Raw genomic sequence first — 57,056 nt, 5'->3', positions numbered from 1 at the left:
TTATTAAGTCCTCCAGTCCCTCCTCTGGAGGATGAGGGGTAGAGCCGAAAGTTCCAAGCTTCTAATCATCCAGGAGCCATCCAGAGCCCATTCAGAATCACCTCAGTAGAACCAAAGACGCTCCTGGTGCTCGTACCACTTAGGAAACTACAAAGGTTCCGGGAGCCCTGTGCCAGAAACTGGGGGCAGATACAAACACTTTGGAAAACTATCTGGCAGTTTCTTGAGGCAACGTGCTAAGGTCTTACAGGACTATTGTTTGAACAGGAGTGGGTGACTTTGAATGCCATTCTTACCAGGGAAAAACAAAGAGAGGAATACAGTTAGTGTTTGACAAGACATAAATTAACATCAAATAGGAGGAAACACGATTACCACGATTACCATATGGTAATACACGATTAACCATATCCGAGTTCTAAAAGGCCTATAGAGGCTTGCTAGTTTAAGAGGGTGAATATACACAATGTACGAATTGATCAGCCATATAAATTAATGATGACTGCATCTGCTAATTGCAAATTATTTTTATAAAGGACTACCTAGGAAAGGTTAAATGTGGTCTTATTATGATTATTATCAGGATCTGAGGTAAGATGAGCCTAAAAGCTGAGTTTTAGGATCCCCCGGAGACTGGAGATCAACCAGGATATGAGTTACAAACGTTGCAACAATTCAGAACTATTGCATAAAGAAAGGCAAAATTTTACATATAGTCTTCTCTTAAAAATTGCTTTTCTAACTAGAAGAAATAAATGATCAGTATAGAAATTCAGATAACATGCAAAAGCGTTCAGAAGAAAATAAAAAATACATATTACTATATACCACAAAGAGATAACCAAAATTACTACTTTGGGAGTATACCTTCCGATCATTTTGTGATGCAGGGACACCCATACATAAATATCTTTTTACAAATTTGAGATCAAACTGATCCTACGATAGCTTGCTTTTTCACTTTTTTTTTTTTACAAGTTTCTAATGAACATTTTTTACCAGAAGGGATGTCAGTTTTGATACCGTTTCCCCTATGTTTTTCAGGTTTTAAATTTTTAATTATTTTTTGAATAAATAATGCATGCCCATGGTACAAAAGGACGAAAGGATGTCTTTCCCTGTCCTCAGTAACATATTTTCCTTACAAGAGGCAGGCTGTGTTCCTAGTTTCTTTATTAGCCCTATATTTATAATCACTTAATTTTTATTCTCTCTTGCAAATAACAGCATTCAATTTCATTGTCCTGCACCTCACTGTTCTCTCTCAACGTCTTGGAATCTTAGAACCTTCCTTGTCAACCTACAAAGAGCTGGCTCATTATTTTCATAGTACACGGTACTAAGCTGCGTGGGGTTCCCATAATTTTGCTGAATATTTAGATTGCTTCCAATCTTTGAGTATTAGCAATAAGGCTGCAATAAATATCCTTATTCTTTTTTTTTTTTATTTTTTTTCAACGTTTATTTATTTTTGGGACAGAGAGAGACAGAGCATGAACGGGGGAGGGGCAGAGAGAGAGGGAGACACAGAATCGGAAACAGGCTGCAGGCTCTGAGCCATCAGCCCAGAGCCCGACGCGGGGCTCGAACTCACGGACCGCGAGATCGTGACCTGGCTGAAGTCGGACGCTTAACCGACTGCGCCACCCAGGCGGCCCTAAATATCCTTATTCTTGTGTGTGTACGCTACCTACTTAGGTGACAGAATATGCAGATTTTTAATTTTTCTAAGTAGTTCAAACTGTCTAGGATGGAGATAGTCATTTACTTTCCCACAGGGATGCCCAAGAGTGCCTATTTCCTCATGTAGTCGACATCACTGTGTGTTATATTTTTCATGTTTCCAATCTGATATACATTCTATCAGAGAAAGGGAGAGACAGAGACAGAGAGATCAATTTTAAGGTATTGGCTCACATGATTGTGGAAATTAGCAAGCCCCAATATTTTGGGTGGGCCAGCAAGGTAGAGACCCAGAGAAGAGCCAGTATTGTAGTTCAAGTCTGAAGGCCATCTGCTAGCAGAATTTCCTCATGCTTGGGGGCCATCAGTCTCTTTGTTCTCTTCAGATCTTCCACTGATTGGATGCAACCCACTTATGTTAGGAAGGGCAATCGATTTTACTCAGAGTCTATAGATTTAAATATTAATCTCACCGAAATTAATCTCACAGAAATATCTGGAATAACCAAATATCTGGGCACCAGGACCCAGCCAAGTTAACACATAAAATTAACCATCACACCCAGGGAAAAAGATGAGTTGCCTAAGTTCACGCAGTCAGCCAGATGGAAGTTTCAGTCTAGATTTAGAACCAAGGATCTCTTTATTTAAGCCCAGTTCACACCTGTAGTCTTAATATTATTAACACTACATTTGACTCCCCAAAGGGTCCAGTTGAGCAAAGAAACCCTTTTCACCTCTACTTAACATTTAGAAATCTGAGACTATGCTTATCAACTTCACCCCATCCCCTTCTGGCCCTGGGGTCAACCCATAACTCATCTGGGGAGTTGGCTGATATGAGGGCCAACTGTGTGGTCAGAGGACTTCTGGGAAAAACGACAACAACAGGAGAGGAGGGCAGGAGAGTGCTGGAGTGCTGTTTGAGGGAGAATTTACCCATTTTTGAGTCATTTTGTTGTTACTGTTAGGTTTTTTGTTCGGGTTTTTTTTTTGGGGGGGGGGGGATAGTCTTATGAAGCAACCACAGCTTGTATCCTTCTGTTTTTATTTTCTCTGCCTGGAAATAAAAAGCAGGTGTTTCACACTTGTGAAAGGATTGTCTTGTCTTTCCAGAACAGGCATGTAGACCCAAAGCCAAGGAGAAAAGACACCAAATGCTACATAATCTACCTTGAGAGAGTTGCCAACCAAACCCAGCCATTTGTGCCAGTCCTGCCCTCAGGGTTTATTAAGAGGTGTTGGGTCAGTGTGGCTTTTTTTTTTTTTTTTTTTTTTTTACATTTATTTGTTTTTGGGACAGAGAGAGACAGAGCATGAACGGGGGAGGGGCAGAGAGAGAGGGAGACACAGAATCGGAAACAGGCTCCAGGCTCTGAGCCATCAGCCCAGAGCCTGACGCGGGGCTCGAACTCACGGACCGCGAGATCGTGACCTGGCTGAAGTCGGACGCTTAACCGACTGCGCCACCCAGGCGCCCCGGTCAGTGTGGCTTTTGAGGAGAGGGGCACCGAGGTCTCTACTAATGAGAGTACTCCAAGGAAAAGTCTGTGTCAAACCCTGTATCAAGTTGTAAAGGCTGGAATGGAATTCAATACTTTTTTAAAATCAATCAATCAATCAGTCAATCAATTAATTAATTTAGAGAGCAGGGGAAGGGCAGAGAGAGAGGGAGAGCCCCAACACGGGGCTCGATTTCACAAACTGGAAATCATGACCTGAACCGAAATCAAGAGTTAGATGCTCCACTAACTGAGCCACCCAGGCGCCCCTCAATGCTCTTTTTCATAGTCTACCTATGTGGTAGGAAAATACAGCACAACGGTAACTTTTTAAAAATACTAAAAAGGCTCTCGTTTGGATTCCAGATCTTTCTTGTGGCTTTGTGTGACAACGCGATCACAATTTCTGAAGTCTGCTTTCTGAGACACAGGGGAGGTAGGAGAGAAAGTGGGAAAGGTATTCAGAGCTAGACTCCTCTCTCTCCCGGTCACTCCCTCCTCCGGGAGTCTGGGAGAAGACTTTTGAATCACGTTTGAGTTTTAAATAAGAAAATAAACAGGACAGTGATTTAAATATTGAAATGAGATGGCAGTGGCTACAAAGTTGCGTTGTTTAGGGACCTACTCCTTGGTGTCAAAGGAGCGAGACTGACTGTAACAGGTGGGGGCAATTGGGAAAACACCGCTTGGGGTTTTTATCCAGTGGAGGTTAGGATCTCAAATAAGCCATTTACCTGCAAAACAATCCCAGCAGCTGAAAGATGCCTAAGGCTCTGACAGATGACCTTGTGATCTCCCAGGATGCTGCAAATCCTTGATCTGCCTGATGGATGTGAGAGCGGGCACTGCCTGGTTTCTGGGAGCAGTGTTATCAACATAAATTAGTAATCTGTCTTTATTTTTAAGAACTTCTATTAGTCAATGACAGCCGCACCCATGCTGGTCAAATGAGCAGCGGGGGTCAGGCTGCAGGCATTGTTAACTTCATGGAATGAGGAGTACAGATCTTCCTTGACCTGTGATGCGGTTATGTTGCCCTAAACCCATCATAGGTGGAAAATATCCGAAGTCAAAAATGCATTTAATGCACCGACCCTACTGAACATCACAGCTTAGCCTAGCTTACCTTAAATGGACTCAGAACGCTTACGTGAGCCTACAGTTGGGCAAAATCATTTGGGAGTCTTGGATTTTAAAACTTTTCTCACTCTTGGTCAGTGGTTGCTAGGGCTGAAGGTGGGCGGAAGACTGGACTACAAAGGGACAGGAGGTAATTTTGTGTGTGTGTGTGTGTGGGGAGGTTGTGGGAAGGTTCTATATCATGGTATCGATTGTGGTAGTGGTTACATGATTATGCATTTGCCAAAATTCACAAAACCAAATATAGTTGAGTCTTACTGTATACATTATACTTAATTTAAAAGGAACCCGACTATTTCTCAATTTTAATTTGTAATGGCATAAGTATAGTTAGATATAACCCACATGAACAAAAGCTCTCAATTTTTTTTTCAAGCTCAAATAATTTTTAAGTATACCAAGGGGTCCTGAGACCAAAAACTTTGAGAACCACTGAGCTAAAGCATTGATTTCTGTACTAAAGCAGGCGCCATCACTTGCTCTGGAGTTGGAGAAAGTGATTAAAAGGGAGGGCACACATTCTCTCTGGCTCTAATGCTGAAAAGTTGTGTTGTCCAATGTGGTAGCCACTGGCCATGAGCAGCTATGGAGCGCATGAAAAAGGAGCTGGTTCAAATTAAGATGTACTTAGACAAAAAAAAAAAAAAAAAAGAATGTAAATGATCTCATTAATAATGCTTACAAAGAAATGACAATATCTTGGATATATCGGGTCAAGTAAAAGCTATTGCTAAAATTAATTTCAGGGGCGGGCGGGGAAAAAAAGAAAAATAAAATTAATTGGATTTTTTTTTAACTTTCATGTGGCTATTAGATCATTTAAAATGTGACCTTGGTTATATTTCAACCGTACAGCGCTATTCTGGGGACACTCAGACTTCCCTGCCAATCTCCTTTCCTCCATTTACAAGCTACTTGTAAGCATCGTGGGTCTCCTGGGATGTGAAGTGTGGGTCATGATACGGGTGCTGTGAAGGCTGAAAGTAATGCATGTGACGTACTCAGCAATGCACGCAAGTACACCTTATGTTTGGTGGCTGTTATCAAAGGCCTGGGTTTCTCCATTGATGCCGTCAGAGACGGACCACATGCTCACTAAGGCCCTTCCTCTGCAACCTATGTCCACTCTGACGACAATAACTATTGGTGGCCGAGGCCTGATCCCCGCTTTCGGGCTCGGCTGCCCTCTTCATAACGAAGAAAATTAAAATGACCCCAGGGGCTGGAAGTGGGACGCCCGTATGTAAAACGAACGGAGCCCGAAAACTTGAAAAACCAAGCGGGCCGCAGGGCCTCCCTCGGTAACCGACGCCCGCGCGCGTTGCTAAGCGGGGAAAAAGAAAAACAAGGATGTGGTCCGTCGTCTCTTGTTCTCCGGCGGCGGCTGCTTCCGGTTCTCCGGGGAGCCGGTCCCCGGCCTACCTTCCCCGGAGGAGCTGGGACTGTGGCCGCGGGTTCCGCCGCCTCGGGAGCCTTCGGAGCCCTCAGTCCAGCGAGGTGGTGGCGGCGGGGGGCGCGGCGGCGGGTCTCCCGCGCGGCCGCAATGCTGAGCTCCCGGGCCCAGGCGGCGATGACCGCGGCCGACAGGGCCATCCAGCGCTTCCTGCGGACCGGGGCGGCCGTCAGGTGAGCCTGGGGGGGGGGGGGGGGGCGGGGAGGGGGCGGCCGGAGAGGCCGGGGCCAGGGTCCCCAGCCTGGGCCTGTGGCGGCCTTTTCACGACCCTGGCAGGGTCCCCGGGGCCGGAGCGAGCATTCTGGAGGTTTCTGCGTCGGGCTTGGTAGGAGACCCAGGCCCCGAGGCGGGACGGGGGATGGGCCTCCAGGGCCTCCAGTCGTTCGGCAACGCAATTCTGTCAGCCCTCCCCAGTTCTGCTAGCGCCCCAAATTCTCTCAGCGCCCTGCCCTCCCATCCCCGCCCGCCACTGCCTCCTCCAATCCTGTCCTTGTCTCCAGAACTTCCAGACACCCTCGGGCTCGTCAAAGCCCCGAATTCTGCCAGTGCCCCTCAGACCTCTCAGGGCCTCGCAGGCCTCCCAGGACCCCTTAATCCTTTCAGGGCACCCCCAGTCCTTCCGGACTCCCCAGCCATGTCAGTTCCTGGTCTGCCTGCGCTCCCCAATCCTGCCACGGTGCTTTCACGCCCTGCAAAGCACCCCGGGTCTTCCTCGATTTGGGCAGTACCCCTATTCCTCTTGCCCCCCATTCCCCACCGCCTAGTTAAGCCAGGGATCCCTGATTCTCAATCTTGTTAGTGAATCTCTATCTTGCAAGAGTCCCTGAACCGATCAGCACCCCTTAACCTGTGAAGGCTTCCAGTCCTGGTATTGCCTCCCATTCCTGCTAGGAACCCCAATAGTATGGGTCCCCCAATCGTGTCAGGGTCCCTGTTTCCCTTCTCTTACTCATCCTCCCACAAGCTCCAGGCTTGAGAGCTGAGCGCTGCACCCCCATTCCTGACCCTAAATGGCTGAGACCTGCCGCTCATCTCAGCTTCCTTCCTCTGGAACTGGAGCAGGTTTAGGGAGCTCCCAGGGCTGGGAGCCCTCAGCGGCCGTCTTGTCCAGTGCCCCCATTCTGCAGGTGGCAAACAGGCCCGGAGTCGGCTTTGCCTACAGCTGACCTCACAGTAGAGCTGGGGGAGAAGACAGGTCTTTTTACTCCCAGACCCCACTACTCTCCTCGGGTTGTCATTTTGCAGGGGTTTGGGGTTTCCGGAGTCACCATGTGCTGGGGTTTTTGTCCATACCCTGCGGAGGACCTGGGCAAGCCCCTGCTCCCATACCTTTGACGCTCTGTCCTTCAGGTTCCCGCACGAGGTTTGTGGTTTCCAGCACAGACCCGGCAGCCCGACGGGCATGCGCTCAGATCCACGCGGCCTCTCTCACTTTGACGGAGTTGGCTCGTCTCTTGGTTTCCTCATCGGTGAAAATGGAGATGATAATAGAACCTACCTCTGTGGGATTGTTCTGAGGATGGGATAAGATCATCACAGTGCCTGGCATAGAGTATGCACCCCTAAATATTGGTGTTTGGTTAGGGGCGCCTGGGTGGCTCAGTCGGTTGAGTGGCCGACTTCGGCTCTGGTCATGATCTCACCGTTCCTGGGTTCGAGCCCCCTGTTGGCTCTGTCCTGACAGCTCAGAGCCCGGAGCCTGCTTCGGATTCTGTGTCTGTCTCTCTCTCTGCCCTCCTCTGCTCATGCTCAGTCTCTCTCACAAAAATCAATAAACATTTAAAAAAACTTTTTTTATGCTTTCAGTGATGGTTCTTTTTAACCTTTCTGGGCAGTTTTGTTAATGCACCTGTTGTGTGGAAGTCAGCGCAGTCGTGTGCTAAGAAATTCAAGAATAGCTTTCACAAATGAAATTGAGATTATAATACTTAATAGTAGCAGCTAACGTTTATTAAGCCCTCTGTTGTTTCTTTTTAATATTTACTTATTTTGAGAGAGAGCACGTGAGCGTGGGAGGGGCAGAAGGAGAGAGAATCACAAGCAGGCTCCACGCTCAGCACGGAGTCCCGACGCGGGGCTCGATCTCACAACCTTGAGATCACGACCTGAGCTGCTCTCAAGAGTTGGATGCTTAACTGACTGAGGCACCCAGGCTCCCCGAGCCCTTACTTTGCATCCTGTGTACTAGTGCTTTGATTCTGAGAACTCCATGAGCTGGATCTCATGATTGTGCCCATTGCACAGGTAACAGAACTGAGGCTGCAAAAGTGGAATGACGCCCTGAGGAATAGGAAAACCAGAATTGAGCCAGATTAGTGCACCTCTCCTTTCTTAACCCAGCTCTGCGCATGTTCTATGGACTCTGTCTTAGGAGAACAAAGATTGATTTGGAATTCCGTTATCAGTTATGTATCGTATTAGTTGTGACCTTAGGGAGGTGTTGGTTGTTGGAGACAGAGTTACTCATATCACTAGTGACTCCTCATTGAGTTAATGTTGACTGAGCTGAGCTCAAAACAAGGTTCACATGAGCCAAATATTGGCATAAGAATATATTACACACACATACGTACTCATATCTAACACATATATACCAGTATATGTTGCATGTATGTGTATACACACACAGACACACCCACACACGCACACACACACACAGTTTGTCTTATTTGGTGGAAATACATAACTTTGCATAAAAACAGTGTTTTAAATTGCTGAAATGTCTTCGTTTGTAGTAAAATAACTTCAGTGTTTAAGCCAAGCCTCAAATTAAGAAATTTTTAATTTAGTAAATGTTTAGTAGATCGGTTATGCTATATATAGTATGCCCCTTCCCTATTTAGTATTTCTATATGTTTTCTCCAGTATCCAGTCATTCAGTAAATATTACTAGGAACCTGTTAGTTGCCAGGCATGATCTAGAGACTTGGGATATGCCAGTGAGTAAAAGAGACAAAGATCTCTGCCCACGGGGACTTGCATTCCAGTGGGGGAGACGGACAGTAGCCCTAGTTAATGAGTGAATGTTATATTAGAAGGTGGTAAAAAGAAAAAACAACTGGGTAAAAGGAACCAGGAGTACAGGTTCTAATTGTTGGTTAGAAGTGAAGGGGAGGGGGGCGCCTGGGTGGCTCAGTTGGCTAAGTGTCCCACTTTGGCCCAGATGACATGATCTCATGGCTCTTGAGTTCGAGCCCCGCATCATGATCTCACGGCTCCACGTGAGCCCGGTGTCAGGCTCTGTGCTGACAGCTCAGAGCCTAGAGTCTGTTTCGGATTCTGTCTCCCTCTCTCTCTGCCCCTTCCCCGCTTGCACCCTGTGTCTCTCAAAAATAAATATTTTTTTATTAAAAAATATTTTTTTCAATAAAAAATAAATTTTTTTCATTAAAAATATTTTTTTCAATAAAAAAATAAATTTTTTTCATTAAAAAAATGAAAAAAAAAAAAGAGATGAAGGGGAGGTAAGAGAGAGCCATGCAGTGATCCGGCAGGGGGGAGCATTCTAGGCAGAGGGAGGAGCAGTGCAAAGGTCCTGAGGTGGCCGGTGTGACAGCAGCGTGGGAGGCAGAGTAAGGGGAGAACCTCGGCATGCCCCCTGAGGGAGATGGGGCTTCTGTGCTCTGACTTCGGTTTTAAATCCTGACGTCTGAACGTGCTGATTTTCAAGACATAATCCTAACAGTATCATTACTTCAACTTGAAAGTTAGGTGTTTGGTGGGCCATTGGGTTATTTTGATGAAATGTTATTTCTGTGCACCTGTGTCTTTAGTCATACGTATTGTGTCCATGATGAGGGAAGACTGTAAGCCTATTTTCTTTTTTAGATATAAAGTCATGAAGAACTGGGGTGTTATAGGGGGACTTGCTGCTGCCCTTGCCGCAGGGATCTATGTGATTTGGGGTCCCATTACAGAAAGGAAGAAGCGTAGAAAAGGTAAGAATGAGGTCATCGCAGCCTAGTCTGGTCTGTGCGCTTGACCCCAGCCCTTCCCGTCCCAAAACAGTACAAAAAAGGGAGGGTTTTGTTGTTGTTGTTGTTCTCTTGTATCTTCGGTTTCTGAACAGTACTTTCTTTTAAAGAGAAGTTCATCTTAACGACTCATTATTTTAGACCCTGTAGTGAAAAGATTTCTGTTTCACCCCCTCTACAGTCTCGAGTTTGAGACGTGCTCCGTAATGAAAAAGTTCACGTGGCTGTTCTCCTTAACATGGTACTCGTGTTGTTCAGTGCCACAACTGACTCATTGTGTGACGCGTTTGTGGGTTCACTGACTAGCAGCTAGTCACGAGTAAACGTTTCAAGTTAGTGTCTTTAATACAAAATTCTCTTTCCTTAAAGAAGTACCCCCTCTTGTAAATGCTGCTCTCACTGTGTTGATTAAAAGTCAGCAACAACAAGCAAACCAAAAAAGGGATAGATGGAACAAAATGTTGATCCTTGTTAAATCTGGGGGTGGTTCTGATTAGAGTCCGTTATATATCCTCTCTTCTTTTGTGCACGTTTGAGAACTTTGCATTAAAAAAAAGTTTCTTAAAAAAGTTTCAGCAGAAGAGGGATGTATGTCAGGTTTTGTCGATCTCTTTGCAGAAAGACTGATCACAGTTGCTATGGTGGTGTCTTTCGAACTGATTCTAAGAACAAGATCATTGTCCTGGGGAGCAACAAAAGAGCAGTTGTTTTCTTCTGTTCTGAGAAACGTTGCTTTCTTACCAAAGGAGGGAGAAAAGGGGCGAAAGAGAGAGATGTTGTTACTGAGTGTTTTTGTACACTCAGCGTAAACCAAACTGTGCCACACACCGTGGCGGCCTTCAGATGTAACACGTGACGGGGGACCTCCTTCTGTCGCTTACAGTCTCCTGAAGGAGCCACACTAGGACCGGGCCTGGGCACGGATCGAATGCCTGGCCCCCGATGTCAGTGGGCACGGACTTTGTGAGATCGGGATCTTAAACTCCAGGCCACAGTGCAGAAACTCTGGCTCCCAAATGGGAGAGGAAAAAAGAGCCGGTCCCATGTGATGTGCTGTTGTCTTCTCCCCCCGACTTTTTCAGGGCTGGTGCCCGGGCTGGTCAACTTAGGGAACACCTGCTTCATGAACTCCCTGCTGCAAGGCTTGTCTGCCTGCCCCGCTTTCATCAAATGGCTGGAAGAGTTTACCACCCAGTACACCAGGGATCAGAAGGAGCCCCCCCCACACCAGTATTTATCCTTAACCTTGTTGCACCTCCTCAAAGGTATCTAACTGGGAATTTAAAGGGGATTGTGTGCGTTTTGAAAGCAGCAGCCCAGGCGACAGGCAAAGGGTTAATAGCCTTTGTGTGAAAAAAGATCGTACAGATCGTTATGGAAAACAAACAAACAAAACAGGAAGGGTCCAGTAGATACAAACAGCTATTTTTTTAATTAAAGATGTAGCCATTTATTTTTAAATTATCGTCAGCTTATTAATAGCTTTTTTCGGGAAGAAAACACATCCACTGCCACTTATAAGCATTTTGATAGTGAGAAGTACTCTGGTTTATTAAAGTTTAAAGAAAAGAAGTGTCTTAGCCTAAGAGGTAAGGTAATTCGCAGAAGAAATAGTACAGATTGTATGCAGGTTCACAGTGTATCTAACAGACCCTCAAATATTCAACGTGGCAATCGTCAGAGAAATACAAATAGCATACCGGAGGGGTTATCGTCGTTTTGCTTGTCAGCAAAGACTGAACAATCCACAGTTCCGATGGGTGACGTGTTCACATGTGCTGGTGGTGGTGTAACGTAGGGCAGACTTTCTGGAAAGCAGCTTGGAACCACACAGTGATAGCTTGCAAAATGCCCGGTTCCATTTGACCTAATAATTCTGCCGACCGTGATTTGCACTAGCCTGAAATGGAATTCTGAGAGCAAGCCAGTTTAGGAATGGCTGAACAGCAACCCTGAGCTTGGGAAGTCACACATATAACAGTCTTGGTAAAGGTTGTATTGGTAAAGGAAATCACCAGTCCAACTTCATTTTTAGGCCAGTTCTTTTGACTGTAGAACTAGTTTTTCCTCCCATAACATCTGTTGACATCCCAAGGACATTCCACAGAACACGATTTGGGAAATGCTATTGTATGTACAAAGATCTCCCAACACCTTGTTACAAAGGAGGGCAGGGGGTAGAAAATGTCGATGTCCAGCAGTAGAATGATTAAGCAGTCAACGAAATATTACGTAGCCGTTATGAATCGTCTTTATAAAGTGTTGTGTTGTATTGTTTTTTTAATTTGGGAGAGGCATAGGCTATAATACCGAGTTTAAAAAGAGCAGTGTTCAAAATACGATGTAATTTGACTTCAGCAAAGCAAAAATGTCCACAGATAAAGGCCGGACAGGCCGTTTTGGTCTTGTGCAATTGACAGCTTGGGAACATTAAGAGAAAACAAAACAACCATATTTCTACAGCTTACTCTCACAGTCAGGAAGAAAATGGATTTAAAAAACAGCTCATTGTTGCTTCACTGGGGTGTTTTCCCCGGCGAGCCCAGCCTGACACGGAAAGCGAGTTCTACTGTTCTGTATAACAGGCAGTTTGAAAGTAATTTCTTCTAGGGGTGCCTGGGTGCCTCAGTCGGTTGAGCGTCCCACTTCGGCTCAGGTCATGATCTCACGGTTCATGGGTTCGAGCCCCACGTTGGGCTCTGTTTTGACAGCTCAGAGCCTGGAGCCTGCTTTGGATTCTGTGTCTCCCTCTCTCTCTGCCCCTCCCTCCCCTGCTCACGCTCTGTCTCTGTCTTTCTGTCTCTCTCAAAAATAAACATAAATTAAAAATTAAAAAAAAATCTTCTACTACCCTGTTAAAAATAAATACCATTCCAGAGTGAAAAGCTGAAATGTCCCTACAAGGCAGTATAATGCAGGTTCAGGAGCCGTCCTAGCGTGACTTCGGGTCTCCCCTTTGCACACGCGTGATGCTGTGCTGGGAGCCAGAGCCGTGCAGGGCCACTCCACCTCAGTCTGTTCTCCCCTCTCTGTGTCTGCTTCTCAGTGACTTTTTATTTTGGTTTTTAGAGGTAATTTTTAATTATACAAGTAATGCATGAATAAATTCTCCTTGTAGAAAATTAAACCATTACATAAGGCCATAGTTCCCTTTATCACTGCCCCAATCCTGTTCCCCTCCTTTCTTCCCAAAGTAAAATATAAGTGTATCCTTCCAGGCTGTTTTCTATGCATTGAAATATGTTTTTAAGTACCCACAAAAATAATATATTGTCTCATTTATGTTTTTTCCTAAGCAAATAATATAATACATATTGGAGAAATGTCCATGTCCCCACATATAGCTTTACCTCCTTCATTTTTTTTCTCTTTTGTGAGTTTATTGGTCTTCTGTCTTCTGTGAATTGCCTACTCATTTCCACTGCCCGGTTTTTTGTTTTTGGGTTTTTTTTTTAACTAAAAAAATTTTTTTTTATTTATTCATTTTTTGAAAGAGCAGGGGAGGGACAGAAAGGGAGAATCCCAAGCAGACTGCACTGCTAGTGCGGAGGCCGAGGTGGGGCTCAAACCTGCAAACCGCAAGATCGTGACTTGAGCCAAAATCAAGAGTCGGATGCTTAACAGACTAAGCCACCCAGGCGCCCCTCCATTGCCCAGTTTTTAAAAATTGCGGCAAGATACCCATAACATAAAATTTACCATCTTAACCGTTTTTAAGTGCACATTTATGTGGCACTGAGTACATTCACATTGCTCTGCAACCATACCCCTCTTCATCACCAGAACTTTTCCATCATCCCATATCGAAATTCTGTATCCGTTAGGTAGTGACTTCCCATTCTCCTCTGTCCCCAGACCCTGGAAACCACTATTTTACTCCCTGTCTCTGAGTTTGACTCTGTATCTCATAGAAGTGGAGTCATAGAATATTTGTCCTTGTGTGTCCGGCTTGTTTCACTCAGCACAGCGTCCTTGAAGTTCATCCGTGTGGTGGCAGGTGTCAGAATTCTGTTCCTTTTTAAGGCTAAAGATGAATAATGCTCCATTGTATGTACATACCACATTTTGTTTATCCATTCATAAGTCAAGGGACGTGTGGGTTGTTTCCACCTTTGGCTTTTGCGAATGATGCTGTTGTGAACGCGGGTGTGCAGATACCTACCTCCTCGTGTCCCTGCTTTTTATTGTTTTGGTTGTATACCTCCAAGTGGGATTGCTGCACCAAATGGTCATTCTGTTTAATGTTTTGAGGAATCACTATACCGTTTTCCAGAGCAGCTGCACCAGTTTGCATTCACACCAACAGGTGTGCAGAGGGTTCCAGTTCTCCACCTCCTTGCTCACACTCGTTACCGTCTGTCTTTTTGATAGTAGCCATAATGGCTGTGAAGTGATTTCTCATTGTGGTTTTGATCTGCATTTCCCTACTGATAAGTGATGTTGCGCGTAAGTTTTTGTGTGGCCATTTGTATAGTTGTTTTGATCGTTTTGTTTTGTTTTGTTTTTTATAAATGTCTACTCAAGTCCCTTGTCCGTTTTTGAATTGGGTTGTCTGTGTTTTTGTTGTTGTTGAGTTTGGGGAGCTTTTAACACGTTCTGGATATCAGTCCCTTATCAGATATGTGATTTGCAAACCTCATTCACTTTCACAATTGTGCAGTATGCAGAACGTCAGGATACCTCAGTTTACTTAGCTGTTGGATTCCGGTGCCTTGTGGTCATAGAAGGGCCCCAGCGAATGGTCTTGTACGTGCCTCTAGTGCACACGGGCCTGTGTTTGCCTGCAGTAGATCCTGAGAAAGTCAGACTGCTAGGACGTGAATCATAGGACATAAAAATTAGTAGATATTGCTAAATCACCTCGTGGGATTTTAAGCAAAATTAGGCTAAAGGAGACATTACAATTTTCCTTGAGAGGAAAAAAGCTACCACACAGGCTGCTTGAGGGGCGTAAGAGGAAGAAGGAGGTTCGGTTGCTGTCCTAATGGGCGCCCTTTGTTCTGGAGGGTAAAGATGTGACACCAGGGTCCTCAATGCTAAGAGGAGCCTCGGGATTTAGCACGGGCTCCCCTGGCTGCTGCTTCTCCACAGGCTACCCCCACCCCCCAAAGTCCCCACCACGTTCAGGCTCCTGAGTCAGAGCCCGAAGTGTCCAAAGGACTCTCTCCAGTTTACCAACTGCAAATTAAAGAGAAGCAACAGGCTGGCTTAGTCGGTCTGGAGGTAGTTGAACTCGGGAAACTGCACAGAGGTGGCGGGCCCTTGTATTTTTATCTCCCGCACTCTGTCTAGCAGCGCTGGGCCGGCGAGACATGCGACGGAAGGGGGCCGTCAGGATCAGGAGTCCGCAAACTCTGGCCCGTGGGTCAGGTCTGCTCCGCGGCCTGTTTTTGCAAATAAAGTTTTATTCAAACAGCCATGCCCACTTACTTGCGGTCTGGCTGCCTTGGTGCCACAGTAGCAGCGTTGAGTAGTCTCGGCAGAGCCCACAGAGCCTAAAACGCCTACCGTCGGACACGTTACAGAAACAGCTTGCCAACCCTTGATCTAGCTGTGATGACAGTATAGACTCGTGAGCCCGTCACACGTTCATTTTTGTTTGTTAGGCTTGGTTTTACATATGACTGAAAAGTGAACTACTCAGCAGACCCTTTCATGCTGCCCCGTAGAGCTTGTCCCGTGATAATCAGAAACTCCAGTGCAGACAGATACTAGCAGAGGCCCCGTGGCCCCAGAGAGAGTCCTGTTGGGTGGGGTGGGGCGAGGGGGTTAAGCACTGAGTGTGGGTTGGACTAGATGAAGTCTTGAGGGGCCTTCCGCCCTCAGAGTTGTGAGTTAAAATCATTTCATTCAGGAGGAATCTCGCAGCAATTTATATCGATGACGATAATTCAAATAGCCGAAATCGATTACTTCATGTAAATGCTGTAGCCTCATGAAAGATCACATTCCTTCAGCAAATACGCAGTGCCTAACAGCCCTCTGTGCAGTGGTTGAGGCTACAAAGAGGAATAATGAAAGAACTATAACTCAAGGTGGATTTTACAGCGAGAGGCTTAATTAGCTTTGATATGTTGTGCAGGACAGGTTTCCTGGCTTGTTGTGAGGCTAGTGAATTTACTAATGGCGTTACCTTTTTGGTTTCCAGCTTTGTCCTGCCAAGAAGTTACTGACGATGAGGTCTTAGATGCGAGCTGCTTGTTGGATGTCTTAAGAATGTACAGATGGCAGATCTCTTCATTTGAAGAACAGGTGAACCTCCCATTCTGCCCACTAATGCACTGGGGCCTGAGCTCGCGATGACGGCTGAAAAGTAGCCTCGTTGCTAAGGCATGAAGAAAAAAATGCCAGTATTGACTTTGCGCTCGCCTGGCCTGAGTGTACATTTCTGTGGCATTCTAGCCTGCCTTAGTATTCTGGGACCAGATCGCAAGTTCTGTTCCCATTCTCGCGATCAGAGGAGAAATGCAACGGTTTTTGTTTGTTTCTTACCCGTTGGGTGGAAAGGTTAGCAGGATAGGGCAGGAACACCTCATTGCCAAAGAGCGAACCTCTTTTTTGTTCTGGAGTGACTTTGCACGTCATTGGATACCAGGGCCACCTGGATCTTCCAGAGAGAGGCGGGTGGCTTTACCTTTGGGGCTTAGAGGGGCTTTTTTGAACCACACCCCCATTTTTAAAAAGAAATCCGTTTTTAGAGGCTAGATGAATTGAAGTAGCCCCAGACCTTGAGCAGCTGTCATATGCACCCCCAGGGCCTTCTTCCAGCCACTCGTACTCCCTTTCCCACAACTGCAGGGTCACTGCCTTTTTTGGTCCTGACCACACCCCACCCCCTCAGACCGCTGCTATTGCCGACGGTGAGCCTGAGACCGAAGCTGAGAGTTAAGTTGTAGGGACAGGGCGTTTAGCTTCCGGTGATGTGCTGGTACGGCCTCCCTGGCTACCTTTCCAGGACGGTCTCGGGACCAGCTTTGTGTGGGCAGCTTCTGCCTCCACCATCCAGATAATAGACCCGAGAAATGGGAGACAGCCTGTGGGTCCTCACAAGGGTGGGACGGGAGTGAAATGCGTTTAAAAACGCTGAAAAGTGAGGGGGGGAAGGCTTCCCAGCCCCCCTTGTTTTTAAAGACTACCTCTGTTTCCACTTCAGTCTGAAGCTGCACGGGCGTTGACGCTCTTTCTACTTCCTTACAACGCATCTCGACGAATCCCTTGTACGTTGAAATGTTTCTCCATTTAGAAAATTCTTACTAAGTCCTCCTCTGGTAACTGGCACGACTTAGCTGCATTTTCCTCTCTCTAACCCGAGAGAATGGCTGAGATGTAGTCCCAGGGACATCGGATACCTTTGCTAAGTCGTGCTTGTCTGTCAAGGACCCTTGACTGCAGTCCCAGTTACTCCTTGGATGTATTTCCAGCAGCTTCCGCAGGTAGCAGTCACTGAGCCACGTGGTGCTGCGCTGTGCACGGGAAAGAGGCAAGCATGGCTGGCCGCCAGCCTCTTGCCCTCTGGAGGCAGCCGGAGCTACTGGCCCCGGGCCTTGTCCGCATCTCCGCTTTACGGACCTAGTCGGTCAGCAGCAGACTCGCACCGTCAGCCACTCTTCAGGGTCTAGAGCCAGGGCTGTGGCGGCTGTGTTGGGCCAGTGTGCCTCCGTTGAGTTCTCTGATTTAATCCTCACAACGGCCCCGTCAGGACTCACGGTCACTGTCCCCATCTTGTGGATGAGAACACCGAGGTTTGGGGGAGCAGGGTGGCTTGCCCGAAGTCACACGGCTCTCCGAGTGGCAGAGCCAGGGCTGGAGCCCAGCTGGTGCTAAAGTGCCCGCCGAAGCCCCGCCCCCGTCTGCGATACCTTCCTTTCCTCGAGGCCGAGGAGCTCCGTGGCTCACAGACACGATAGGGTTGGGTCTGACGGCATCTTGTCTTGAGATTTTTCCCTCTGGTGAACCCCTGCTCCAGCTTCAAGGGTTGGTCCAGATGCCTTGTCTGTGAGCTGCCCTGGAAAAGCTGGTCCCTTTCAGGCTGCGGCAGCGTCACTCGATAAATAGCCAGGCTGCCGCGTCCACCCCTGGGTTGTGCGTCCTTCGAGGGCCTTGCCTTTTAGCTTTGTACTTCCATCACTCTCCATCATGGCCATTCGTAGCCTAGGAGGGGCTTCATTTATACGTGCAACAAATATTTATTTTTTTTTAAGTTTACATCCAAGTTAGTTCGCATGTAGTGCAATGATGATTTCAGGCGTAGAATCCAGTGGTTCGTCCCCTGCAACAAATACCTATCGAATGCCTGCCTCAGGCAGGGCTTGTGGGGGGCCTGGGGTTGTAGCGGCAAACATGGCTTGCAGGTTTCTGTGGACAGTAAAGAGGTCATTTCAAAATGTGCTAACCACAAGATAAGCGCGCCGATGTGACAGTGACCGTGCAAGTGTCAGGGGCCTGGAGCTGGCGGGGAGAGAAGAGCAGTGGGGGGACTCCTTCAGGTAGAGAAGACTCTTCTGGAGACCCGAGATTTTTGCTGGGACCTGAAGTCTGAAACAAAGTGAGTCCTGTGAAGAGCCTGGGTGCGGGGCGAAAGCCTCGAGGCTGCGGTGTTTGGGAAGGACAGGGAGGGCGGTGTGGCTGGGGCCGGCCGTAGCAGAGCCGAGGAGGGGAGGGCGCTCAGACGGTGGCAGGGGGCCGGTTGCGCGGGGCCCCCGGTGCCCTGGGCCGGAGGGGGGTTTCTACTCGGTGTGCAGTGGGGGAACCACTGGAGGCTTTATAGGCACCTGCCGTGACCTGATTTATGTGTGAATGGCACGTGCTGTACCCGAGGGACCGGAGCCGGGCAGAGGGAGCAGAGAGGGAAGTGGAGAGGCCAGAGCAGGTGTCCGGGCCGGGGATGGCCTGCCTCAGAGGCAGGGGAGGCAGAGAGGGTTGGGGCAGGGGAGACAGAGTCCTCTGGGATTCGGGCTGTGTCTCGGGTAGAGGACCCGCTACACCGGCTGGGGGGGAGGGGGCTGAGTCGGGGAGAGTCCTCGAGGGAGGGTCTCCTTGCGCAGGTGCCTTTCCGGCAGAAACGTGAAGGATGAGAAGGGGCCCTGTGTGAAGATGTGGGCCGGGTGCTCGGGCCGGAGTGCAAAGGACAGGCCTGAGATGGGAAACAAGGAAGGAAATTGTGAGCCGGGCTATAGCGTGGACGGGCCTTGAGGACATTGTGCTGAGTGTAGCAAGCCGGTCACAGAAGGGACAAATACTGTGTGATTCCTTCTGTGAGTTTCTGAGAGTGGCCAGATTTTGAGAGACCGAGAGTGGAACGGTGGGTGCCCAGGCCCGGGGGGGAAGGGGCTGGGAGTTGATATTTGACTGGAACAGAGTTTCAATTGGGGAAGCTGGGACGGTTCGGAGAATGGGCCGTGGTGACGGTGACACGACGTGTGGACGTACCTAACCCTATGGAACTGTACGCTTCAAAATGGTTAAAGCCGTAACGTTTATGTGATGTGTTTGTTTTACCACCACCACAACAAAAGTAGGCGGGGCGGAGGTCAGGGCCATGTTGACAAAGCTGAGACAGGCTGGGAGGTGGCAGGTGTGAAGGCCGCCCTGTGCCCCAAGCTTGCTTTCCTTCTCTCTCCCCTTGAGCCCCTTAGTCGAAGGGCCTTTACGGGGAAAGTGTCGGGGAGGTAGCTGTCGATGGGCTGAACCTTGAGAAGGTGGGGGGCAGATTCTGCCCCAGTGGCTGCAGGTGTGCCTGGTGGTCTACGCAGGGCGGTTCTGATGCGGCCCCAGCCTCCTTGGGCCTCTCTGAGGCAGCTTTGCCCTGTGACAGGATGCCCACGAGTTATTCCACGTCATTACCTCGTCCTTGGAAGATGAGCGGGACCGGCAGCCCCGGGTCACACATTTGTTTGATGTGCACTCCCTGGAGGTAAGTCATCAATCCTCTCAATACGTGTATGTGGTTCGTGCATATTTAATAGGTATAGGGGGCACAAGTGTAATCTTTGCACCACTTTCAACTCCACAGTAAGTCTCGGGGCGCCTGGGTGGCTCAGTCGGTTAAGCATCCGGCTCTTGGTGTCGGCTGAGGTCATGATCTCACGGTTGTGGGACCGAGCCCCGCATCGGGCACTGTGCTGGGCTTGGGCCCTATTTGGGATGCTCTTTCTCCCTCTGCCCCTCCCTCCGTGCGTGCATATGCGCACACTCTGTCTCTCTCTGTCAAAAAAAAAGTCTCAATAAAAATTACTAGTGGGAGTGGGGCTGGGGGATTGTCTTAAGCTGTAAACTTTGCAGTTGGTGACTTTGGTTAGGGTACCAAGCCTCTTTAAAATGATTCATCACTACGATTTGTATTGGCCTTGAGAAGAAAAGGTATTTCTTCCCCCTTGCCCCCCATCTAATTTAGGGAACAAGGAGCCATAGGAATGCTAAATGAATCCTCATTTCCCTAGAACACTATGGATATTAGGGAGTTGGTAAAAGTTAACTAGCAAAGGGATGGGAGGGAATATTCCAGAGAGAGGAAATGTGTTTTGATTGCATTTGATGATTGGGTACAGTCACCAACCAGAGAGGATCACCAGGGCTACTTTTAGGATCTCTTGTTAAAAGTCGGGTTTAAGTGGCGCCATCAGCAGAGAAGCTTGTAAGCTTTAAGAGCCGCGTGAGGGTGTAGAAGGGATTGCGGCTGGGTTTTCAGTCTGTTTTCATTCTTCTTTTTTCCCTACAGCAGCAGCCAGAGATAACTCCTAAACAAATAACCTGCCGTACGAGAGGTAATCATTCCCCTTGAACTGTAACACAGAAGATGGGTACTTTTGAGATGTGACAATGAGTTGTTGTTTAAGAAAAATTGTTTTTTTTTTTTTCTGGTGACATCCAACCCAGCTTGAACTGTGCGTACTTGCAAAGGAGCTTGTGTTTTGGGAACAGCTTTCCATTGTTCGTTGGGACCATCTTGAATCGTTCCCCTCACACCAGGGCCTTGCTTGGTTTCCCGCTCCGAACAAAAGTAACGGACCTATTTCCACCTCAGACAAGGGTTTTCTTTCTACCTTCTTGCCTTGATCTCACTCGAGGAACTTAATAAAGCTGAAACTGTCATGTCCTCAGCAAACGATCACAGTCCTCCTTAGAAGGAATTGTTTTCTTAAGACCTAAACTTAAGAGGGGGGAAAATAAGACAGACTGATTCCTTTGTGCATCAGTAGTAATAATAACGATTAGCTTTTGAGCCCAAGACTGGGTGCCAGCGGCTGCAGCATCTTAACGAGGCTCACAGAGATGAGGTGACACAGCTGGGACCCAGCCCAGGGTTGCCTGAGTCTAGGGTGTGTGTTTTCTGACTAGCACACCACGCTCTTTATTCCTTTCCCATCCTATCAAAAAAAATCCCAGTTTTTCAGAACTCGCTTATTCTGATGGCTTTCAGACGTTTATCTCACTTTCTGGAATGTTGCCTTGTGGTATCCATCTTTGGACATCGCAAACATTTTAAAGTGAATGTGAAAATCCATTATTCAACACAAATTCCTTTTTTTTTTTTTTAATTTTTTTTTTCAACGTTTTTTTTATTTATTTTTGGGACAGAGAGAGACAGAGCATGAACGGGGGAGGGGCAGAGAGAGAGGGAGACACAGAATCGGAAACAGGCTCCAGGCTCTGAGCTGTCAGCACAGAGCCCGACGCGGGGCTCGAACTCACCGACTGTGAGATCATGACCTGAGCTGAAGCCGGACACTTAACCGACCGAGCCACCCAGGCGCCCCACAAATTCCTTTTGTAAATGTGGCTGTACCCATTATACGGAAACCACATTTAAGGACCTGTATCAATTCTCCTGTGAAAGGGAACGGGTTGTTGTTGTTGTTTTTTTTTTTTTTTGATGGAAGTCAGTAAGGAAAGCTATTTCAGTTTACCTTCCAGGAACGTTTTTTTCTAAAGAGGGGAGTTCCTACCACGTACTGAAAAGGAGGGTGAATTTTGAGGTTGGTACCAAGGGGCTGGAGGTGGCATATCCAGACGTGTTCTGTGTTCCAGGGTCACCTCACCCCACGTCCAATCACTGGAAATCCCAGCATCCCTTCCATGGAAGACTTACGAGCAACATGGTCTGCAAACACTGTGAGCACCAGGTAATTACAGTAGCAGAACTTGATATTTTCTATGGTTTTCTTTCAAGTTAAGATTCGTGAAGCATCCGGAGAATGGACTGACATTGGTATATGGCGTTTGTGATCGCCTGGGCTCTGCACACATAGTGGACTGACCGCTTCCCTTTAGTCAGTGTCAACCTGTCCTTTGACCCTCAGGGGCATTTTCTGCACTAATGGCAGACCCATTGTGGATTGGCAGGAATTTGAGTCTCAAGGCTGGGTCTCTACTGATGGTAGACACAATAGATTCTCTTGCTTGGGGGTTTTTTTGTTTTTGTTTTTTTGCTTTGATGTTTTAAAATAACTTTTTATTTGGAAAATTTCCGACATAAATACAAAAATGGAGAATTGCGTAATTAGCACCTTGATCCATTTTAGGATATTTTCAACCCCCGCCAAAAACGCCCGTACCCATTAGCAGTTTCTCTCCATCTCCCCCACACTTGTAGCCCCTGGCGACCACTGACCTACTTCTGTCTCTATAGATTTGCCTTTTCTGGACATTTCACATACACGGAATCGTACCATATGTGCTCCTTTGTGACTAGCTTCTTTCACTCAGCATCATGTTTTTCTTTTATTCTCTTAATATGGTGAGTTGCAGTGATTGATTTTTCTAATGTTAAACCAGCCTTGTGTTTCCAGAATAAACCCCACTTTATTGTGATGTATTCTTTTACATATATTACTGGGTTTGGTTTGCTAATATTATCTAAAGGAGATTAGTGTCTGTGTTCGTGAGGAATATTGGTCTTACGGTTTCTTGTAATGTCTTTTGTCAGGTTTTGTTATGAGGATTATACTATACTCATAAAATAAGCTGGGAAGTGTTCCTTCCTCCTGTTTCCTGAAGGACTTTGGTTAAGCTTGGTATTGTTTCTTCCTTAATTATTTGCTAGAATTATCTTTCTTTCTTTCTTTCTTTCTTTCTTTCTTTCTTTCTTTCTTTCTTTCTTTCCTGTCTTTTGTTTAATTTTACTTGTTTTAATTTACATCCAAATTAGTTAGCATATAGTGCAACAATGATTTCAGGAGTAGATTCCTTAATGCCCTTTACCTGTTTAGCCCATCCGCGCCCCCCACTCCAGTAACCCTCAGTTTGTTCTCCATATTTATGAGTCTCTTCTGTTTTGTCCCCTTCCCTGTTTTTATATTATTTTTGTTTCCCTTCCCTTATGTTCATCTCTTTTGTCTCTTAAAGTCCTCATATGAGTGAAGTCATATGACTTTTGTCTTTCTCTGACTGACTAATTTCACTTAGCATAATACCCTCCAGTTCCATCCACATCTTGCAAATGGCAAGATTTCATTCTTTTGTTTGCCGAGGAATACTCCATTGTGTATATATACCACATCTTCTTTATGCATTCATCCCTCGATGGACATTTGGGCTCTTTCCATACTTTGGCTATTGTCGATAGCGCTGCTATAAACATGGGGGTGCATGTGTCCCTTCGAAACAGCACACCTGTATCCCTTGGGTAAATACCTAGTAGTGCAATTGCTGGGTCGTAGGGTAGGTCTGTTTTTAGTTTTTTGAGGACCCTCCATACTATTTTCCAGAGTGGCTGCACCAGCTTGCATTCCCATGTTTTTCTTTCTTTCTTTGTTTTATTTTCGTTAGAATTCTTGTGAGGCTTTGCTATTAGGTATATACATATGGGCTGTTATGATGAGTGACTCTTACTTTCCTGATAAAATGTCCTTCTATGTCTTTGGTAAGCCTCCTTGTTTTAATAGTCTATTTTGTCCCGTTAGTTTCTAACTAGTGTTTCTATAGGGTATCTCTTTTTGTTCTCTAATTTATCTATCTATCTATCTATCTATCCTCTTATTTTTTTTAAGTTTATTTATTTTTTTTATTTTTATTTATTTTTTTTTTAATTTTTTTTTTTTCAACGTTTTATTTATTTTTGGGACAGAGAGAGACAGAGCATGAACGGGGGAGGGGCAGAGAGAGAGGGATGACACAGAATCGGAAACAGGCTCCAGGCTCTGAGCCATAAGCCCAGAGCCCGGACGCGGGGCTCGAACTCCCGGACGCGAGATCGTGACCTGGCTGAAGTCGGACGCCCAACCGACTGCGCCACCCAGGCGCCCCTAAGTTTATTTATTTTTGACAGAGAGAGACAGAGCATGAGTGGGGGAGGGGCGGAGAGAGGGAGACACAGAATCTGAAGCGGGCTCCAGGCTCTGAGCTGTCAGCACAGAGCCCCGATGTGGAGCTCGAACTCACGGACCTCGAGATCATGACCTGAGCCGAAGTTGGACACTCAACCGACTGAGCCACCCAGGCGCCCCCTCTATTCTCTTATTTTGAGCTAATTTTTGCCTTTGTATTTGAAGTGTAGCTTTTGTAGACAGCATATAATTGGGTTCAGTTTGACAATTTGCCTTTTGATTAGTGTGCTTAGTCCATTTATGTTTAAACGTAAGTATGTGGTTGGACTTAAGTCTGTTAGTTTACCGTTTGTTTACTGTTTGTCTCATAGAATTTTTTTGTTCCTCTGTGCTTCCTTTCCTGCCTTCCTTTGGGTTAATTGAGTACTTCTGAGTATTCCATTGTAATTCCTCCATTGGCTTTTTAGCTCTACTTTTTTACATTGGGGGGGGTGGGGTGTGTGTGTGTGTGTGATTACATCATGCAATTTTCATGTATCCTGGTCTATTTAGAGTTAATATACTCCCTGTAAAATACAGGAAACTTACAAAAGTAGAGTTCTATTACCCCCTTTTCTGTAGTATTTTTGTCATATATATTACGTCTACATATTACAAACTCCACGATAATGTCATAATTTTTGCTTTAAGCAGTTTATGTGTTTCAAAGAAGTTTTTGAAGAAATATTTTCTATTTACCATTCTCAGTGTTCTTTGGTCCATTCTGTAGACGCAAGTCCATTTGATGTTTTTCCCCTTCAGCCTAAAAAGATTCCTTTACATTTCTTAGGTCTATGGCAACAAGCTTATTTAGTTTTCATTTTCATGAAAAGGCTTCCATTTGCCTTTTTTTTTTTTTTTCTTTTTGAGAATAGTTTTGTTAGATACAGATTCGGGGTTGCTGTTGTTTTGGTTTGGTTTGATTTGATTTGTTTGCTTTTTTGACTGAACTAATTCGGCACGTCTGTTTCCAGCCATGGTGTCTCATTGGGACATGGATGACCACAAAAAGTCATCTCAGTCTGTGGAAGGGAAGACCAGCCGGGCAGGGCACGAAGGATTGCTTCGCATCCGCTTACGGTGCAGGAAAACCCTTGTGTCCAGATACCTCCCACAGTTGACTTGCTGTTTTACAATGCCAGGGAAAGGAAGGGAAAAGGGGAAGGTCTAGGTGAAGAGTTGTAGGGGAAGAAATGCCTTCAAGGAGGCGTTACTGTGGCGTCTCTCTGTGCCTTGCTGATGAGCTCCGAAAAGCGCATTACTGGGGCGCCTGGGTGGCTCAGCTGGTCGAGCGTCCAATTTCAGCTCAGGTCATGATCTCGCAGATCGTGGGATCGAGCCCCACATCAGGCTCGGCTGCTGTCAGCGCGGAGCCTGCTTCGGATCTTCTGTCCCTTTCTCTCTCTGCCCCTCTCCTGCACTCTCTCTCAAAAATAAATACACATTAAAAAAAAAAAAAAAGAAAACGCATTACTTCTTGAGCAACTAACAGGGACAGAAGGAACCTCACAGCTTTACCTTGGGCTCTCCTGCTGTAGCTGGTGAATTTCCAGTAATTGTTCTAGATAACAGAGTCCTCCTTCTCTCTCCTGCTCCCCACTCTCCTGCCCGCCCCTTCTGATCCCGCCACGGCCACCTGTGGTGTTTGAAGCAGTCTACAGATTACACTGAGCATCAGGCAAAGAATAACTGAGTAAGCCATGAAGCAGAAAGATAGGCCCGGAAGTGGATTCGTGGAGTGACATCATCCCTTGGGGGGCGGAGCGGAACCATCGTAGGCTGCTATTTGAGCTCCCACCCGTCTTCCCCACCGAATGCCCTCCACCCTGCCAGTCAGAGCCCCCTGAGGACATGAGCCGTTGCCCCAGCCTCACAGACTGGCAGAGCCAGGGCCCAACCTCTTAGCGCGAATTCCACCCTCCATTCTCTCTCCTGCCGCCCCCCTACCTCCAAGCTGTGGAAGGGGCGGCCCCCACGCATGCCTTGTTTCCTTGCAGTTCACCCACTTTGAAGGCATTGTTCTGTGGTCTTCTGGCCTCCAGTTTTTCTAATGCACAGTCGGCATGATTCATACCGTTCTCCTGTAGGTACAGTGTCATTTTTTTTTCTCTGCCTGCTTACAAGGTTTTCTCTCTATTTTTGAGTTTCAGCAGTTTGTCCATGCTGTGCCCAGGTATGGTTTTCTTTGTATTTGCTTGGAATTTGCTGAATTTCATGTATCTGTACATGTCTTCCACCAAACTTGTACATATTTTTTGCCATTAATTTCCCCCCAAATTTTATGCCCCTTTCTCTGCTTGTTGGTTCGCGTTGGTACTGTTCACAGCTCACTGAGGCTTGGTTCGCTTTTCTTCAGCCTCTTTCCTCCATGTCCTTTAGATTGGATAATTTCTGTTTACTTGTCTTCAAGTTCACAGACTCCTCGCCATCGCCATTTGTGTGCTTGTCCAGCAAAGTTTTCATTTTGGTTACTGTGCTCTTGGCTGTATAATTTCTTTTTAGTCTTCATAGTTGCTGAATATCTACCGAGACTGCCGTTTGTCCTCCACCAGGACTACAATAACTCTCTCCTTTGTGTCCTTGAGCATGTTGGTCATAGTTCTCGCTAAGGTCCTTGTGCTCATTTCAGTATCCAGGTCAATCCGTAGGGTCCTTCACCATGGCTCACATTTTCTTCTTTCTTCGTAGTGTATGTCTAGTCATTTCTTATTGCATATTAATTAACATCGTAGTAGAGACTTTGGATTCTGTTACGTTTCTCTAAAAAATGAATTCTCTTCTGGCGTACAGTTAACTTGGCTGAGCTCAAAGCCCAACTGTCTTCCCCACACCGGGCAGCAAAATCTCTGCTGAGTGTTTTCAGCTTCTAGCTTCTGCTTTTTGCCAGGCCCCTGGAGTTTGCCTGCATGTCTGGTGTGGGTGCACACGGGCGTGTGCCTGCCTTGGAATGGGCAGGGTTATACATTGATCTGGGGGTTCCTCCTCTCTGTGGCTGTCCTCTTTCTGGGATTCCTCCAGCCTCTTTACCAGCCCTGGACTCAGTCGTCTGATACTTCCAGCCTGTAAGACTGCTGCTTTTTTCCACTCAACACTGAACTGCGAGACTGGGGAGCACCCCCGGGCAACAAGTCACACAGTGGAAATCTCCCCCACGGAGTTCCTGTTTTCCCAAGCGTTGACGGTAGCTCTCCAGTGCGTGTTTTGTTTGGTCCAGAATTTATATGCGTTATCTCAGGGACAGATAGTCTAGCCAAGCTACTCTGTCTCACCAAAGCAGGAACTCTTACCCTGTTTTATCATCTGGTTTTTGTTTTTTTTTTTTTTTTTTTTTTTTTGCAACTAATACTGTAACAGGCACATCTTTCTGTATACTCATACGATTCTTCTACTACTGTTTTTAAGTGGACATGATGTAATTTATTTAATCATTCCCTAGAAAACTTCAGTATTCACATTGTGCCAATTTAAATAATGCTGTGATGAAACATCCTTGTAGTTTTGTCCAGGGTTATTTCCTGAGGATAAAATCCCTACATTGCTGGGTCAGGTATGTTCTGTAGTTACCTTACAAGCTGTGCTTCGGTCATTACTGTGCATGTACGTTGACAAGGTGTTTGTCCTAGAATTTGCTTCTGGGTAAGTACACTGTGTTCCATTATGGAAATGTTGGGATCTAAATATTAAACTGTTTCATAGGCTTGTGTCTTCCCATCCTGTAAAGCTTTGACTGAACCTGCATCCCTTTCTGGATTTTCTGCACTGTTTGTTTCAGAGTCCCGTTCGATTCGATACCTTCGATAGCCTTTCACTGAGTATTCCAGCTGCCACATGGGTACGTATGAGCGATGGTTTATTTGGGGTCTATCTTGGAGACATTTAAGTCTGAAAGGGCTTTGAGGCATTTTGGGTAGCTGAGGTGCTGTGCGTACTCAGATGCTTGGTTGGCTGACCTGTCTTAGTTGTCGTGTGTGGTACCATGGCCGATGTGGGGGGAGAAGAAAGTGATGGTTTTTTTTCTCTGGCTGCAGGAATTTTTGGCTTTTTTGAGTGTAACATACACGGTTACTCTCAAATGCAAAGACTATCTAAAACAGTGTAGACGTCCTTAAGTTTCTACAATGTTACGTAATAGCTGCGTAGGAGCAGGCCTAGGGTGCTGGAGCTCCACTTTGCTCAGGGAATGTCCAGTCGTATCTGTGAAGCTTTATTGGCCATAAAAGCAAATAAAACTCTGGGGATCACACTGCCATCTGTTAAGAGTTCAGTATAGCTCTCTTAAGTTATAATCGTGAATTTTGTTTTCTGGTGCTTCAAGGGGCATCCACTGACCCCTGGACCACTGCCTTCACCACTTTATCTCATCAGAATCAGTGCGGGACGTCGTATGTGACAACTGTACGCAGGTATGCCCCTAAGCCCCAGTGTCACCCCCTAGGCCTGTGTGTCCTGATAGAGCGCCTCTCACGGCGAGCTCTTCTGACTATGCCCGGATGGTCGTTTTAGCCACAGTCACGTAACTGGCTGGGAAATCAGTAGCCCATGGACCCGCACCTCTTTTCTGGATGAGTTTTACTTCATCCACAGAATGTTTACAGGAAGACTCTGCTGTGCTTTGAGACAGGACATATGCCCCGCCACCAGCCCCCTTGTCTCACGCCCTGCTGTACTGATGCTTACCTGCCCTGCCCGATCCCATAAGCATTTGTGTTTCATCCTCTGAAGAAGAGGAACCGTGTGGCAGCAGAATTTTTGAAGACACAGAACAGGCGACGTGGCCACGTCAGAGTTCTAGCGTTGCTGCTTCACTTCTCTTGCCCCCTCTGTCACTGTCGCTTGACGACTAAAACTGACAACAGGTCACGATTAACTGGGGGGCTGAGCTCCTTCAGCAGGGTCAAAGTCGGGCGCCAGCTGAATCCAGGCGGAACACCGGCCGGCCCTGCGGCTTGCCGCAGATGTTGCGTTACAAGAAATTCTGCAGGGAGGTTTCTTTCATTTTCAGATGAAGCCAAAGGGACGTTGGATGGGGAGAGGTGGAACACCAGAGGACCACCCTTTGTCAAGCAGCTGGAAACTAGGGAAGGTGAGCCCACGCCACACACCTTGTCGGCCTAGCTCTCAGGGACCCGCCGGGTCCCGCCCCCGACAGCCTGCTGCCTCGGTTTTCTCTCGCCCCGCAGCTCCCTCAGTGTCTGTGCATCCACCTGCAGCGGCTGAGCTGGTCCAGCCACGGCACGCCCCTGAAGCGCCATGAGCACGTGCAGTTCAATGAGTTCCTGATGATGGACATCTACAAGTACCACCTCCTGGGGCACAGACCCGGGCAGCACAAGCCCTAAACCCGGCGGAGAGCGGGGGCCCTCGCTCGACCTGCAGGACGGGCCGGCCGCCCCCAGATCAGGTGCGTGCCCCGGGAGCCGACGCACGGAACGTGTGGCACAGAGAAAAGGGATTTGGTGTCACCGCCTCCTGGGGCCCTTGTGCCGCGAGGGAGCTTGTCCGGTGGTGCTTAAATACCTGAGAACAGCAGCACTGGGAGTGTGAGGGGGAAGGATCCCTTTAAAAGAGGGCAAACGTCCTAAGTAATGAGATGTATGGTTTTAAAAACGATAATCATAGTTGAAAAAATTTGGAAGACAACCTTAACATCGCATTCTGGTCTTTTGACTGAATGCTCGTTGGCTCTGAGCAGTCCAGTGAATTTCTTCCCCCAGTATGGTCATCTCGTTATACGGGTGACCGGGGGCCGGGAGGGTCCTGGCTAATGATCACTGACTTCTTCGTTACTGAATTCCTTATTGATCTAGTTCCACTGCTGTCCTCACCAGAGATGAATAATGGAGTCGGGCCCCAGTACTGCAGGTAGCTCTTGGGACCCTCAGCCCCGCTGAGGGGAAAATCGGAGGGCCCCAGGAGGCGAATGACTGGTCGGAGGGCAAGCGTTAGTCCATTGGGATGAGAACCAGAGGTAGTGATGGGCAGGTTTTTTAAAATTTGTTTTACTTTGAGGAGAGACAGAATGCATGTGGGGAGGGGCAGGGAGAGAGACAGAGAATCCCGAGTGGGCTCCACATCCTCAGCGCAGAGCTCACCACGGGGCTTGAACTCATGAAACTATGAATCATGACCCGTGGTGGAAATCAAGAGCTGGGAACTTAACCGACTGAGCTACGCAGCTGCCCCAGTGTTGGGGAGTTTTTAAAGCTATCTTATGTAACACATTGAGCTCTTTAGAATTAAATAGATGAGGAAAACCCATAGACTCTAAGGGCTCTGAGCCCACACTCAGCCCCCACATTTGCTCCAGTCAAGCCAGAGGGCTGTCTTCCCCGCACCCCAGATGCTCCTGACCTCAGCGTCCTCTACTGCTTTTATTCTTTCTTGCATCCCATAGTTGTGTGGCCTGGCAGGACATCATTCACAGGGAGACGTATTTGCCTTTTCTCAGGTGATCAATAGCTGACAGTCAGAAGCAGCCTGTAATGGGAAGAGGGCTCAGTCTTAGGCGCTGTTTGAAATTTTTTCTTTAATGTTTATTTTCGAGAGAGACAGAGCTTGAGCAGGGGGAGAGGCAGAGAGAGAGGGAGGACACAGAATCCGAAGCAGGCTCCAGGCTCTGAGCTGTCAGCACAGAGCCTGACGTGGGGCTCAACCCACAAGCCGCAAGATCATGACCTGAGCCGAAGCGAACGCCCAACCGACTGAGCCACCCAGGTGCCCCTTCGCTTCTGTTTTAATCAAGGGCTGCCTCACTCTGGGTTCTTCCTTTCCTGGGGGGAGCAGGGGGCGGGGTGCAGGTCTGCTAGTCATCACAGCATGCTGGCTATGGCCACCATATGACCACAGTGACTGACTGGTACTTACAGGCCCCCCAAAATGACCCCATGAAAGGAAAAAAAGACTCAGCATTCTCCTTCATTATTTACCTGCATCCATAAACATTATTAACGCTGTTACACGTTGGTATTCTTTAGAAGCTGGCAACTAAGAAGAGAGAATGTTTAGATCGGTGGTTCTCACCAGGGAATTTGTCCCCCAGGAGACTTTGGGCAGTAGTGGTAGCGTCTTTGGTTGCCACAAATGGGAGACAGGTGTTACTGGCATCTGGTGGATAGAGGCCAGGGGTGCCAAGAAAATCCGCCAACGCAGGACAGCCCCCGCCACAACCAAGAATTATCCGGCCACGTGTCAGTAGCGTCCAGGTGAGAAAGCTCGGCTTTGTCGAAATGTCAGTAAATAATTAGCTACAGCTTAACTCTGGCGCGTCTTTAGCAAACAGGGATCAGGGATAGGAGTCTTTAAGGTTCACAGAGCTCTCAAAGTGAACAGCAGACCAGGAGCTGGACACACGTTTTTCTACTTGGGATTAAACAGCCAAGGACAAAAGGACCATTTTATCAATCAACATCACACAAAATGAAATACTTGGTCTTTTTTTTCTTTGTAGCATGCTGGGGAGTTAAGCTCAAGGTAATCGAAGACATGTTTTGTTTACCCACAGCTACGGCGACTGTAATTGCCTTGGGCCTTTTCTCTTGCAGTTTTGAATCAGCCAGGGGGTCCCGAAAACACAACTTTTTATGAATGGCGCCCTGCTCCCATCTTATTGCCCTACCTGCCAGCCCCAATGCCCTTCCCCCTTCCCAGTGTCTCCTGACTACAGGTGAGCCACTCTTTAGGGGCACATCTTCATCCGTTGTCGCTGCTGTTTCTCTTGTTTCCAAAATTAGCTTAGCACAGAAAGAATGCCAATGTGGGGGACATTTTTCTTTCATCTTAAGTGTGATTTCACTATTATGCATTCCCATTTTCGTCCAAAACGGAAATCACTTTAAAAATAAGAATTCTAAAAGTACGTAGAATTTAAATATATGTCTTCTGTGTATACACGTGTGAATGTATGTATAGAGTATGAAGAAGGAGATTTCAAATTTCTCAGGATACCACGTAGAGATGAGCAGTTAAATCCCTAAAGCCTTCCGCTCTAAAGTTGTACGTGTGCTTACACACAGGGTACATACACTCACGGAATGGGCATCTTCCCATGCCAGTAAGTATCAGTCCCTATTGTCATGGCTGTGTAGTAATCACTTGTACGGATGTACCGTCCAATCAGTCCCCCGTCACTGAACATCTAGGATTCTTTTACTTTTTGTTTTTGCCCGAAACCCTTTTTCCTATCGGTAAACCACTGGCATCCGTTCCTCCCATTCAGTTCCTCCACGTACCTCTTCCGGCTGATGGCGGTTGTCGTCCACCATGGAGACATGCACTCAGGACACTTCGTGACTTACCGACGGTCCCCTCCTTCGGCCAAGAACCCTCTCTCCACCAGCAACCAGTGGCTGTGGATCTCCGATGACACCGTCCGCAAAGCGAGCCTGCAGGAGGTGCTGTCCTCCAGCGCTTACCTGCTGTTTTACGAGCGCGTCCTTTCCAAGATGCAGCACCAGGGCCGGGAGTACAGGTCGGAGGAATGACCACCCCGGCTCTGGAGCTAGAGCCGTGGCACTGTCCACACGGGCCAGGAACAAGGCAAAATCAGACTGTGTGTGTGCACGCAAGAGGCCCCACTAGAGTCCTCAGCCTTCTGGTGTGTTCTAAGAGCAGGCTCCACGCAGGAGCCAGTGGCCCCAGTTCAAACCAGATCAGGCTCCCTGAATGGTGCGCACCGGATGGTGTCCTTGTGCTGGGACAGCATTCATTCTGTGTAGAACGTCTTTTTACTCACCTGCTAATTAAAAGAAATCCAACTCTGGAAGCCACCTTTTTTATATTCGGCCACATTAGGTGTTCTCAGAGGGGAGGTAACTTTGTCTAATCCTCCGACTGGTTTCAGCCCAGATCTTTTATTTTTAATAAGCAGGCCCATAAAAATCGTTCACGAGAATTGGTGAAATTGTTAAAGGCAACAATTTAGAAGAAAAAGTGCCTTTCCCTTTCGATTGCTTTTGTAGCACGTCCATTTGGGAAAATATACGTTGTCCAAGAGTCCTATAAACAACTTTTGGAAAGCTCTGTTCCTTCCAAGTTTCTCAACGGATGGCAACAGGACAGTTACGAGACGCCTCAAGAACACCCACCTCCTCTTTCTGTGGGTCTTTTTTAATCTTTGGATTCTTTATATGTAGTAAAAGCGCACCTGCCAGATCTGCCCCCAGGGGAAATTCTTTCACTGCTCGGTCAGTTGTGAGTGAACTCCCGGGTCGCTCTTAACTCTCTGCTTACCGTGCCCCAGAGACGGGATGACGGTACGTCCTAAAACTGCGCGAATGGCCGGGACGGGGCTGCCTCCGTGCTGGCATCTGCGCCTCCTCTGCTCTGGACAAAGCTCCACTCTGGACGGTGGTTCCTAACTCCGTGGCCCATGCAGAGCTCCTGAGGTTTACAGGTGGAGCTGGGGGCTGTGTAAAAGGACAGTCCTAGCCTTGGTTTGAGAGCTGGGTTCAGAAGGAAGGGCACTGACCGTGGGGCCGCAGTCTTTCTTTCTGAGCCTCCGTTTCCTCATTTGTAAAGTGAACAGTTAAGACTCAGTGAGCATCAAAACCCCAGCCCTTCCCACAAAAAAAAGAGAAAGTTTTCAATTTTTAAAAAACGTATCATTACATTTGATCATCTAGTATTGTCATTTCATTACAGGTCCGTACTCTAAATTTATTGGTTTCTAGTAGCCTGATACAAAGACTGTATTGAGCACTCTCTTCCCTCTTTGGATAAGTCTCATGAATGCCTCTCAGGACCACAGGAAGTTTGAGGACACACAGTAGTATCTATGTTTTAGCTAGTTTTATTTAAACAAACAAAAAAAAAGATACCAAACTCAAATGGACTCCTCAGAGTTAAGATTTGGAATCAGAGCTGTCTAAAAGGTCCCCCGAGGTAAGGCTGAGGACCATGTTCCTTCTGGTGGGGGCAGGCTGGCAGACACTTCTAGACGATGCCTGGGTGTTGGCTAAAAGCAGAAGTGGCCCAGGTGATCACCATCCCGCCTGGCCCGGCACTCACCCCCGAGGACTCCAGACTCACTACCGATTGAAAATACTGTGAAGGTTCTCCAGGCCCCGGGCATCAGGGAGAGAGGAACAGTTCGAAGCATCTGAGGCCTTCACTGCTGACGCCCCTTCCTGATTCCGTGGCAGGCCCTGGCTTTGACGCTGAACCCAGTCCACCTATTTTGCCTGGGTCTGGTGGAACAAACCCCCAGTTATGTGACCTTACGCGGCGTTGCAAAGTCGCGGCTTTCGGTCACTGCTCTCCTGCCACCGCTTACTCTCTGAAGCCTGCCACTAAAGAGACACGCTGGGCACGAAAGGGGACGATCCTCTGAATGTTTAGCTGTCAGCAGATCTTTGGTCAGAGGCCAGGGTGGGAGCCAAGGTTGTAAATGTGAATGATAATCTGTGCAGTCTCTTAACCTGACTTAAAGCTGACTTCCTCATTTCGTAAATTATTAGGCATTGAGTAGCAGCCACATCATCTTATTTCTGGCTTTAAGTTATTTACAAAGTGGCTTCTCTTGGCAAAAAACTGAAGTTAAACTCGTAGTTTATGCCATAATAACTGCTGATTCATGTATTTGCTAAAGGTACCTTTTGTATCTGCTGTGTATTATAGTAATAAAAGAATCTTTTTGTTAGGAAAAAAAATCAACTGGTATTCTTTCACACTTGACCAATTTGATAAAGCCGTCCTCTTTCGGAATCCTGCATTGCTGTGCGATAAGCCCCACGCTTGGATTAAACCTCTTCTGCGTTCCCTTTTCGGAAAGGGGATGCCAGTTCCCTCCTGGAGCAGAGCGGGAGGAGAAAACAGACTTACAAACGGCTGACAAAGTTTTTACTTTTTAGTAGGCAGAATTTTGCGAAATGTCAGATTGACCCGTGGAGCCAGAATCTTCTTTCGGACGGGGAGACTGTGATACCAGTGAGTGTTGGTCGGGTGGTTCATCATAAGCAAACTTCCGTGGGCCAGCTGAAGCCTGACCACCTCCACCTTCCGGGAGGGCTGCTTCCCCCGAGAATCCTTATGCCGGAAGAAGAAATCTCTGCAGGCCCCAAAGGAGACCGAGGCTATGGGGCTCCCGGGAGCCAGTTCCCTTTCATCATCTCTGTGTTCACCGATGTGGTCACGGCCATCTTTGTACCTGCCACGAGAAAACAAGCACGATGTACAAAACGGCTCCCTCCCGGAATGTGCCAGAACGCTTGCTGTCCTACTGCGTGAAAGGTGCGAGGAGCAGCCCCCGCTCATGGTTCTGCAGGGGGGGGGGGCCTCCCCCGGGTGCGCAGATGAACCGCGCCTGCGCGGTTTTACCTCTTCCTATTTGATCCCTCACCTTAAAACACACCTCACCAAAAGAAGCCACGAACACATCTTCCCCTCCTCCCAGTTTGTGTATGTAAACCAGTATAACATAAGATGGTTTCTCCCTACACTTAGACTCTGCACAGATAATCGTAAGTGCCCATCTCTGAGCTCCTGGTACCCCTCTCTCCCTCACTTCTCCAGCCACATCAGTGGGATTTCCGTTCTATACGCACCCCAAGCCCCCTCTGCTCTTCCTCCAGATGTCTGTGTGGCTCATGCCCTCTCTCCAGTTAGTCTCCAACTCCAGCATCAGCATCTCGGTAAGCCCTCTGCTAACCACCTTCCCCTAAACTCAGGGTTCATAAGCAGAGCGATTCTGTCCCCCGCCCAAGGGACGCCTGGCAATGTTTGGAGACACTCTGGTGGCTGCGACTGGGAAGGGGGTGCCCCTGGCATCCAGTGGGTGGAAGCCAGGGATGTTGCTCACATCCTGTGATGCACAGGGCAGTCCCAAGAGGAATCATCTGGCCTGAAACATCAGTGTCGCTGCCGAGAAACCCTGACTTAAACCCAGATCCCTTCCTCCTCGCCATCCTTTAGCAAAATCAGCCTGTTTAATTTTCTTTCAGACACTTGTCAGCATCTCGAATGATCTTGTTCAACTGTTTGTTCATCAGACAATCCCCTCTCGCTTCCCAGTGCAGCACGGGCTCCACGAAGACTGACCGTTGGTGCTGTCCCTGCTGCACTAAGGAGTAACTTGTACAAATGAGTAAAATATGGTGAAACCTAAACTCATGCCTTCAGAAGAAGAAGATTTATACGGTTCAGTCCAGCAACCTAAAGAAGAAAAAGTAAAACGCAGGTAGGACGTCACCTGTTAACGAGCACAAAGTTGAAGGTCTCTCCAGTCACCGCAGAAACACGATCCCGGACGCGCTCTAGAACTGGGATCCAGGGCTTTGGAGACAGAGTAAGGCCCGAAAACGTGTAGGTCAGCCCGGGGTTGCCATAGGTCGCCTGCTTCCTGGGCACACTGTGCCACTTCCCAAACACCTGGACCCTGGCCAGCGCGCCTGTGCAGATAGAACATGGCAGCTCAGGAGGGCAGGCAGGTGAGGACCCCACGCGTTTGCTCCCTGAGTATTCAGGATCGAAAGGGGACTAAATCAGGAAGTAACATTTAGTCTCCTGACCAAGGACAAAACTCCCTGTTGCTAGCCCAAAATGTTCATGTAGGGACAGTGATTCTTGTCCTACACTTACAGAAACACGGCCTTGTCCATTTTCTTTTTTTTTAATACCGTGGCTTCATTGTCTTGCCTACAGTGGGAACGTATCAAGAGGCTGAAACGCAAGCAAGCTGAAGTCAGGCTGCACGCTAGGGTGATTCCGCCAACCGCGGGGACCGAGGGTGTGGAGCCCCCAAGAAGGTGAAATTAATGCAGCTGAGGCTGTAGGCTGGGGTCTCCGTGGGCTTTTCTATGCCTGCAAGTGCTCTGCCACCTTGCAGGCGTTGTCAGGGTGCGTTCGTGTCACCCGGCATCACCCGGAAACAGCCGCTAGAGCGTGGGGGAGGGGCCGGTGATCCACGTTCTCAGAAGCAACAAGGTCCTCCAGGTGATGCAGAGAACCCCCGTTGGGAGGAACTACCTGGTTATTTGCTGTGTCTCCTACGAGACCAGCTGCACCTCAGAATCACCTGGAAGCTTTCTAAAAACACCGATGCCCAGGCTGCACCCCCACCCTACTGTGATTCAGTTGGTCCCGGGTAGAACGCAGCATCTTTTTTCTTATTTTTAACCTTCCCAGATGATTCTAATCAGTGGCCAAGTGGCAAGTCACTCTCAGCATCTGCCAGCTCCCGGTGGTGGGTGGGCAAACTTTTCTCCAGTTTGTGTCCCGGGGCGCCCAAAGAATGTGTGTCTGCCTGGCCCAGAGAATAGGTGTTGAATCAGTAAATGAAGTCACCCGTAACCAATGGCTCCCGAGTTCGTTATTTCTCCAAACACAGACCGCTAGTTGTATCAAACAAGTCTTCAACACACACAGTCCTCTGCTTACCTGTAAAATACTCCACTTCCCGCTCCAGCTCCTGGAAAATCTTGTCTGCTTCGGCTTTGCCAAACAGGACTGTGTAATCACAGCTCAGGCCCTCAGCCCGGATGTGCTGCCAGCTGGGGCTGGCCTGGTGGCCTGCCTTCCCCGGGGTCTCCGCCTTCAGCCTTTTCCTGCCACCTTCCTGGTCCTTTTGCAGGCCTGCTGGCCCTTCTCCGCTCGCCTCTCGCTCCCTCTTTCCCAAAAGGTCCCCTAACGCCCCTTTCACCAGGAATCTGTCCATCCTGTCTCCACGAAGCAAAGACCTGGGCACCGGAGGCAGGGAGGAGAGAGAGATTGCCCAGGCTCGGTCCCAGATCCAAAAATCGGCTTGGTGGAGGAGTGGTCCCACTGCATTTCTCCGCGGTGCTTTCAAGTTCCCACTTTTAACACCATGTTCTAGAACAGAAGTAGAGGATGTTGAAGTTGGAAGGGTCCCTCAGGATGTCCTGGGTCTCCCACACCTGGCTATGAATCACAATAAGCTGGCCAGCTTGCAAAACCCCCAAAGCCTGCATTCCACCCCCAAGCACCTGACGTTATAAAGAAAGGACGCCTTTCCTGGGACGCCTGGAGAGGTGAAGGGGTTCACCTAAAGTCACTCAGAAAAGCAGATTCCGTGTCTCCTTTTCAACCCACATGCTGACCGGCCCTCCCACGCCACTACCCCCTCGGGTAAGCACAGCGATCCTCAAATGGCTACGATTCAGAATCTGAATGTAAAACAGTTAAACGTGATCACCCGCACGCCCAACTCCAAAAGAACTGCGGCCCGTGCGTGGGGCCAGGGGGAGGCGAGGGCGCCCTGAGAAACCCTAGAGAGCACCCGCGCCGCCCTGAGCCCTGCAAACACCGGAGGCAGGGCTGTCGGGAAGCGGACGACACCCGTGCCGCAGGACTGCTTCCGGGCGGATTTCGGCGCCGGCTGGGAAATGCAGGCGCCTACAAACAGTATGGTGGCGGCTTCCTGGCGCCACCTGCTGGCCTTCTGGGCGCGCGGCACTCACTGCCGGGTTTCAGCCTGACTGCCTGGACTGTGCCGGCTGAGGATCCTGTGTGGTTTGGGAGCAGCTGTTGGGTGTCGCCTCTCCTCAGGGGGCCACTGGGCGTCCAGGCAGGGAGCTGGGCCACCAGGTGGGAGCACGATTCCAAGGCTCCTCTATCCGTCTCCACCACCCTAGCTGTGTGGCTCCTACAGGTTGCTAAAACTCTCTGGGTTTGAATTGCTTCATCTATACAGTAAGGGCTATAAAACCTATGCCCTGAGAGCACCATGAGGGCTATTAGATAAGATGTGTGCGAAATGCTTCTGTGCTCCAAATAAATGGTAGGTTCCGTCAGTGCTCCTAATTTTGGTTTACTCTCTGTCTCCCCCGGTGGAATGAACGAACGCTCGGGGAGACCGGAGCCCTCTTTTTGAATGATCTCGGCGCACAGTTGTGCAGGTTTCGACAAAAGCACACAGTTGTGTGACCACCAGCGCAAGGAATCTCCAGAGGCTCCCTGGGGTTCTGTCGCCCCACAAGATCCCCCCAAGCCTCTTACTTATCAGCTCCCTTTCACCCCTGAGCTTCCAACCACCGAGGTGTTGCCTGTCCCTATAGTTTTGTCTTTTCCAGACTTTCTTAGGAAGGCTATACAATATACAGCCTTTTGGGTCTGGCCTTTCGTTTAGTCCAAAAGCTTTCAAGACGCACCCCTTGTTTGCATTGGTTGGTTGTTCCTTCTGCTAGGTAGCATTCTCTTGTATGGATGCCCCACAGTTTGTTACCCACCCCACCCCACCCCATGAGGCACGTTTTTTACAAATGCAGTCACCGTATCCATTCACGCATGAGCTTTTGTGCGAATGCAGATTTTAATTGCACTTGGGTGAACCGCAGGGGTGCGTGGTAAGCGTCTGGTTCACTTGATACGCAAGCTGCTGAACTGTTTCCCAAAGTGGTCGGAAGCGCAAATGAAGTTGAGTTAGGGGCTTCTCTCCTTACACACCGGGCTCCTTGCCCCAGGCGCTGGAGCACAACAGCAGTCAGATCAAAGTCCCTGCCCCCAGCAGGGTTCAATTTTGGAGGTGGAGAGGAACAAGGAAATAAACAAGTATAGACAGTACAGAAGCTATAGAGTGACCAGCTAGAAAGTGGGGGAGGAGGAGGCCTTTCAGAGGAAGGGACCTGAGACCCAAAGCTTACCAGGTTGGGGGGGGGGGGCAGCGTGTGCAAGGCCGTACAGGCCAGGCAAGGGACAGGCTGGACTGTCCAGTGAATGTGAGAAAGCCAGATTCGGCCACCTCGCAGTAGTAGGGGCTCCCGTCCGAGCGGGGAAACAGCTCTACCAGCAGCGTAACAAGCTGGGGTTAATTCTAAAACCGATTTGAAAACTATAGGAGGATTTTACCTGGGGATTACCACGATGTCATTTACATTTCAAAAGCACCACTCTGGCGGCAAAGAGGGGAGCGGCCAGGATGGTAGCCAGGCGACGCACAGCGGCAGTTGAATCTGGGGTTTGTTTTGGAGATAGAGCCAAGAGGCCTGTTGATGGTTTGGACGCGGGGAGGGAGGGAGGGAACAAGAAGAATCGCAGGTGTATTGGGAAGAGTTTCTGGAATTTACTCTTCAAGACCTCAATTCCAGTCTCCCCCAAATCTTATAGGTTAGGCTAAACGCAGGACCGCACTAGGCCCTAGTTTATGATCAGTAAAGTAGGTTGTGAAAACAGGAGCGTTGACCCGGACCTAAGGGCAAAACAAATTACTATTGTAATGCTAATTTCACCCCCGCTACAACCCTGTGGGGCAGGTACTTCCAGCCCTTTCCACTGCGGAGAGGTGAAGGGACGGGCCCCAAGGCAGAGGTGTGACTGCTGAGTACAATGAATGAAAGACTAAAACACCGAAGAAAACTCACCCTCCCGCCAGAGGCTTCCAAGCCCCACCAGGAGCCAGGGGCGTTGCTCCGCGGGCCCTCTAGCACATGCGCATTAGACCCCCACCGCCCCCTGCCCAGCCCCCCCCCCCATCGGAGCATGCGCGGGCCGTTTGGCGCCAATTTCGGACCGCTGCAGCCGGCGCATACCGCGGGTTCCCGGACGGCGCGCGTTCACTCTCCCCGGCTCCGGGATGATTGGCCAGAAGACCCTCTACTCCTTCTTCTCCCCGAACCCCGCCGGGAAACGACGTACCCGCAGCCCCGAGCCGGCCGACCCAGGGACCGGCGTGGCGGCGGTAGCTGAGGAGAGCGGGGATGCGGCGGTGAGGCGCGGCGGGGACCGGGCACCGGGAGCAAGGGACCGGGAGGAGGGACCGGGGTCCCGCCCGACCGAGGGGTAACAGGGATGCACCGCTGACCCGTTAACTTGGGTCCTAGTGTTCAAAGCCGCCTGCACGTGTTCAAAACAGCCCATGCAGTTTTCTATCGGCGGCCATTCTGAGGGGCCAGCCAATGGGGATGGATCGCGGGGCCCACGGCGCCAATCAGACGCGAGGGGGCCGCCCCGCTCGGCCCGCCGTCCAATCGGAGAGGACACGGGGCGGGAGCCCGAAGTGGTTTTGCCGCGAAAAGACCACGTGGGGACGCGGGTGGCGGGTCCGAGGGGGCGGGGCTCCTGGGTCGCGGCCTCCCAGCCCTGGTACCCCTCCGGAGGTGTCGCGGGCCTCGCTTCCTGCCTCTCTGCCAGCCGCAGTTTGGTACGCAACCCAAAACTGGGGGCAGCGGCCTGCCTTCCCGGCTGGGCTCCCTCACTCCGTTTTTGCTGCGACTTGCCCCCTGGCGGCTGCGTCCTCGCGGATGGGCGTGCTGCGCAATGGGCCCTGGGGATGGGGGCGGCAGCTGCGGGCGCCCGGGCGCGGCCCGCTGCGGCTCGTGACCAGCCTGCGCGGGGATCGCTTGCAGGCCAGCCTCGCCAAGAAGGCCCGGGCCGGACAGGAGGACCCCGGCACGCCCCCCACCTCGCCGCTGAGCCCCGAACAGTTGGTCCGCATCCAGAGGAACAAGGCCGCAGCCCTGCTCAGACTCGCCGCGCGCAACGTGCCCGTGGGTTTCGGTGAGAGTTGGAAGAAGCACCTCAGCGCCGAGTTCGGGAAACCATATTTCATAAAGGTAAGCCTGGAGGCTGCGGGGCCCTTTTGTGTTGCTAGTACAACTTGCCGAATCCGCGTTTGTAGGATATTGCTTCCGTAGGCTTCTGTATTCCCTCCTTTAACGTCCTTGTGAGCTACGAGAGTAAAATACACCCTTGGTGTTTTGCATTTGCACGCCTTAAGAGTTTACTGTAAGATGATCGGGGTCTTTGTTAACCATTCAGTTGGTCTGCTCTCCAGGGAAGAGCTGCGTGGTAAAATCGAAAACCCCTGACTGCATTCACACCCGGTTCGACTTTTACAAAAAGAGGGGAGGGGTTGGCACCAGGAGGAAGTCAAAGCAGCCAGGCCCATCAACTCTGACCCAGTCGAAACAGAGGGGAAGGGTACTGACTTTGGAGTGGGACATCCTCGGTGACTCGCAAGTACAGTTGTTCCTTGCTGTTTTTCGAAAGATTTTGGGTATAAAACACGGCAGGGAGCTAGGTGGTGCTTCTGTTAGCTTACATTGGAAGTTTTCTTAAAGAATTCTCATGCTTTCCGGTGAGAATCTGATTTTAAATCTAATTTGCCTTTACCTCAGCTCATGGGATTTGTTGCAGAAGAAAGAAAACATTACACCGTGTATCCACCCCCACACCAAGTCTTCACCTGGACGCAAATGTGTGACATAAGACATGTAAGTACAAGTTGTCAGTGAGTTTTAGTAAAAGCGGGGGAGGGTGAGAATCCAGTAGTCATTTGTGAATGGCCCTGGAGTTAAGGCACTGTCCATCATTGAGTGATAAATGCTGAAGTGGTGAGTTTTGGGCTGGCTGTTTTGTAGCCTGTTAACTTTCTAACTTTTAGCATGTGCCACCAAGGCAGCAAAAAAGAAAAAATTATACATAGACTTTGGGTCTATGTGCTCTAATTTTTTGGATTTTATTTAATCCTGAAAGCAGCTCCATGCCAGCCTCACATCTTATTGTGGTGGCGGTGAGGAAACTGAGGCAGGAAGCGGTTAGGTCTTTTTCAGTTGGTTATTGTCCATCCACCTTGACCGGCAGGTCAGTACTCTCTTTGTCTGACCACACTGTGTTTCATAGGTGATGCTTTCAAGCTCTTCCGGCCTCAGCAATTCTGCTGCCCTTTTAACAGACCCCTTTGCTCTGGTTCATTCCGTGCAACATCTACTGACTGGCTTGGTCTGGTCACTTCAGTCTCCTGCTCAGAAGCTTGTTTATGGCTTCATACTGTATGAACGACAGAAGCTGAACATGAAAATAGCCGTGGCCTACTGCCCGGCCTGTCCTCCACCCCCAACCCTCTTGCTTCAGAGTTGGACAGTGTGACAAGAATCCTCTCTTCTGTCTTTTGAAAAACTCGATGAGATCCATCTATGGCACCTCCTGGAAGCCTGTTACCCACTACCTTTGTGATCTGGGCTTCCTCTCCAGTACATTTAGTGTCTCTTCATGCTGGAGTACTCTACACCCAGCTCGGGGCTTGAGATTTTATATTTTGTTCTTATCCTGTTCCCTTCCCCGTCTTGTAAGCCAAGGGCAGGAATGTGTGATTTGGTAAATCCTGTCTCTGTTAAATCTCATAGAAATGAGATTAGGTGAATAACCCATTTAGATAAGGCTGTCACACCTAATATTTAGCAGACTTGACAGTTTTTCACTTTAGAGCAAGAGCTTTGAATAGAGCTCCCGGTTTTCTAAAGTTAAAGAAACCAAGTCCTGTTTAATTCAGTACGAGTTGGTGCCTTGTTTGAACAGTGGGTCCTGTTTTGAATACCAGTGACCACTGTCAACAGGAAAAGGAGAACGTGACAGTTCTGTGGATCAGGTGGCTCAGTGAGTTGTCTTGACAGACGGGGAGGTTTAGTGACTCCTTCAGGGTCGTCCCTTATCCAGGACCGGAACCGAAGGCTTCCCTGCTGGGACCGGCTGCTTCACAAGGGAGAACATGCTGAGGACAGAGTGTGCACCAATGGGAGGAGCAGGGGGTCCACAGAAACTTCCCGATGTCTGAAGGTTGGGTTGTGAAGGATGTGGTGTATGTTAGGCACGAGAGAAGCTTCTGAGAAGGAACAGCAGGGCCAGAAACATGAGAATGAGGAGGTGGGCCGGCACCGGATCGAACGGACTAGCTGTATTTTAATACTGCCTGTGACAGTGACCTCATTCCTTGAAATTGCATGTTGCCACCTGCTCCAGCACCTTTGACCTTCTTCTGTTCCATCCCTCAGGATATGGGGGAACAGGCCTCTTCCTGTGTTGCTGGTACGGAATTTGAATTGCCTCCCCTCATTGAAAAGCAATTTGTAAAATACACCTGTCCTGGGACCAGCGCCTCCGCTCTTCTGAATCTGTTCCATACGTAGAGAAACTGTGTAAGGATACACATATTAGGGTGTTTGCTGCAGTATTTTTCTTGTGACAGAAAAAACTTAGGAAACAAGCCAACTACTTATTAGTGGCTGAGTGCTTTGGGGATTGGAGGACGCGTAAAAGGCACGATATGAGGAACAAAAATGTAGGGTGATGAGTACAATAACCCCCATTGTATAGGTCACTTTACAGCGTTGACTCAGAAGGGGATAAAGGAAGAGCAGGAGGCCCCGAACCACTCTGTGTGTTTCTGGATGGTTGTACTTGTGCCAAGGGCACATTTTTTGAAATTTGAAAAACGAAGGGGATGAGAGAGACCTGAACCTGTTTTCACACACTTGCGTCAGAGAAGGAGTGGGGCCGGGCAGCAGGGTGACTGAGTGAAGGCTAATTTGACAATGGAAAGTAATGGTGCCGGGTCACCCTCTCCCTTCTGGGGCTTCTTAGTTGGGTTGGAGAGCCGCCTGTCTCCTCATCACGGTCCTTTGTACAGGTTATCAGGCAGGCAGGTGTTCGTGTAAACTGCCTATGCGACAGTATTTACTCTCTTGCCACCTGGTGTTCACAGGTGAAGGTTGTCATCCTGGGACAAGATCCATATCACGGACCCAATCAAGCCCACGGTCTCTGCTTTAGTGTTCAAAGACCCATTCCACCTCCACCCAGGTACGATTGCTTCACAGATGGCTCGGGCCCAAGTGTGATTACTTTCAGGTGTGTGCTTTGTGGATCATAAGTGCACTTGGGAGACTTCTAATAGCCATTGGAGTAGGATTTCTCCATCTTGGTACTGTCGACATCAGGCGTTGGGTCTTTTTGCGGGAGAGGTTTCGTTCTGTGCACTGAAGGGTGTTTAGTAGTGGCTTCTACCCGCTGCCCCCCCCCCCCCCCCCCCGCAGAACTAGAGGTGCTGGTAAAATGGCAGTGATGGATGTCTTTGGACAGTGCCCGAAGTCCCCTGGGGTGCAAAAATGACCCCTGATTAAAAACCACTGCTTTGGGGGCGCCTGGGTGGCGCAGTCGGTTAAGCGTCCGGCTTCAGCCAGGTCACGATCTCGCGGTCCGGGAGTTCGAGCCCCGCGTCGGGCTCTGGGCTGATGGCTCAGAGCCTGGAGCCTGTTTCCGATTCTGTGTCTCCCTCTTTCTCTGCCCCTCCCCCGTTCATGCTCTGTCTCTCTCTGTCCCAAAAATAAATAAACGAAAAAAAAATGTTTAAAAAAAAAAAAAACCACTGCTTTGGAGAATTTGACGTATAAAACGTAAGAACATAACAAATACACAAAGATCTAAAACTGGCAGCATTAATTGGGAGGGAGGTTGTAACTCCTGGGCTGATTTACTGAAATCATCCAAAGTGCTATTCCTTAAATCAAGCCTAAACCAAAGGAAAGGTCTTTGGCAAGGTTGCCGGTCGGAGGAGTGTGATGCTTCCTCACGAATCCGCCAGGTCCGTTCGGCCCTCCCCCTCCACGGGCTGGGGTGCAGGCTGGAATCCACGTGTATGTTGGAGGCTCCTGGATTTTCAGAATTGTGCTCAAGATCTGTTTGTTGTTTTTCTCCTGGCTTACTTTCAGTTTGGAAAACATTTATAAAGAGCTGTCTACAGACATAGATGGTTTTGTTCATCCTGGTCACGGAGATTTGTCCGGGTGGGCCAAACAAGGTAAGCCACCTACCTGGCTGCTAGATGTGTTCTGGATGGATTTCAGCACAGTCTTCCCTTGTCCTGCCCTGCTTGCTTATGTTTATAAAAGAACACAGCACTGGAACATTCTCACAGACTGACTGCATTTATACAAGACAAAATATGTGTCTCCTCTTTATTCTCCAGCCAGTGTTTTCTTTCGTGTTTTAACTGTAATTTGAAAGAGAAAAGTTTGTTCTTTCTTGTTATTTATTTTTAAGTAATCTCTACACCCAACTCGGGGCTTGAACTCACAACCCCAAGATCAAAGTTGCATGCTCCACCGACTGAGCCAGCCAGGTGCCCTTTGTAATTAATGTTTTATATTTGCTAACTTTGACCACTTGGGAGGTGACCTTACCTTTCTCATTTCAGCACTCGGGTTGTGTTTTTCTCTGTTGAGCACCATTTACAGGACTTTTTCTTTCCTTTCTTTCTTTTTCTTTTCTTTTTCTTCCTTTTTCTTTTCTTCCTTTCATTGGTTCTTTTCTTTCTTTCTTTCTTTTCTTTCTTTCTTGCCTAAACGTGTATTTTTGAGAGAGAATGAGAGCACAAGCTGGGAGCAGAGGATCCGAAGCAGGCTCTGTGCTGGCCACCAAAACCTCGATGCAGGGCTCCACCTTGTGAATCGTGAGGTCATAATCTGAGCCAAAATAGAACACTTAACCAACTGAACCAAGCAGACAGCCGGCCGGACTTTCTTCCTTCCTCCCTTTCTAACAAATAAACTATAACCAGATAAGGAAAGAATATTTACCATCAGATTCTTTTTTCTTTCTCTTATTATTTTTTAATTTTTTAATGTCTATTTATTTTTGAGAGAGACCTAGCATAAGCAGGAGAGGGCAGAGAGACACAGACTCTGAAGCAGGCTCCAGGCTCTGAGCTGTTAGCACAGAGCCCGACGTGGGGCTTGAACTCACAAGCCTTGAGATCGTGACCTGAGCCGAAGTTGGAGGCTCAACCAACTGAGCCACCCAGGCGCCCCACTTGGGATAGATAGATGTTTGAAACAACCCTGATGACTGATGTAAGGCACGTTCACTGTTACAAACTTAGAAGATGTTGAAATTGCAGAGGTGAAAATAAAATGCTCACTGGTCTTGCCCGGAGGTGCCCAGCAGTCATGTTGCATTGCTTTGTTTGGGAGCCGGTTTCAGACAGCTGTGCTGGACCCCGACACGGGAACGGTTCCACGGGCACAGCCCCTGTTGTCAGGTGTCTCGGCTGGCTCGTTTGTCTTTTCACCCGTTTCTTTGCTGTGTGTCTGTAGGTGTTCTCTTACTCAACGCAGTCCTCACCGTCCGGGCACATCAGGCTAATTCGCATAAGGAGAGAGGATGGGAGGAGTTTACGGATGCGGTTGTGTCCTGGCTAAATCACAACTCCAGCGGCCTCGTCTTCCTGCTCTGGGGCTCTTACGCTCAGAAGAAAGGCAGTGCCATCGATAGGGTATGGTTGTTGTGTTTTGTCTTTTAAACACTTTAAGCCAGTTGAGAAAATCTTAGGAATTTTCTGTTGTGTGGTCTTGGAAAACCCATGTCCTAAGATGAAGCTTATTCTCCCTAAAGACTTAAGAGTTAGGGTCAGGTTTGCCATTGAAAATTAAGCAAAATTCAGACAAATTACAAGAATGATGAATTGTGTGAGAGGAAAGCACCGGGCCAACTTCTGATTCAATAGCGTTAGTAACACGGGCGTGGACCTGCCACATACGTAGAATGATGCGGGCACCGTTCGGTGCAAGCGATGCAGTAAGTGGCAAATAAGGCCAAGGACCCCGTGACCACCGAGCCGCCCGCCCTCGGCTTCCCCCCACGTGCTCCTTCTCTGCTCTTCTCCCTCTGTTTCCAGAAGGAGCAGCATACCTGGTGCTGAGATTAAAAGCCAGACGCCATCCTTGAATCTCTCCTTTCCCTCCCGGCCTTAAATCCTGTCCCCTTGCCTCCCCTGATGCCAGTCCTCCTCCCGCTCACCGTTGACGGTGCCACCAAAGGCTTTCTGTTTCTGGGGTCTACTCCCCGCGCCTTTACGTGAACGGCAACCGAGTAGGAGTCACGCGAAGGCGCTTCTCTCTCTACAGAGGGTCTGTGTCAAGGAACCAGACGTTTTCAGGTGTTGTGAGGCAGCGCATAATAAAATCTGGCATGAATGAACTAACTGCTGAGATCTGATTCTCTAGGCAAGTAGGAAGCGTCCGTGCGAGCCGTCTCCATCTCTGCCTTGGGGAGACTGAAGGGCCGCGTGGCTCTTCATGTTTGAATCTTTATTATCGACAATGGTCCGGTTGGACGGGAGGCGCTTATAAAAGCTTGGTCGGTAGAAGCAAGTTGCGGGTCCAGCCCAGTGGCTTTCCCGAGCGCTGGGTCTGTCTGTCCGGCTGCCACGAAGCACGTCACATTCGGAGCTTCCCGAGTTAACGCTCTCATTTCCTCAGCCGGCCTCGCTGAACCTGCTCCCACGTACTCCCCAAGGGTGGAGGGTACCGCCGGGCGCTTGTCCAAACAGAAGTCCCATCCCGCACTCTCCCTCCCTCCTCCCCATCCCGCAGGTGTCAGGCCTTCAGAGCCTTTCCCCTGCTCTCAGACGCCTCCCCACCTGTCTGTGCCTGGCCCAGGCCCTCACCTGATCTTGCCGGAGTGTCCCATGGAGTCCCCCCGTGGAAGGCCTTGCCTTGGGTGGGGTCTTGAGCACAAGCACGCCCCGGGCTGCCTCTCAGCCGCAGCTCCCACACTTCCCCCCCCCCCCCACCTCTTCCCTGTGTCCCGCTTCCCTGCCTGCCTTTGAATATCGTGCCTCCTCGGTCCAGAGACTTCCTTCAGAGCCCAGCATGGCTCACATTTTCAGGGCCAGGCTAGTAAGCACTTAACCTGCGTTACCTGTCAGGCTGCATCAAGACCCACGGGCCTTCTCTGTCCCTTCGCGGCATCTCCACAAGTCGGGCACTCTTCTTCCCCGTTTACAGATGAAGACTGAAGTGCGGGCTGGACTCCTTGACTTCTCTGGGGCCACACGACGCGGCAGTCAGAACTTGAACCCAGGCCATCTGGCTCCCGGCTCCGTGTTTTTTTTTTTTTTTTTATATAAGTAATATTTACCCCCAGTGTGGGGCTTGAACCCCTGACCCTGACATCGGGGTCGCGTGCTCTTCTGACTGAGCCAGCCAGGTGCCCCTTCAGGCTCCGGTTCTTAACCACACTGCGCTGCCTGGCTTTAATTATGGCCCCTCCTGGATGGAGGTGTTTGAAGGCAGGGATGTTGTGAAAACACTTGTGAACTAGCATTTATTTATTTTTAATATTTTTATTTTTGCCGGAGCGTGGATGGGGAGGGGCAGAGAGAGGAGGGGCAGAGGATCTGAAGCAGGCTCGGTGCTGACAGCCGAAAGCCTGATGCCGGGGATTGAACTCAGGAACCATGAGATCATGACCTGAGCCAAAGTTGGATGCTCAACCCACTGAGCGCCCCAGGTGCCCCGAGGTTTTTATTTACATACAGAAAAGAAGCACGAAAACAAACGTCCCTGGTCTTCCTGCTCCATTAACTAGAGTTGACATTTAAAAAATCAAAGTGTTCTGTTTTTGTTGACAGTTCAGGTAATACAGGAAAGTGTAAAACAGAAAGTAGATAAGTGCCTTCCACTATTTCTTTTCCCTAAAGGAACTATAATTAGTGTCTTAGATATTTTCCCAAAAAAACCTTTTTGTGTAATTCTCCCTTTTTTCTTCTACTTGAGATATTTAGGTCTTTCCACATCAGCCCACGTAGCTCAACCTTGTTCTTCTGATACCCTCGTGGTGTCCCCTTGTAAGAAGTTCAGGGAAATGTTTGCAGCCAGTTGCCTAACCCTGGGTTTATGATGTGAGGTCTTCCTGACCTAAGCCGTGGAACCTCATGCCTGCATCTCCACGTGGGTCTATACCCCGTGGGGTCCGTTGGCAAACGTACTCTTAGCAGTGGGATCGCTAGATCCTAAGATACGGGCACTTGACCGCTGCGTAGGCAGTGCCTCCGGTCCTAGACGTGCAGACTTTGATTCTCTCGTTCTCTTTCAGAAACGTCACCATGTGCTGCAGACTGCTCACCCCTCCCCGTTGTCGGTGTACAGAGGGTTCTTTGGATGTAGACACTTCTCTAAAACCAATGAGTTGCTGCAGAAGTCTGGCAAGGAGCCCATCAACTGGAAGGATCTGTGACCCTAAACTGGGGAGGCTGTCCCTGGGCCGTCTTTTAGAAGCTGCTAGTGAAGTTACTCACCAAGAGTGGCAGCAAAGGCTCTACTCTGGGACCTTATGTCTGTCTTTGCAACACGCCTTTGGACTAAAATATACCTTCACGGTATTTGGGAGAGAGAGGCGGTCAAATACTCCAGACCACCGCTCTCTGTGTCACCTTTATGGTAAAAGGGGACAGGAGACAGAAGCACCTTGTGGTACAGCCAGCTGTTACTTTAGTTGGACTTTAGGTTGTAAAGTGTTGGGTGTGTTTATTTAGCAAGGCCCTCCTTTGCCCAGCTTGGCTTCCCGTTCTTGGCCAAGTACACTGCTCCCCGCATCCTTCTGAGAGCCCCGAGGCTCCTCCTTGCAGGAAGCAGGACATTTTGCAAGTGCCCAGAAATTTGGGGCTGAAAGTTCTTGAGGACTGATCTCTGAGTGAGCCTTCAACAGATAGGGAGAGGGAAGTGAACTGGGGCTTGTTTTCTAGTTACTCTATGGGTGTTCCTAGGAATAAACAGTGGAAGTTGAACTGGAAGAAAGAGAAAGGGGAGTTATTTTGTTTTTTTTTTTTATTTTTATTTTTTTTTTTTTAAAGAGGAAATGCTTTTCTTCTCTGGAGTATCTCGAGTTGGGGGATTTCAGGAAGCACAGAGTGCCAATTGCTGTTTTTTTATGGACTGAAATCACATGGGGATTTTTTTTTCAACACTGGTGAATTTTGCTGTTTTAAAAATACTTCTGCAGATGTGTATATTTTTTAATCCTTTGTCGGGGAGACCGTCTTTTATTAGGTCTGTACCTCCGTCCTACATCCTGTTAGAGATGCTGTCGCTGTGTTAGTTGGGGGAAAGGGGGCGTTAACTCCGAGTGAGCTTGGCAATAAAAAGATAGTTGAAGTTTCACTCCGTGCCCAGTGCCCTTTCTGTCAGCTCCCTCGGGCCTGGCAGGGATTTGGCGGGTGGGATCGCTGCAGCAACCTTTGTGGGCAGGAAGTGCTGCCCCCCCTCCCACCCTTCCGCCCCGCCCCTCGGATGGAGCCGCCCACCTCTCCAGGCCGGGTAAGCCCTGGGCGGGTTCCCACCCTGGGCGGGTTTCAGGAGGGTCACCATCCGCTGGGCTTCACCCCAGCTGGGAGGGAGATGGAGATGGGGCCGGGGCCATACGTAGGCGGTCAGGAACTGCGGAGACCCTAAAGAGGCCGAATGGGGCCGGAAAAGCGTTTCTCCGGGGATCGTGGCTGCGAGTCCTGCCAAGCCTTGGGACAGCGCAAGGGGAGCTCCCCCGCCCCCATCCCGTTAGTGTTTGCAGACTCTTCCCTGGGACTCTGGACTGGAGGTGTGAGGCTAGGGCACTAGGAAGAAGCCCTGATGGCCCACTGACCTGCCAGCACTTGGCTGGGAGTCGAAGTGGTGGGTGGATCCTCACGCTCAAAGCCTGGACTCCCCTGGTGTCTGATGAAGAAGGAAGCCAGAAGTATATGAAGAGCCTGGTTAACACGTGCTAGTATTTAAGTGGGCGAGAACGCATCCAGTGCTAACGGCCCCACCTCCTCTCTGCGCAGGGATTTGGAAACCTTTTGCTCGAGCACCTTGCTTCCCATCCAGGCCTTCGTTTTCTAAACATTTCAGAAGGAGGGTATGTGATCCCACACTGCCATGGGCAAGCAGGCTTTCAACAGAAGGAAGATCTAGAACAAAGATGCATTCTCAGTTTGCCCTCTGGTAACTTGGGGGGGGGCGGCTCCCCTTATCCAAGTGAGGAATGAAGAGGTGATATTTCTACATCAGTTAGGCTTTGATGCTTGGCTCCCGACACAATGCTGTCCATAGGGGAGAGGCGGTGAACTCTGGGTTACTGTAAATCATTCAGAAAGTGAACTCGTTTGCTTTTTCTTGTTTAATAGTGAGCCTTAGACATCTAGTGATACTTTATTTTTTTTTTTTAATTTTTTTTTAACGTTTTATTTATTTTTGAGAGAGAGAGACAGAGCATGAACGGGGGAGGGGCAGAGAGAGAGGGAGACACAACTGGAAGCAGGCTCCAGGCTCTGAGCCATCAGCCCAGAGCGAGATCGTGACCTGAGCTGAAGTCGGCCGCTTAACCGACTGAGCCACCCAGGCGCCCCTAGTGATACTTTAAACAGAACACAGAGCTGTGGGTTCAGTGGTTTATGACTGCCCCTCCCCCAAAAGAAATGCAGATTTGATCACTGGTTTCTGGAGTGGTCGTTTTCTTTCATGTTTTGGGATTTGCTATGATCACAGCACTAGGTTTGCAGAAATGGATAAAAGGCAATCTTGGCCTTTTAGGTCAGGGGTCAGCATACTTTTTCTATATAAAGGGTCAGGTAGTCAGTATTCTAGGGTCTGCCCTGGTTCTGTCCGTGAGAACCACTCCACTCTCTTTTGCAGACAAAGCAGCCATGTGGTAAACGTAAATGAGCAGGTGTGGCTGTTTTCCAATAAAACTTCCCGGATACTGAGATTGGAGCTGAATATGATTTGCACGTGTCACGAAATCTTGATTTTTCCCCCCCCCTTGAGCATTTAACATGTAAAGACCGCTCTTCGTTTGACTGCCATAGGGAAACAGGTCAAAGACACCTGTCCTAGGAACTCCCACTCAGATGTCTGCAGTGACAGTGCCCATCTGTGGCATCCTGCCACCGGTCAGTTCCGCGTGGCTCACTGTGGGAGCAGGTGAGAACCCGGCCAGAATCGTTCTGTCTCCCTTCTCAGGCAAGGGGAAGAGTATTTGCCGAGGGCTTTGGGAAACCAGGAAGTCCGCAATGCAAAATGCCCTGGGAACCCCGAGTTGTAAACTAATTATGTGAAAGTCACTATCTGAACAGAGTCCAGCAGGGCAAAGTCAGAGAATGTGGGTTTTTTTTTTTTGTTTTGTTTTTGCTTTTTTAGACATGTTGTTAATATGCTCCCATTATTACATGGGACATTCTGTCCCTCTTAAAATTTGATTTCTGCTTCAGTTTGCACCTAGTATAAAAAAGTAGAGTTTTGGACTTGGGCAAGCAAACTTTTCAGTGTTTGGCAGTGACTTTCCATCCTTGTCAAACCTTCGAGATGTACAAGGGAGAACAGGTAGGAGGCTCTGGGCTACTTCGGAGGGTCCTGGCATGTTGATTGGTGGTGACGCATGCTGAGAAAAGTCTGGAACTTGAGTGGCCTCTCTTCCTACTTAGAGTCCTTCTGACACTTTGAACTTTGAGGTCAGACCAGGAGTTCGATACTTTGCAGTCTTTGCTACTCAGTTGTATATTTCCTGTGTCTTCCTGTCCCTCTCAGCTAGTGGCTTTTGTGGTCGGGGGGTGGGGGGTGGTATCCACAGGCTTCAAACAAGCCCTTTGGATGCTCACCCGGGCGATGCAGGCAGGCTGGGTGTGAGGACCCAGAAGAGGTCCCTGGGGACCAGCCAAGAAGGTTCTTGGCAAAATGGAAATCAAACGTGAGCCCGCAGGAAGCGAGAGCAGAGACCGAGGGAGCATCTGGCAAGACTTGGGAAGGAAGAGCATGAAGTCTCGTTTTTGCCTGGGGCCTGGGGTTTTTACTGAGGATTGTGGTCTGGTGCGTGTGTCCCTCCAGGCATCCGGGGACCGGTCAGAACCAGGACAGGGTCCAGGTGTCCCTCATAAATCACTTATTCCTCGGAGCCAGGGGGTCTTGGCATCGATGTCCAACACGAGCGGTCTGGAATGTGTGCATGAAGGCTTCACCCGGTCCCGCCTGAGAGGTTCTCTGTCGTGCTGGAAGACTCCAGAGATATTATTAACTCCCTGTCCCTCGCAAGGAGGACATACATGAAGCCATGGATAGGGTGGGGGTGCAGGTCCTAACGAGAATAGAAGCGGGAAAAGAAGTAAAGGGGAAAAAACCCAGCCTTTTCTTTCATGGGGTCCATTTCATTTCCCTATCTCCTGGGGAAACAAAAACATGAATGCCAGTCCCGCTCCCAGAAATTGTGATTTAAGTGGTTCTTGGGGTGAAAAGGAGATATGGGCGTTTTTATGAAGGGTCAGGTTTGCAGCCCAACCAGCAGCTTCTTTGACCAGATGCCCTGTGTTCTGTATGTTACGGAACCAGGCTGGAACGCTGGCGGAAAAACCGAGCGGCCCTCGGAGATCTTGGTGGACTGGAGATTGGTTTTACGCCGGCGGGCTCAGAGGAGACTGTTTCTCCAAAGGTCTGAGCCCGGAATGCCAGTGGGGAGGGTAATTTGTAGCCAAAAGCCTCCATATCTGGGGGGGTTTGCGATGTACAGCAAACAAAGGAAGAAGAAACTGGAGGAGGGGTCTCTAAGCTAGAGACCAGAATTTGTTTTAGTCCCATCAGCCATCTTTGGCGTACTTTATCCACTTCTCCAACATTGACGCCATGTGGTCACTTCATATTTTTTTCTTTTCGGCAGATAATAGGATTTTCTGCATGTAAGAGGTATTTGAAGGAATCTATTTTTTCTATTGTGTTGGGTGGGAAAAGTTTATGAACGATTGGTTTCCAGCCAAACATTCAGCTTCTGGAAATTACCTGTGGCCGTAGAGAGAGAGTGTCAGAGGATAGCTGGGGCACCAGAACCGAGTTCCCCGTGTGTCTGTGAGTAGGGGTAGCGAGGAACTTTTCTAGTCTCTTTGGAAGTAAGGAGTTTCATTAGAAAGACGGTGCTCGGTGCCTGTCACGAACAAGCCACTATGCTAGAAGCTCGGTGTTTGTCGTTTGATGTCACTTTTCCCAGCCACGTGGTAAAGTACCTGGATGGAGAAATAGACTCAGCCATTTGCCTAGAGCCACAGGTAACGGAGCTAGGATTCGAACCCACGGCAGCCCGATTTCAAAGCCGCGTCGTCTTGCCACTGTTTACACTCTGCCCAGATCACGGTTATCGGATGTCATCAGGGAGGACTTCCAAATGGAGTTTACAGAACGTCCTGGAGTCACGGCTCTCCCAGGAAAAAACCAGGATGTGTCCGGAGTCTGAAATGTGCCTCTTTCAAAATTTTGCACGAGCTACCCTCTAGTGAAGTCATTGGGATCGATACCCGAAGCCCCATGGTGCAGGGGCTGCGGTCTAGGGAGGACTGAAGGCGGGCAGGCAGCGTGCCAAGCCCCTGACCGGCATTGTTTCGCCCTCCGCTCCTATAAAACGTAGGTGGGGCTGGCCCGGCTTACAGCTGACGGTGCCCAGGCTTCCAGAGGACAGGCACAAAGTGGCTTCCCGCTTACGAGTCCGGTGGGAAAAGTTCCAAGAAGTCCACCGTTTGCCCACTTTTCCTTCTTGGAAAACAAGCCCGCAGAGGAAGTCTCTCTGGCTGCCCCTGTCCCCCTGCCATTTAAACTGTTCTGCAGAAGTTCGGGTTCTGGCGGGTTTTTCCACTTGCTCCTCCTGGTTTACTGAGATCAGGCCCGCCAAGCTGCTGTTCCCCCTTACCTCTTGTCAGAGCACAACGCCCTTCCGTGTGGCCTCTGCCTTACCGGCTCTGGTTTGGACCTGGAGGTGACCTTTGTCCTACATGCCCGCAGCCCTCCCCTCCTCGCGGAACATTCCGTAACAGCCTGTGCCGGGTTTCCCGTCTTCCCTGCCGGGCCCTAGCAAGAGCCAGCTGACCCAGCTGTTGGGGTGTTTGGGTTTTTTTTTTTTCCTCCCCGAGCGTGAGTGGCGTTTTCGTTCGGAAGGTTTTACCCAATCTTTATCTGGGGAAAGAAGCCTGGTGGTCCTTTGACAGCAGTTGTGCGAACCCATCGGAGCTTTTGCTGCAGGCTGGCTCCAGAAGCCCTTTCTCAAACACCCCACAACCCGTGTGCAGTTAATTTCCTGCATGTCTCAGGAGGGCCGGGATGACTTTGTCCGTATTGCTTACGACAACTTGGACTTTAGATGCCCCATCTTGGGCTTTAGATGGCTTAGATACGTAACAACTGTGAAACCCAGCGAGGGCTGGGATTGAAGGGTGGCCGGCAGGGTCCCTCCCGGAGTGGCAGGGGGCCACACGAGTGGTTTGGTGCGAGATCTTGCCCCGCTTCACCTGGGCTGTTACTGGTCTTCAGTGCCTTGAAGGTTAAGTGCTCCAGGGATCATTTTTAAACAGCAGAGGCCAGTTCCTCTGAAAGTGACGCTTACAGTCACGGTGAGCAGCTAGCTGGCTTAGAGTCAGGCACACGGCAGACAAGGAACCCGGAAAATGCAACCCCGAGCGCGTAATTGGGAGGACACGGGAAAGGCGGAGGGACAGGGGGTAAGTGAGCTCACCCCTCCGTGGGGTCACTGACCATAAAGCCGGCGCCCACGTGGATGGGGATTTCACGTGCGGCGAGCTGAGCCCCTGTGCAGGAGTGTGCATGCGGGCTTTCCAGAGGGGGACGGTCACTCCTGTTTACCGGGACCTGATGTGAGGGTTGGAAATGTAACAGATCAAGGAGAAGAGCCTCTCTCTGCTTCTATAAATGGTTATGTTGTTGGGAATCTCTGCGTGAACTCTTCCATCCGTTCCACAAACCGAAACGGTAGGGTTAGGTTTGGGCTTAGGTTTACTGAAAAGGTAGTTCTGTGATTTTTGTTGTTGTTGTTGTTGTTGTTTTGGGGGTTTTTTTGCCCTCAAGACTCCTGTCCTTAAGGAAAACTATTCTGTTTCTCACAGATGTCCAATCTCTCAAACTATCATCATTATATATATATTTTTAAGTGTATTCGAGGCGGGCGGGGGGCCGCCTGGGTGGCTCAGTTGGTTAAGCGTCTGACTTCAGCTCAGGTCACGATCTCACAGTTGTGAGTTCGAGTCCCATGTCGGGCTCTGCGCCGACAGCCCGGAGCCTGGGGCCTGCTTGGGAGTCTCTCTCTCCCTCTCTTTGTCCCTACCTTACTTCTGCACTCTCTCAAAATAAATAAAATTAAAAAAAAAAAAAAAGCATACTCCAAGAGTCAAGCATTTATAGTGGTCCCACATTGCTAGAAAGATGTTATTTTTAAAAAAAATTTTTAACGTTTATTTTTGAAAGAGAGACAGAGTATGAACGGGGGAGGGGCAGAGAGAGAGAGAGAGAGAGAGAGAGAGAGAGAGACAGACAGAATCCAAAGCAGGCTCTCAGACTCACAAACCATGAGATCATGACCTGAGCTGATGTCAGACTTAACTGACTGAGCCCCCAGGCGCCCCTAGGCGTCATTTTTTTTTTTTTAAGGGCTCTAGGGAGTAAAAGTCAAGTGGCACAGAGTAAAAAGGTCTCCCTGCACC

At 49.0% G+C, this 57,056-nt stretch overlaps 3 protein-coding genes across 6 annotated transcripts; 2 read left to right on the top strand and 1 right to left on the bottom strand.

Annotated features, from left to right (window-relative positions):
* Window positions 1–5,775: 5,775 nt before the first annotated feature.
* Window positions 5,776–34,303, top strand: USP30 (ubiquitin specific peptidase 30). Its single transcript, XM_030336221.1, is given in 17 exon segments — window positions 5,776–5,951; window positions 9,607–9,716; window positions 10,835–11,017; window positions 15,901–16,004; window positions 19,567–19,665; window positions 20,470–20,515; window positions 21,780–21,874; window positions 27,828–27,887; window positions 28,371–28,385; window positions 28,387–28,462; window positions 29,058–29,125; window positions 29,127–29,138; window positions 29,236–29,385; window positions 29,387–29,456; window positions 31,597–31,610; window positions 31,612–31,718; window positions 32,271–34,303. Coding segments are annotated over 17 exon segments (1,557 nt in total). The 5' UTR covers window positions 5,776–5,868; the 3' UTR covers window positions 32,536–34,303.
* On the bottom strand, window positions 33,689–38,331 carry ALKBH2 (alkB homolog 2, alpha-ketoglutarate dependent dioxygenase). 4 transcript variants are annotated; one of them, XM_030336218.1, is made up of 4 exons: window positions 37,993–38,331; window positions 37,427–37,858; window positions 36,240–36,438; window positions 33,689–35,198 (listed from the first exon to the last, which is right to left on the bottom strand). In XM_030336218.1, the coding sequence occupies exons 2-4, from the start codon at window positions 37,701–37,703 to the stop codon at window positions 34,892–34,894; spliced, it is 783 nt and encodes a 260-aa protein (XP_030192078.1). In that variant the 5' UTR covers window positions 37,704–37,858; window positions 37,993–38,331; the 3' UTR covers window positions 33,689–34,891. The 4 variants fall into 4 exon arrangements, with proteins under 4 accessions (XP_030192078.1, XP_030192079.1, XP_030192080.1 ...); XM_030336219.1 differs by having other exon boundaries at window positions 38,052–38,331; XM_030336220.1 differs by having other exon boundaries at window positions 38,202–38,331.
* Window positions 38,332–40,577: 2,246 nt separating this feature from the next.
* UNG (uracil DNA glycosylase) lies at window positions 40,578–50,718 on the top strand. Its single transcript, XM_030336140.1, has 7 exons — window positions 40,578–40,709; window positions 41,350–41,556; window positions 42,121–42,216; window positions 44,484–44,581; window positions 45,490–45,578; window positions 46,873–47,051; window positions 49,655–50,718. Exons 1-7 carry the CDS (start codon window positions 40,578–40,580, stop codon window positions 49,793–49,795), a joined length of 942 nt encoding a protein of 313 aa, XP_030192000.1. The 3' UTR covers window positions 49,796–50,718.
* The last annotated feature ends 6,338 nt before the right edge of the window (window positions 50,719–57,056 follow it).

The sequence above is a fragment of the Lynx canadensis genome, chromosome D3 (genome assembly GCF_007474595.2).
Source record: "Lynx canadensis isolate LIC74 chromosome D3, mLynCan4.pri.v2, whole genome shotgun sequence".
NCBI lineage: Eukaryota > Metazoa > Chordata > Mammalia > Carnivora > Felidae > Lynx > Lynx canadensis.
This window is presented reverse-complemented; position numbering and strand designations above follow the sequence as displayed.

Coding starts and splice junctions, on each gene's coding strand:
- ALKBH2 (XM_030336216.1), bottom strand. CDS start 37,703: ATGGACAGATTCCTGGTGAAAGGGGCGTTAGGGGACCTTTTGGGAAAG. Junction 36,439..37,426: donor GGAAGTGGAGTATTTTACAG/GTAAGCAGAGGA, acceptor CTATCTGCACAG/GCGCGCTGGCCAGGGTCCAG. Junction 35,199..36,239: donor AACTTTGTGCTCGTTAACAG/GTGACGTCCTAC, acceptor TTCTCGTGGCAG/GTACAAAGATGGCCGTGACC.
- UNG (XM_030336140.1), top strand. CDS start 40,578: ATGATTGGCCAGAAGACCCTCTACTCCTTCTTCTCCCCGAACCCCGCC. Junction 40,710..41,349: donor AGGAGAGCGGGGATGCGGCG/GTGAGGCGCGGC, acceptor GATCGCTTGCAG/GCCAGCCTCGCCAAGAAGGC. Junction 41,557..42,120: donor GGAAACCATATTTCATAAAG/GTAAGCCTGGAG, acceptor CCTTTACCTCAG/CTCATGGGATTTGTTGCAGA.